Source organism: Cornus florida, unplaced genomic scaffold, assembly GCF_030987335.1.
Source record: "Cornus florida cultivar Cherokee Brave unplaced genomic scaffold, ASM3098733v1 CherokeeBrave_3.0.0_Hap2_Chr03, whole genome shotgun sequence".
Classification (NCBI taxonomy): Eukaryota; Viridiplantae; Streptophyta; class Magnoliopsida; order Cornales; family Cornaceae; genus Cornus; species Cornus florida.
The window spans coordinates 11,429,229-11,501,317 of record NW_026775573.1 but is presented as its reverse complement, the minus strand read 5'-3'; the positions used below and the strand labels follow the sequence as shown (position 1 = coordinate 11,501,317).

Genomic DNA, 72,089 nt, shown 5'->3' with positions numbered 1-72,089 from the left:
AATTATCATAACATGTAGAGACGAGCAATTATTGAAGGTATATAAATTGTATGAGATTCACAAAGTTGAGGAATTAGATTATTATGAATCACTACAGCTCTTCAGTTGGCATGCCTTTGGAAAAGACCATCCCATTGAAGCTTACATGGCGCACTCAAAAAGGGTTATAGAGTATTGTGAAGGGCTTCCTCTAGCTCTTGAGGTTTTAGGTTTCTTTTCTATCCGGAAGAAATGTAGATGTGTGGGTAAGTGCAATAAAGAAATTGGAAGCAGTTCCTAAGAGTCAAATCATAGAAAAGCTCAAAATTAGTTTTGATTGAAGACGACTGCGACCGAAAAATATTCCTCGACATTGCTTGTTTTTTTGTGGGAAAGAATAAAGATTTTGTAATTACAGTACTCAAAGCTTGTGAATTCTACCCAATAGTTGGAATTGACAACCTCATTAAAAGATGTCTCTTAACTGTTGATTGGTCCAACAAGCTAAGAATGCATAGGCTTCTACAAGAAATGGGAAGAGAAATAATACGTCAGAAATCACCAACGTATCCGGGAAGTGCAGCAAGCTGTGGCATCATAAAGATGCCTTGAATGTATTGAGAAAAAAAAAATGTAAGAACTATGATTTGCAAGTTTATTTTTCTTGTTTTTGTTGCATGGTGTGCTTACTTTGTGAGTCCTCTTTACCAGGGAACAGAAGTCATTGAAGGTCTCACCCTCAACTTGCATCGAAGCATTTCGTCGGAGCAGAGTGGCCAAGGCTTCTCTTCGTCGAAGCGGGGTCGGCTACACATTTTCTCTTGGATCCCTGTAACTTCTGCCTGGACAGAGTCATCTTCCACATCAAATGAAGTAGACTTACAAACTGATGCATTTTCAAGCATGCACAATCTTAGACTGCTCCAGCTCAATAATGTAAGTCTCGCTAGAAATTACAAACAATTTCCTAAGGAGATACCCAGTGAGTTTTCTTTGGAGAGCTTAGTTATTCTTGAGATGAAATATAGCAGCTTAAAACAAGTTTGGAAGGGGAAAAAGGTATAATATTAAGTTCTCTTTTAATCTTTCCTTTTTCTTTTTCTTTTTTCTTTTTTCTTTTTTTTCTTGTCTTTCTTTGGTAATTCATATAAATATTCGTATAAACTAGCCAATTTCTTACTTTTTATGACAGTCGCTCGTATCATTGAAAATCCTCAATCTTAGCCATTCCCATGACCTTACAAAGACTCCTGACTTCTCAAATGTTCCTAATCTTGAGAGCTTGATTCTTAAAGATTGCATAAATTTGATGGAGGTTCATGAATCCATTGGGGAATTGAAGAGACTTGTTCTGTTAAATCTAAAAGACTGCAAGAATCTTAGAAATCTTCCCACAAAAATTGGTCAGCTAAAATTGCTTGAGAAATTCATTCTCTCTGGTTGCTCAAAGCTTGTCGAGTTGCCCGAAGAGATGTGCGAGATGGAATCTTTAAAGGATTTTAATGCAGATGCTACTGCAATAATTCAACTACCCTCTACCAGCAATGACATAATCTCTTGGGTTTTTAGACTAATAAAACCTCCGGAATCGATCAGTTCTTCATTGGATTGCTCGCCACGCACATTAGTGAGGTTGAGTCTTGCAAACTGCAATCTGTCAGATGGTGCCATTCCAAGGGATCTTGGTAGGCTATCCCTGTTGCAGCACTTGAATCTAAGGCGAAATCCGATCTGTAGCCTTCCAGAGAGCATCAAGTGTCTCACCATGCTCCGGATTCTTAATTTAGGGGAATGCACAAAACTCCAATTGCTTCCAGAGCTACCAATGAGTTTACAAAGCTTGAATTTAGAGCAATGCATGTCACTTGAAATAATAACAAATCCTCCCAATTGGTTGAGTAAACGGGAGTCAGTGGATCTGAAATGGTTTGCGGCTGATTGTGAGAAAGTAGTTGAGGTAAAGAAATTGTTCAGGTTGGAACCTATTCAAAACATTGATGCAGAAATGATCAAGAATTTGGAGTTGATTGAGTTGGAATCCATGGAAGAGGTTGAGGTGAAATTGTACAATTACATAACAATGAATGAGTTGATTGGTCCTATCCAGGTGCGCTCTCTCTCTCTCTCTCTCTCTCTCTCTCTCTCTCTCATGTTGTATGAAGTTATGATTATCATGGAACAGGGACTGTATGAATTCGGTATATTCAGCATTTATCTTCCTGGAAATGAGGTTCCAGCCTGGTACAGCAATAAGACTACAACAGCCAATAAGATATGTTTCAGTGTTCCTTCACTTCCTAATAATCTCAAGATCCGAGGCTTGAATGTATGCGTTGTTTATAATTTCCATGGTTCTAGAGATTTCCACAGCTTTTGGTATGAATTTATAATTCGAACCTTCAATAAGACCAAAGATGTGAAGTGGATCTATTACCCAAACGTAACAGGGTTTCCAGATGAGGGGGAAAATATGATAGGGGTAAGCCATTGGAAGCTTGGGAATCAGATTGAAGCTGGTGATGAAGTGACTGTGGATGTGGAAATGTGGTACGAATATGAAGTAAAGGAGTTAGGAGTCCACATTGTGTATGAACAAGAAGAAGGGGATGTTGCAGATTTACCATCACATGTGGTTACCACAAGAGAACAATAATCATTATTTATTAATAATATTTCATATTACTCTGCAATATGTGTTCATCAGTTTTGCACTTTTATACGTATATGGAAGCTAATATGCAATATGTGTTCATCAGTTTTGCACTCTTATACGTATATGGAAGTTGATATGCTCCTCAATTTCATGCAGAAACCTCACTTCAGGCAACACAACAATATCAGTGAAATGATCAATTCATTGCAGGTGAAGTTTAACTTTTGGAAGACCCATTGCTCAATATCACAAGTTCATTATATATATAGATCTTTCTACAATTTTTTTATATAGAGTTTTTTTCTAAAGATTTAGTTGCTTAATAATATTGCATTATGGCTTTAAATAATAATTGATGCTTATAAAAAGTCTTCTGCAACCCGATTTTAGTACAAATTTTTTTTAACTAATCTATAAAAACCAATTTAATGTATTTTTTCCCTTTTTATTCAATTTTATTTTTGTCTAATTTTGTAAATGAAAGTTTGATTTTATACCTAATTTAGCAAGAGTATATCTAATTTACCATCAATAGAAGATCTTTTTAATGATTTAGAGCTTAAATAAAAAAATAATAAATAAATAAATAAATCTCAAAAATAGGGTTCTAAAGGAAAATTTTTAAGACTTATTTATCTTTCAATTAAAAAAGTAAAACTTGATGGTAATTTTTCCTATCTTTAACCTATACCACTTCTTTCCTTCTTTTACCTCTCTAAAATGTAGTAGTACTCAAACTTTGGGCGGTTGATTTGTTGTTAAATTTGTTGAATAAGATTTTGTAAAACCTATGTTTTTGTCAAAAGTGTAAAGAGCTTCAAATTGGTGGTAGTTTTAAGCAAAAAAAATGCTTGAATCGATCGAGGTTAGCACTATGCAGTGAAATCGCCCTAAATCGCGACAAAGAACAACGAAGGAGGAGAGAGAACGTAAGGGACGCAAATGACCTAAAATGTAACATAGCCTATATACATGTTGTACAATGTTATAAGTTTGGCCCAAATGTTTCCTCCGATGCAGTGCATGGACTGGGCAAGCGGTGCTGAATCATCTTAAAACACCATTTTGGTGTTTTAAGTTTTGGGCCTTTTTTCTAAAATGTTTTACAACTTTTCAAAACAAAACAAAACAAAACCCAACAAACATGTTTTGGACCACTTTTGGGCTACTGTAACGGATCTGCAACAAAAACACCAAAAACATTACAGATGCGAAACAAGGCCGAAGAAAAGAAGAGAATATTGTGAATCACTTATTATGTTTGATTGATTAATAAAGAATAAGAATGAGAATATTGTGAATCACTTATTTTCTTTCAACTTTTTAATTTATTTCAACTTAATTACCGAAATTGCAGCAGTCCTTACAGGGAGGCAGACCCATGAGGACAGGTGTAATATTGACCTGCAATAATCTTGGTGGCGATGAGATAGTCCATTCAAGTGAAATTCAGATGTGTGGGAGGCAAGTAGTTGGTCACAATAGAGATGCGAGGAAAAGTCAAGGACGTCCTATTCTCCAAAAGGGAGAGAAGATGACTTTTCATTACCAGCCGGTGGTTCGTGAGCGGTTGGAGAAGATTGCTGAAGGAGATGTCAAACTTAGAGTTTCTGATGGTGCTTTTAGTAAGCATTTGGAGTTTGACAAAAATACTGGGGGTATGCTTGTGGCTGCATAAGGCATACATAGGTTGAAGAATAAGAGCCATAGGGTTAAGTTTGAGGATGAGTCAAACTTAACTAAAATTCTTTATTGATTATTTTGTTGGAGATGTTAATCACGTTATTACTCACATTGCGATGAAGTAAGACTCGTTATGGTATTGTCTGAGAATTTTGTGTCAAGGTGGAGATTGTTAGAATTTGGCACAAATTTTGGCAAGTCAAGTCAAGATTTGTGACTTGAGGAAAACATGTATTTTGAGTTTAAATTGAACTCTACAAATTGATGTCATTGCATATGTATTGACTCTACAAATTGATGTCATTGCATATGTATTGGAGCCAATCTTTGCCTATAAATAGGCAATGCCTTCACCTCTAATCATCATCCAAAATCATCCGAGAGGCATCCAAGAAAGGGTGAATTTGGATCAGGGGAGTATATTGGTTTTGTGTGTGTGAGAAAATCCTTTTGTGTGTGCAATCTTCAAGTGAAACTTGAAGCTTGTTTTTAGGTGGGTTTTCCTCTTTGTGTAAACCATATACTATTTGGGGTATTTCTTGAGAGTGTTTGTGTAAGTCTTCTTTGTGGTAAGTGAGAGGTGTGAGAAGAGAGATTATTGTGGGGAAGAACCAAAAAGTTCTTCAATTTGTAATCTTCTTCTTTATAGTGATACGAATCGTCATCGGCTGTGGACGTAGCCCTATTGGGAAAGTGAACCACGTATAAATCCTGTCTTGTGGCGTGTTATTTTTACTATCATTTTAATTCTAGTTGTTACTTGGATATCCCATCTTTGTGGGTATATCTGTTCGGGAACGCTTCCGCACAACAGAAGACACCCGGAATACCTTTACTGATCACCTTTATACAGCTTTGATACATGCCGGAATACATACATTTAGAGATGATAATGGACTTGAGTCTCCTCTAAACTGATAAAGGAAATTGAAGAGTCGAGGAGTTCAATAATTGTCTACTCAAAAAACTATGCATCTTCAAGATGGTGCCTTGATGAACTTCTGAAAATCCTAGATCGCAAGAAGAGCGTTGGTCATATTATTCTACCCATTTTCAACCATGTGGATCCATCCCATGTTAGGAAGCAGACGGGAAGTTTTGCAGAAGCATTTGCAGAACACGAGGAGAGATTTAAGAAAGAGACGGAAGGAACAAAAGAGGAAGGGATGGACAAGATAAAGAGGTGGAAGGCAGCTATGAGAGAAGTTGCAGATTTGGCAGGAATGGTTTTAAATCACGGGTGATCTCCTTGAAGTTCTTTGTTTAAAACTGTTTGGTTCAACAGTTAATAGATTTGAATATTATTTTATTTACTGGCATCTTTAGATGCTTATATTACCATCTCTTTCTTAAATAGAAATTCTTTCTTTCGATTTATCTACAGTGTGATATTAACTATACAGGCATTCTATCAAGACATGGTCAAAACTAAACACCAATTGACTTCTTTTTTTCTTTTTTCTTTTTTTATTGCACTTTCATTTAACTACTTATTCATTTCAACTTATGACATGTTTGCTTTATTTTCAATTTTAGTAGTAATTTGTAGGTACTGTTAGCGATTAATTTTGTGTGGCATATGCATAGTCATTCATGATTTAATATTAGATTATCATATGAAGAGAGTATTATAAAATTTAATTAGAAGATGATCAAATATGAGATTTATAAACTAAAAATATGATATCAGTAAAACTAAAGATTGTCACTGTTTATATGTATAATTAGAATTAACTATTATTTTTCATCAATAGGAATTAACAGACCAAAGGAATACTCCATGGTGTGGACAAACGAAAATTAAGATTACTGTATCTTCCACGACGTTCAGTTGTATGCAAAAAATAAAACGCAATCTCTTAACTATTTCTACATGAAGAAAATTAAGGATTTATGATGTCAAGACCAATAGTTAGTTTATTTTCATAACATTAAGTTAAGGTCCGAGTTTGTACTTTCTTGGAAAATGAACACCACATTTGGCCCCCATAAGTTTTTTCGTGCAAAGTTTATATGCCATGGAGCAAGGTAAGATCTTGACCACGTCTTAATTTTCTAATCCATATTATTTTATGTATCAAAATTCAATCTTCATTGTTTTTTCAGTAAAGTAGTTTGTAAATTATCTTAACAGGTACGAGTCAAGATTTAGTCAGCAGATCATTAAAGAGATCGAGAACAAATTAAAGCCCATGGTCTTGAGTGTTCGTCCACATCCAGTTGGAATAGATTCTCATGTTAAAGACATTAATTTGTGGTTACGAGATGGGTCAGACAAAGTTGGCATAGTGACAATATGTGGGATGGGTGGTATAGGCAAGACAACCATTGCCAAAACTCTATATAACCTTAATTTTAGCAGATTGAAGGCAGCTGCTTTCTGGCAAATATCAGAGAAATATCAGAACAACCCAATGGATTGGTTTGTTTGCAGAAACAACTTCTTTCAGATATTCTGAAGGGGAAAAATGGAAAAAATTAGGTGTGTTAATGAAGGACTTATTAGGATAAGAGATGCAATTTGTTGTAAACGAGTTCTGCTTGTGCTTGATGATGTAGATCAATTAGACCAATTAAATGCAGTACTCGTAATACGAGATTGGTTTTATCCTGGTAGTAAAATCATCATAACAACTAGACATGAGAGATTATTAAAGGCTCATGAAATGTACAAGATGCACAAGGTTGAGGAATTAAATAAGGACGAATCGTTTCAGCTCTTTAGTTGGTATGCCTTTGGACAAGACCGCCCCACTGAAGGTTACGTGGAGTACACAAAAGAGGTTGTAAAGTATTGTGGAGGACTTCCTTTAGGTCTTCAAATTTTGGGTTCTTCTTTATCTGGGAGAAGTGTAGAGGTGTGGGAAAGTGCATTAAAGAAACTGGAAGCAATTCCAGACAGTCAGATCCTAAAAAAGCTCAAAATAAGCTTCGATTCTTTACAAGATGACCATGACAAAAATTTATTCCTCGACATTTCTTGTTTCTTTGTTAGAAAGGATAGAGATTTCATAATTACAATACTAGATGAATGTGGTTTTTGCACAAAGGTTGGGATTCAGAATCTCATCGATAGATGTCACTTAACAATCAATGATAATAACAAGTTGACAATGCATCAGTTGATTAAAGAGATGGGAAGAAAGATTATACGTCAAGAATCACCCAAGGGACCTGGGAAGCGCAGCCGAGTCTGGCATCATGAGGATGCCTTAAATGTATTACGAGAAAAAACAGTTAAAAATTTGCCTCCTTTGTCTATTTTCATGTATTTTTTGGTCTGTTACTTATCAACCTCTTTTATTAGGGCACGGAGACAATTGAAGGCCTCATCCTAAATTTGCATGTCCTTTCGTTGGCTTAGATAATTCAGAAAGACGTTGTTTTGAACATTTTCTTGACATATTAACATGGCCTTGTGGAATCAATTCATCACAGGCCGTCGACCAGGCTTCTTCTCTTGGCTCCCCACAAACTCTGCCTCGACAGAATCATCTTCCAGTTCAAATGAAGGACACTTAATAACTGATGCATTTTCAAGAATGCGCCAATTAAGAATACTCCAGCTCAATAATGCAATGCTCACTGAAGACTACAAAGAATTTCCCAGGAAGTTAAGATGGTTGTGTTGGCACAGGTTTCCTTTAAAATATATGACCAACGAGTTTATTCTAGAGAGGTTGGTTGTTCTTGATATACAAAATAGCAGTTTGAAACAAGTTTGGAGGGGAATGAAGGAATACTACTAAATTATTTATCTTTTTCCTTTTATGGAGGATTAATGTAAATATTCATATAAATTAATTTCATACTTTTTGACAACAGGTGCTCAGATCATTAAAAAACCTCAACCTTAGTTATTCCCGTGACCTTGCCAATACGCCCGATTTTTCAAAACTCCCAAATCTTGTGAGATTGATTCTTAAAGATTGCATAAATTTGATCGAGGTTCACGAATCCATTGGGGAATTAGGGAGACTTGTTGTGTTAAATCTAAAAGACTGCAAAAATCTTAGGAATCTTCCCATAAAAATTGGTCAGCTAAAGTCTCTTGAGAAATTCATCCTCTCTGGTTGCTCAAAGCTTGACAAGTTGCCGAAATAATTTTGCGAGATTGGAATCTTTAAAGGTTCTTCACACAGACGGTGCTGCAATAAATCAACTACCCTCTACCAGCAATGACATAAAATCATGGCACTCACACTGGTTCTCTTCGGTTTCTGGACTAATAAAATCTCCGGAATCGATCAGTTTTTCATTGGATTTCTTGCCACACTCATTAGTGAGCTTGAATCTTGCAAACTGCAATCTGTCAGATGATGCCATTCCAGAGGTTATTGGTAGGCTATCCTTGTTGCAGAACTTGAATCTAGACGGAAATCAGATCTGTAGCCTTCCAGATAGCATCAAATGTCTCACCGTGCTCAAGTCACTTAATGTAAAGAGTTGCACGAGACTTCAATTGCTTCCAGAGCTGCCAATGAGTTTACAATTTTTGAGTACAGACAATTGCAAGTCACTGGAAATAATAACAAATCTACATTCGAACATTGATGCAGAAATGATCAAAGAGTTGTGCTTGGTTGAGTTGGAATCCATGGGAAAGGGTGGGGTGAAATTGTTCAATAACGTGACACTTACGGACATGATTGGTCCCATCCAGGTGCTCTCTCTTTCCCCCTCTCTCTCTATCTCTATCTCCTGTTGTAATTGTCGTTATGATTTCTATTGATCAGGGACTGAATGAATACGGTATATTCAGCATTTTTCATCCTGGAAATGAGGTTCCAGTCTAGTTCAGCAATAAGAGTACAATGTTCTCCATATGTTTCAGTGTTCCTTCACTTCCTAATCTCAAGTTTCGAGGCTTGAATGTATGGGTTGTTTATGCATATGCCAATACACCTTACATGGGTAGGACAGCAGCACAGTATTGGAATAAATGCCTTGTGAATACCTCCAAAACAGACGAGTATTGGGATTTATGCATTATGAAAACCTTCAATAAGACCAAGGATGTGAAGTGGATCTATTGCCCGACGTTTACAGGGATTCCAGGTTTTGGGGAAAGTATGATGTTGTCAAGCCATTGGAGGATTGAGAATGAGTTGGAAGTTGGTGATGAAGTGGTTGAAGTGGTTGTTTCGGTGGAGTTGTGGAATAGATTTCAACTAAAGGAGTTAGGAGTCCACATTGTGTATGAAGAAGAAGAAGAGGAGAAAGATGATGTTATTGATATTGATGGTGCAGATTTATAAGTATATCAGGCAAGGAGAGGTTCATACTTCCTCTGCCATGACTATTTTATCCACCAACAGTGCTCAATTGATGATGGCTGGAATACTAAGGGTTGGTATGACATCCTATTTGGGGACTCTCAAGGCCACGGAACCCCAATGATGAGTAAATTTTTACTTAAGTGCAGTCTCGAAGATCTATACTTAAAAAGATTTATGCAGAGGAGGATGTCCTCATCATAAGAGCTGTAGGATGGGAGATCTCTCTCTCTTGACTCTGAATCGGATCAATTGTTTTTTCGACACTGTAAAAACTTTTGATTGGTTTGTGAGGCAACAGTAGAGATGGTGGGCAGAGAGAGACCAAACAAACAAGTTATCATTTTTGTGGTTTCTATACCATGTTTGCCTGAAGTTCCATGCATCACATACAATATTAAAATGACTATTAACATCGGTATGAAAAATCTTTAAACCCACTATATTTTAGTATACTTGGTTTCTGATCTGAGCCTGATTAGTTGTGGAAAAAGTATCTTGAGTTGAGTTGTTGCGTGTACCTATATAAAGCAATCGGTTGCCCAAGAAGTGGAAGATACTGCTTTGGCATGCTTGCCTATTCGCACAAACATAAGAAAACCATCATCTCATCATCATCATCATCTGGCATATGAAAATCAAGAACTGAAAATGCTGAAGAATATGGGAATAGAAGTAAGGGCGTATCCATAAGCAGACACTTACATATACATGACATACAAAAAATTGTATGCATAAGGAAACTGACAAAGATACATGCAAATAAATAAATAAAATTACATGCCAACGCAAAGAAATAGAAATTGATTTTAGCAAATTTTATTTTAAAGCAGCATGTCACCACAACAAAATTCCTTGTATACTTTGCTATGTAGGATCAGGAAAAGAAATGAAAGAACATTCAACCAATAGCAGAATGCTAAGGAGTGACAAACATGGTGATCAAGAATCGATAGGTTGGCTGCTTTGAGTTGACCTGATAAGTTAGATATCCTAAGTACTCACCGTGCTCAAAAACTTGTCATTATTAAATAATGGAGACACAACAAGAAAAATACAGCTCGTGAGGACCTCATATGCCTTATTTAACAAAATCCAGATATTTGTCATTAAAATTGAAATTAGAGAGCAAAATTTGGTAACTATCTTGTGGTTTTTGGGTTTGGTTCAACTAACACAAATTTGGCTCAAAAGTCCCTTCTCAATCTCCGAGTCATGGTTTGCATATCAAACTTCAAATTTCTTTTACTAGGCCAAGAAGATAAGTAATGCAATACTCCACTTTGTAGCACATTTACTAGAAAGTTCAGTTCCTTAGTGGCTGAAACTGCTTAATAATTCAAAATCTTCGAAATAGTACAATGTTTTTATTTTATTTTTTTAACTTTTGTGTAATATCTTCGAAATAGTACAATGTTTTTATTTTTTTTTTTAACTTTTGTGTAATATAAGGGACATACTCCGTATTATACTAGATATAAACTTCAGTATGGTGATACCATTTAAAAAACTGTAAGTGTGGGGAGAAAGAAAGTTAGTGGCATATACTACGAGCTTTTGAAGATAAGATGGTTATGTCTAAGAATTGAATAATGGAACATAGGAATTGTCGTGGAACCAATATCACGCTGTTTGGGTATTGAGCTCTGCTGCACTGAATAGCAATAAAAAATTTACATAGACTCAGGTATTAACAAATTTTCAATTTTTTTTGGCCAATGTGACACCCTTCTCTACTAAATACAGGTTCCAAACAAGTAAAAACATACAAATGCTATCAAAAACAATATGGACCCAAACCCATTCCCATTGAAAAACACAATCAACTGATTCAATTTCCACGAGACCCTAAAGGAACCATAAATGGGTGCATTACATAATCACAATTAATAACAGCATAATATATATATCTAGAGAGAGAGGAGAGAGAGACTTACCCCCATCCGTTTGCCCTTTCCTCCAGCCAAAAGAATGACGGAGATGCTTTTCTCTTTCACAATTTCATCGGTCTGCAGAATAACTCGAAAATCAATACTTTCATTCAGCCAACAAATGACAATCATCTCCAGATAAACAATCACCTACACATATATACATGTATAATAAAAAATAAAATAAAATAAACCCAAATAACCAAATCTAACTGACTCTGCATATAAATACACATACACAGATTTGCATACATATTTACATATATATGTGATTATCACTCACCTCTTTGAGCTCCCCAACTTCCGCAGAACAACTGATTCTTGATGTACTAGCAATTCTTGCCTCTCACAAAATCGATTCTATCCCTACGCTTGCCCACAACTCCAAAGTTCTTCAAGTGATTCGAATTCGAGAAATGCAGAATTGGGGTGAAGGAATTGGACTGAATTCGAAGATTAGTTCCAAACAACACTGGGAAATGTGAAGAAGAAGAAGATAGTGAGAGGCTGACTTGCAGAGTCAACATCTCTCTAGACTCTTGCTTTGCCTATCTGGGTATGAGCTGTATAAGAGGCCGAACCAATCAAAAAGATGTGTGTATATATATATATATATATGCTTTAATAAAATGTGTTGATTGATAAAAAAATGCTTTGATAAAATGTGTTGATTGATAAAAAAATTCTTATACGTCTGCTATTGGATTTGGAGTAGCCACGAATATTATAAACACAGGAAAGACTAAACGTGCATCGCGAGTTTGGTCCAGTACGTATTAAAGAAGACAAATTTACAAGTATGAGTGGGGCCCACTGAGCAATATAAAGCGCAACTCTAACTTCCATGGAAAATTCAATAACTTACGAGGTTTAGTTACAATTAGGCACGGAACTGGTATGTACAAAGCCCCTCAATTTATTGAAATATTCTGCTTCACGTTCTTACTCTTACTGATTTTTTTTATTTAAAAGGTAATAATCTCTTTTTACTATCTACCGCTCAGCCACTTTCATAATTCTTTCTCACACTTTTATATACCCACTGAATTTTTAAAAATATCCACTATATATATTCTTGCATCCACTGATATTGTTAGATCCAAAAAAAGTAAATAAATTAGTTTTCTTGTTTCTTCACTCTTTACTATTCCAGCACAAATACGATTAAAAGATTAAAGAATCTAGATCAAACAAGCCACAAAAAATAAAATTCTTATTTATTAGTATTTTATTTTTTTAAAAAAAGTATCTTCAATTTTTTTTTTTTTTTTAATTCTTTAACAACGCCCCTCCTCAAAAAAATTCACGAGTCCGTTACTGGTTACAATCTTTTACAAAATTAATTTTTCTTTTGTCACACAACCTCACCACATTAAATCAACACATTCTCATTTTCAATACACTTTTTGAAATATTTTTATTAAAAATTATTGATTTTTCAAATCCAGATTATAAATTTTGTTCTTTCGTCATGATACAAGTTTTTTTTTTTTTTTAATCCTCTCGACTGTCATCTTGCCAAAGAAAGTTTTGAATGATATTGAAAATATATTAAGAAGATTTTCTTAACATACTCCTAATATGAGACATATAAGGAAAGGTGGCCCAAAAGTGGCATGGTGTAATGTATGTAAAAGATATGAGGGAGATTTGTGTACTAAGAATTTTTTTTTTTTTTTTTTTTTTTTTTTCTTTGAATAAGGTAGCTATTTTAAAATATTTATGAAACTAATTCAATTTAATAATCAATATTTAATACAAAAGACTGTAGCCTAGAAGTATCTACTTCCATAGTGTAAGGTGGATTCGGTCCGTAGGACATACGGGGTACATGTTACCTTCTGAAACCACTACTGTTGGGTCACACTACTCCCATGACATGTATGTTTTTAGGATGGATACGAACTTGTATTGCCCCATGTATTATTATTATTATTATTGAAATCGGAGCTCCGGAACTCTACCCCAAATAGTGGTTAAATATAGAGAACTTGTGAAGAGAGAGTAGTGGTAGCAATTTGTGTTCATGAGTCATAATTTTATACTATCGTTGATGTAAAGATATTCTATTAAAAAAAAAAAAAAAAGGTCAAATTCGATCCATTTAATAATCGTCTCAGGAACTTTCAACACTAACCCCACCTGTTTATTAAATGGGTTAACATGTAACCCATTTAATAACTTGTTTATCAAAACGAGAGATTTAATATTAATAAAATAGTAAATACTAAAAAAAATTTGTCACAATTAATCCAAATATTCAAAATAAAAAGAAAAATCATAAGGCGTAATCAAAGTTTATTTTGAAATGACTTAATTGTTCATCGTAATTGGGTTTAAACAAGTAACATATTACATAGGTCATATTCACGATTATGACATATTGAGTTAAACGGGTATAAACATGTTACACTGGTTAAACTCATCAATCCTAACCCGACACAGTTAAATAAACGGATTAATCGTGTCAATTTGTTTATGACCCGAACTTGTTTAAGGTCAATCCAAACTTGTTAAAGGTCAACTCGAACCTGTTTATCTCGTGTCATGTTCGAATCGTGTTGGCATGTCGTGTGAAAAAATAGAGAGGAGGTAAATACAAATAGATTAAGAATTAATGGCAAATACAAACAGTAGTAAGTAAAGTATTGAACAAACCATTATTCCAAAGTCTCTTACAAATTCCACACACCAACTAAATAAATCAACAATACCATATCAACTAAATTCTTTATTGAACACAAATGGAAACAGGAAAACCAGAAACATATCATCAAGCTTTGTTCCTCACACTCAGCATTCACCTGCACATGCAATAAGGCATTCACTGAACAATCCATTTCCAGAATGGTTAAATATAGTTTTGTGCTAAGATGTGAACGAAATTACCTAAAAAACACACCCAAAAAAAAAAAATATTGGGATAAGAAAAAGAACAGAAAAGAAAATAATTGACCCATGACATCTATGTCGATATGGAACTGACCCTCTTGAACCATGAAAAATTTCAATTGCCTATCCACAGTAATGTGAACCCTTCATAGAATCCTATATTGGCTAATGAAAAAAATACGTAAAAAAAGAAAAATATAATCCCTAATGTTTCTCCTTGTTGAAAATGGGAGCACAAGGAAAAAGGAAGATGCGTTCAACAACTTATTTTGTAGGGTAAAATAAAAGAACATAAAAAGAACATTTAAAGTCAGCTCGTTAGCCATGATATTGTGTAAAAAAATTCGTTGTTTCTTCATTGCCAAATCATGAAAAGGTAATGAGCTTAACTTTAGGTTTTCTATTATTTCTTTAACAAAACTAGTAAATGTAAATTAAACCGAAACAACAAGAAACATTAAAAATATTTCCTAAACAGCGGTCGCCCTGTCTGGTATAGCATCAAAACATAATAATGAAAATTAATGTTTTTCAAAACTTTTTAAAGTTTTGAAAAACATTAATTTTCATGGCATCATCTCCTATCCTTCTCCAGCCATCATAAGCATGTTTTCTTAGTCAAAAGAATATAAAACCATTTGTGAATGTGTCCATGAGAGAAGGACTCACTCAAAATTTGTTGGATAAATCCAACAATTCAAGCAAAAGATGTTCTGCAAATTCACCTTCAAAGGACCAAAAAAAAAAAGGGAGACATTAGAGGGAGAGAGAGAGAGAGAGGGTACTATCCAAGTTTTAGTGGGAGAATCATGGGCAATGTACTGATACAACAATTTTATAAGCAAAAGATGTTCCACAAATTCAACTCAAAGGAAGAAAAATAGTAAACAGAGAAAGAAGGGTTACCTTAACCATCCTCAGCAGAGGGATGTGGATGAATAAATGGAGCTCTGCTTTATAGAATGTTGCACGCATTCGCTAAGGCCTTCCCCAAGGCATGCGCCAAGATGATGTTCATGAGATCATTCGGCAAACGGTCATCTATTGGGTAGAAGAAAGGGCTGAATTTTAATTTGACGTTGTCATCTTCCCATTTCAATGCTTCCCACCACTGCTGGGGTCCATAAATTTTCCTCAGATTAGGTGCACTGTCTACGCCAAAAGGAAAAAATTCCAGTTTTGGGCCAACGAAAAAAGAAACCTCCTGTAATGAGGGCCAACAGAAGGAGACATTCCCCTTGGAGAAGTGAACAAATTCCTGTAGAAAACAAAGTAGGCTTCCTGCTGCTGGACTCCACATCGTCAACTGAAATCATCTCTACGAAATTATCACACCCGAGAATTCTCAATAACTCCAAATTAAGGAATTGTGGAATTGACTGCCATGTGAAAAGTGTCCTCAAGCCATTGCAAAAACATAGTTCCAAATGTCGAAGATTAGTGAAACTGCTGCTGCTGCAGGTTCCTGATTGCATTGCTAATCTCCTGCAGATGCTCCCTAAATTTTTGAGATGTTGCAATACAAGGCATTCTAAATTTGCAAAGGCATTCGCTCGTAATCCAGCTTCATCTACAATGTTTTCAATTGCATCACATTTACAAACCCTGCAATATTTTAACCCATTCGTGTTTTCTACGCCCAAATCTGAAAGTTTTCTAAGTTCATTGTGACCAACTAGTGCAAAAAACTCTGAGCGTAAAAGCACGTCCATTACTGCAGAGGGGATGATGTTGCCGCCATCGCTTCCACCTTCGTAACCCAAACAACTCTTATATGGTTTGCATTGATCTGTAAATCTTCCACATAGTGGAATTGTATTTGGGAATTCATGTCGAACATAGAAAACGAATTTCGTCAACTTTCCATGTCTCCATTGTTTGCTGTTTAAAAGAAAGTGTTTGAGATCACTTGCATTTCCAAATCTGAATCTAAGAGAAGAAAGCCGTGTCAAGCTACCAAGCTCTTTTTGTAAGACTTCCCAACTTTTCTTTGTTTCATCTTTGATATCATCTCCAAAAATATCCAATTTTTCTAAGAGACGAAGTTTGGACAATATTCCATTTAGATTGATCACATCGTCACTGAGACTAATCACTTCACTAGAAAATTTGAAACACCTAAGGCCAGTCAACTCCCAAACAGCACTAGGTATGCATGCCATGTTATTTTCTGTGAGACAGAGCACCTCAAGTATCTTAAGTGCACGTACTTCACGAGGCAATGCCTTCAACTTCCTGCATCTTTTTAGAAGCAGTGCTCTGAGGCTTACCAAATTTGAGATGGAGGATGGCAATGAGATGATGCCGGTATCTGATAGATCCAAAACTCGGAGGCTTGGCATGTGGTTGAAGAAAGATTCAGGTATTACTTGCAACTGAGAGCTAAGATAATCTTTTGATTGAAGCAGCAAAGTTAAGAGCTTGGGACAATTTGGCATCTCTGGTAAATTGTACAGTTGATTAAACATAAACGAGATCCTAATTGCGTCTTCCCAATCCTTATCATCTGGTATCTCATCTCTGCACAGTCCAGCTCTCACCATTTGTCTGCTTTCTTCTCCTCCCGGTGAAGTCATTTTTAGAACTAAATCTCGAACCACATCATGCATCTTTACATGCCTTTCATCCTCACACTTTTCCAACAGAGACGAATCACCAAGATCACGTATAGGACAAGTCCTTCAACACGGGCCTCTTCTAAAGTCCTTTTACTCGGAAGAAGTCCCTCCGCTCTCCAATAATTAATCAATTGAGATTTGCTAATCTCGTGGCCTTCCGGATACAAGTTACAATACAAAAAACAGTTCTTGATGTTGGAATCTTTTAATTGATCATAAAGGACCTTCAATGACCCAAACACACGGTCACTCACATTGTTGACAGTAGACATATCTGGTGACTTCAACTTCTTCAACAAGTTATGCCAGATATCAGCATCTTCAACCTTTTTTAGGGCACCACCTACTACATTTAGTGCAAGTGGTAAGCCACCACACTCTCTAACAATTCCTTCAGCAATAAGCTTGATAGTTGGAGACCTAACAATTTCTCCAACTTTTGATTCGAACATTTGCCATGATTCCTCATCAGACAAAGTCTCCACTTGGATTTCCACATCAGTCTCCATCTCCTGACAAACTTTTAATTCTCTAGTTGTCAGAATAACTTTGCAACCACTATCTTGGTTTATGCTTGGTGATAGGGAAAAATAACCCTAGCCTATCTTGACTTAACAAAAAAGGGAATTAAATATTGACCGGCCACCAGATTTCTCCAACTCTCAGACGATAATATCTCGTTATTAAGGATAACCATTCTATTAGATAAAAATGATGACAAATCGTATCTAGGATAGGATTTGTCATGGGGTAAGTTCAAATCTTATCAAGGATAGGATTTCCACGAGGTAAGCTCCATGGGCTAAGGACGACGAAATTCCCTTATCAAGAATAAGGGAAGTGGCTATAAATACAAAGACGACTCGGGAATAAGGTACACACAAGAAAAACTCCTACTAAGCAAATTACGATTAAAATTCTCTATCGAGAATCCTTGCTAACTTGATCGTCGGAGGGTCAACGGCCGGCACCACACCGGTGTTTGACTTTGCCATCCTTATTTTGCAGGAAACGGTGTCGTACTAGACCACGGCGAAATTCAACCTCAACAGTTGGCGCCGTCTGTGGGAACAGCGATTCCCTTGAATCGATTTATTACTCGTTGGGTATAGACGTTTGCGGTCCGGTATGGTTACTGAAGGAACACCGTCGCAGGGATCTGGTCAAAGGGAAGAGTCGGGTGAAAATCTAGACGTCCCAAATGACCAGACACAATTTGCAGCGTTGGAACTGCAGGTCCAAACTCTGAATCAAGGTATGGACCAGTTGATCCAACAAAATGCAGCACTCCTGCAACACCTTGCTCCACCGGTTCAACAGGGCTTGCCACGCCAAGACCTCTCGAATCCAAACAGGGGTAATGGGAATCTGGAAGAGCAGGATACTCATCCTCCCCGACATGAGACCGAAGTTGAACAAAGCCAGGTGGGAAACCGACATAGAGAGGTGATCCACCCCTTTCTTCCACGGAGTTCCCGACCCCATGAAGACACGACTGTCATTGAAAAGACCGAGGAAATTTCCCACGTTGACCTAGAGATGCAGGATCTCAAGGCAAAGATGGAGGGTGTGATGTAGGCCATGAAGGGAAAAGGCATTGCAGCCATAGATGGTTTGGTGCAGAAAACCAATTTGCCATTCAGCCCCTCGGTTATGAAATGCCCTTTGCCAAGCAAATTTAGAATGCCCACAATTGAGAGTTTCGATGGAACTAAAGATCTCCTCAACCACTTGGAGACTTTTCAGGCGCTTATGCACCTACACGCGATGCCGGAAGAGATCATGTGCAGGGCTTTCCCAACGACTCTTAAAGGATCAGCACCGGTATGGTTCAACAAACTAAAGCCAGGAACCATCGAAACCTTTGAAGAATTGAGTAAGGGCTTTGTGGGCCATTTCATTGCTGGCCAGAGGCATAGAAGGCCGGCTACCCACCTCCTTACTGTGAAGCAACAGAAGGGAGAGTCACTGCGAGATTACATTAGTTGTTTTAACACGGAGATGTTACAGGTGGAGGAAGCGGATGACAAGGTGGCCCTAGCCGCCTTCATGGGAGGACTTTAAACCTCAAGATTTCTCTTCTCTTTATCAGAGGAACCTCCTACCAACATGGCCGAGTTATTGGTTTGAGCTAAAAGACATATGAATGCTGAAGATGCAATGATTGCGAGAAAGGGAAAAGAAGGGGAGGATAAGAAATCAGACAAGAAAAGGCCGGCCTTGACGATCGGAGATGAAAAGGAAACCAAGTATAAGAAACCCATGGTCAACCAGAATGAAAGGGCATCTCGCTATAAGAACACGGAGAGGTATACAAATTACACTCCTTTAAATATGCCGATAGATCAAGTTTTCCTACAGATCCAGGATGAACCATATCTGAAGTGGCCACCGAAGTTGAAGTCAGATCCGGCAAGGAGACTTCGTGATAAGTATTGCAGGTTCCATAAAGACCATGGGCACACTACAGAGGATTGCTTCGACCTTAAGGATCAAATTGAGACTCTGATCCGAAGGGGGCACATGCAAAAATTTATTGTGGGGAATGACAGAACCGACATTAACCCACTAAGAGCAGGCCGAGATAACCACCCTCCTGATCAACAACCAATAGGAGAGATCAGGGTCATAGCCGGGGGGTGTGCAGGAGGTGGAGAATCGAGCTCAGCCCGTAAGGCCTATGCAAGGAGAATGCGAAGCTCATCTGAGGTGTGCGAAGTGGGAGTACAGATTCAACATCAAAAGATGCCTCGTTTAGGTGATCCAGTTATTACATTCTCAGATGAAGACATGAAAGATGTGCAGCAACCTCATGAAGACCCTCTTGTCGTCACCATGATGATCGCTAACTATAATACTCGGCGAATCTTGGTAGATAATGGAAGTTCAGCTGATATCATTTTTCTTGATGCATTCAGCAAGATGAAGATTGGTAAGGAGAAACTCAGACCTACCAGATCACCATTGGTGGGATTCACGGGAGACAAAGTCTATCCTCTAGGAGCAGTCATCCTTCCTGTCACTGCAGGAACCAGCCCAAAACAAGTCACTGTCATGGTCGACTTCCTGGTGGTGGATTGTCCATCTGCTTACAATGTCATCCTAGGAAGAGCGACCTTAAATTCGATGAGGGCTATCACTTCGACTTATCACCTATTAATGCGCTTCCCTACCGAGCATGGCGTGGGCGAACTAAGAGGAGATCAATCCATTGCCAGAGAATGCTACGTTGCCTCTCTCAAAGAAAAGAGACAGCATGAGGCTTTGATTGTCGATGAAGTTGAAGAGAATGAGCAAGACCGGGCTAAGCCAATCGAGGACTTGGTGGAGATATGCTTGAATGACACTGACATAACAAAAAAGGTGAAGATAGGGTCTCTGCTCCCCTCAGATTTCACAAATATTCTTATACAGTTCCTCAGACAGAATCAAGATATATTCGCTTGGTCACATGAAGACATGCCCGGTATTAATCCAACTACGATTGAGCATCGATTAAACACAGATCCTACATTCAAACCTATCAGGCAAAAGCGAAGAACATTTGCCGTGGAAAGGAACATGGCTATATCAGAAGAGGTGAATAAGCTTATGAAAGCTGATTTCATCCAGGAGGTTTATTATCCCGACTGGTTGGCCAATGTTGTTTTGGTAAAAAAGGCCAATGGAAAATGGAGGTTGTGCGTAGACTTTACGGATTTAAATAAGGCGTGCCCCAAAGACAGTTTCCCTCTGCTAAGAATTGATATGTTGGTAGAAGGGACAGCTGGCCATGAGCTGCTCAGTTTTATGGATGCATACTCAGGGTATAACCAAATCTCAAAGCACACGCCAGACAGAGATAAAACCTCTTTCATCACGGACAGAGGTTTATATTGCTATAAGGTGATGCCTTTTGGGTTAAAAAATGCTGGTGCAACATATCAGCGGCTAGTAAACCTGATGTTTAAGGACCAAATCGGAAGGAATATGGAAGTGTATGTGGATGACATGCTGGTAAAAAGCTTGAAAGCTCAAGACCATCTGGTTAATCTACAGGAAACGTTCCAAGTCCTCAAGAAACACCAGATGAAGCTCAACCCAAGTAAATGTGCCTTCGGAGTCTCCTCTGGGAAATTCCTCGGTTACATGGTAAGTAGAAGAGGGATAGAAACTAACCCTGAGAAGGTCCAGGCGATTCTCAATATGCAGTCTCCAGCATCGACCAAGGAACTTCAAAGATTGACAGGAAGGATCGCAGCTCTGAACAGGTTGATTTCCAGGGCGACCGATAGGTGTTTGCCTTTTTTCCGTGTGCTCAGGAAAGTTTTTTCATAGACCCCTGAGTGCGAGCAAGCTTTTACAGAGCTAAAGGAGTATCTCACTTCACCACCATTATTGTTGCGGGCGATGCAAGGAGAACAGTTGTATTTGTACTTGGCAGTTTCTCCGTCGGCAGTAAGCTCAGCCTTGGTCCGCGAAGAGGATGGAAACCAGAAACCGGTATATTATATTAGTCGTGCATTCAGGGGGGCGGAAGAAAGGTACCCAAGGATAGAAAAGTTGGCATTTGCTCTAGTTATCTCCGCGAGGAAACTCAGGCCTTACTTCCAAGCTCATACAATAATAGTATTGACGGACCAACCACTTAGGCAGGTTCTCTGCAAACCTGATACTTCAGGGCGACTCATGAAGTGGTCGGTAGAACTTGGAGAGTTCGATATCCAATACAAACCCTGAACGGCCTTAAAAGCCCAGTTACTGGCAGATGTTATAGCGGAATTCACACCAGAAGATGGGCCCAAACATACTACAGATAAGCAGGAAGAAGCCGAATCTACTTGGACGTTATATGTGGATGGGTCTGTCAACGCCCGTGCAAGTGGGGCAGGGCTAGTAATTATCTCCCCAAATGGGGAATGCATCAAATATGCACTCAGGTTTGGTTTTAAAGCAACCAACAATGAGGCAGGGTATGAAGCCCTCCTAGCAGGCCTCAGGATGGCGAAAGCTTTGGAAGTTGAACGACTAGTAGCATATACTGACTCTCAACTAATAACTGGACAAGTCTAGGGGGAATATGAAGCCAAGGATGAGAAGATGAAGACCTATTTACATAAGATAGAGGATATCAAGGGTTTTTTTAAGAAGTTTTCTATTCATCGGATTCCCCGAGAAGAGAATGCGCAGGCAGACGCCCTGGCTCGACTGGCAACCACAGAGGAAGATAAAGCTATACCCGTGGGATATTTGGATGAGCCTAGCACGGTCTGGGATTGGCCACAGAAAATACACCAGGTGGCCCATGGCATGGAGTGGGCAGAACCCATTATCAGGTACATTGAGAACGAAGAGCTACCCCAGGACCGCATGGAAGCACGAAAGATTAGGATGCGTGTGGCAAAATATTCCCTCGTTGATGGGGTTCTCTACAAGAAGGGATTTTCTCTACCCTACTTGCGTTGTGTCTCCATTGATGAGGCAAATTACATTCTAAAGGACATACATGAAGGCCTTTGTGGAAATCATGCTGGGGGCAGATCACTAGCGCATAAAGCTATCCGACAAGGATACTTTTGGCCTACTATGAGGACAGATGCACTTGAGTTTGTGAAGAAATGTGACAAGTGTCAGAGATTCGCCAATGTCCCAAAACAACCAGCAGAAAAGTTAACCCCTCTTACAAGGCCGTGGCCTTTTGCCCAATGGGGGACAGACCTCATCGGCCCCTTACCCCAAGGGAGGGGACAAACTAAATACGTAATTGTGGCTATCGATTATTTCACCAAATGGGTAGAAGCTGAGCCATTAGCTCATATTGGAGCGAATGAAGTAAAAAAGTTTTTCTGGAAGACAATAATCTACAGGTTCGGAGCACCAAGGGTAATTGTGACCGATAATGGGAAGCAGTTTGAAAGTGAGCAGTTCCTCGATTTTTGTAATGAACTTGGGATCAAAGTTCATTTCTCCTCTCCTGCCCATCTCCAAGCCAATGGGCAAGTTGAAGTCACGAATAGGACAATATTGAAGATGATCAAGACGCGCCTAGAAAAGGCCAAGGGCTTGTGGCCTGAACAACTACCCGGAGTTTTATGGGCCTATCGCACTACCGTAAGAACCCCTACTGGGGAGACCCCTTTTGGGTTAGCTTTTGGAAGTGAAGCTGTGATCCCGGTAGAAACAAAGGTTGCTACCTTCAGAACCAAGTATTTTGAACCTCAACAGAACGGGGTGGAACTACGATTAAACCTAGACCTGGTAGAAGAGAAAAGGGAGCAGGCCCAGGTCAAGGTTACGGCTTACCAGCGGATGATATCCAAGTACTACAATGCCCGAGTCAAGCCAAGGAGGTTCGAGCCAGGAGACCTGGTGCTTCGCGAGGTTACCCCGGCTACTAAGGAAAAGGGGGAAGGAAAGTTAGCTCCCAATTGGGAGGGCCCTTATCGAGTAACCAAAAGCAACAGACCGGGGGCATACTGGTTAGAGTCACTTGGTGGGAGCCAGCTTCCCCACCCGTGGAATGCAGAACATTTGAGGAAATATTACCAGTAGGTACTCATGCCAAGCTGTGTTTTATTTTATTATCTCACTTTTAAAAGTGATAGAATGTTTTTAGCTACAATAAAGCAGACCAGTGTGTAACGGATGCTAATATTCAACTATCGATTATTATTTTCGATAGGTCTTTAATAAAATGGTTATTCGTATTTATTGCACGTGTTTCTACTGAATTTTATAAGTCATATAAGGACTAGTGACACATTAAGTCCCCTTCTTTATTAAAAGAAATAAGTGACTTTTCCTTACTAAAGGGACGAGCTGGGTGAAGCTAGTAAAAATATGTTCCTTCGAAAGAAGGACGGGCTGAGTGAAGCCTGTGAAAGTAAAATGAGTTCTGTATAAGGAAACAACAAGTATGAAACAATACCATGAAAGACAAAAGTAGAGCAACTATTCTCTGGATTCAGAGATATTCTGAAAAGTTTTAAAGGAACAACATACTGAGAAATCAAAAAACCTAATATATATATATATATATATATATATATATGACTAATACTATGGAATTCAATCCACCTCTTCGCTCTCACTTAGAACGTCATACCTAGAAAAGTCTATGTCTGGACGATCTTTGCCGATAAGAGCTTTGAACCGGTCAAAACCATCACAGCAAGCCTTGCCTATGAGCACCTTGAATTCATCAGAATTTTTAAAACTCTCCACGGCAGCTAGCTTCTCGAATTCCAGCTTATCAGAGTATTCTTTGGTACGTTTCACTTTCTCATCTTGAAAGTTTAATTTTGCATTAGTCAAGTCATCTTCTTTTATTTTAAGTGTAGAAGTAACATCTTCATATTTAGCCTTGAGGGAAGCCATCTCTAGGGAAAGCTTCTCGTATTCTTTGGCGATAACAACAGAGTATGTAGTGCCCTATAAATAAATAAATAGTGGCGAACAGTTAAAAATAAATAAATAAATAAACGGAAAAAAAAGAGATGCGCATAATAAGGGTAAAATCTCACCTGGCTGATTAGATGAAGAAATTTCTTTGAAAGCTCAGATGCTGGCAGACTCTGCAATCTGGCAGTGTCGTCTTTTACTACCATTTTATGTAACCTGTCATTCGCGACATTAGCGTCATCGAGAACCGATTCCCCGTGGGAAAAGGCTTGGTTGGTTGATACTGAACAAAAACTTTCGAAACTAGTAGGAACCCTACCAAATCCGCTGAAACCTAGAGGTACAAGAGTAAGACCTGATAACACTCCAGGGCTTGCGGATGTACCATGATTCCCTTCTCCTACCCTTCGTAATTTTTTGGAAGCAGGAGTAGAAGGGAGATTACTTGACCGGACTTGGGCTAGGAGTCTTTTACTGAGCTTCTTGCCTGCATAAAAAGTAATAAGGGAAATACTTAATGAGATATTAACTAAAATCAATAAGTTCACATATAAGTATGTTTGTTTTTCTTACATTTCTCTAAGTGGGTGGAGGTTTCCTTTGAGCTATAAGCTCGTACATACAAATCTAAAGCCTCGTCAGTTATGAGATCGCTAAAGGTCTTTACTGGGTAAGAAGAGGCATTACCAACATGCTCGGCTTCTGGAATGGAGAGGGTTGGTTTGTCCTTAAATTTTGGGAAAAAGAATAATAAGTTGCACTTTAAAAAAAAAAAAAAAAAAAAAAAAATTCATATTCATGAACAGTACCCGCGGTACTGTTTATGAACAGTACCCTCAGGTACTGTTCCCAAAAAAAAAAAAAAAAAAAAAAAATCCTATTCATGAATAATACCCGCGGTACTGTTCCCTCGGGTGCAAAAAAAAAAAAAAAAAAAAAAAAAAAAAAAAATCCTACTCATGAATAATACCCGAGGGTACTGTTCCCTCGGGTGCAAAAAAAAAAAAAAAATAAATAAATTTGGAAACTATATAAATCTTACCTGTTGGATCTGAATTATTCCAAATAGTTGGAAATTTCCCGTATGCACCGGAAATAAAGAAGAAACAACTCTTCCAACCTTTATTATTTTCAGGGGTTGCAGCAAGGAGGAATGTCTTCTTTGATCTACACTGGAAGTACCAAAAATTGTCTTTTTTCTTCTTAGGATAATAAAAATGCAAGAATTGATTTACTGTTAGACGGCTATTGCCACACTTTCCTCAAACAATCAAACAGCCTATAATAATTCTCCATGAATTAGGAGCAATTTGAGAAGGAGCTATCTTCAGATGAGAAAGAATTTCTTCTACAAATGGATGAATCGGAAAACGCAAGCCCGCAGCAAAAGTCGACTCGAAAAAACATACCTCACCCAAACGAATAGAAGAACATCTATCTTCTGGTTTGGGTTTGTGAAGACGAATAGATGAAGGAATGGAATATTTAACTCTACAACTCTGTAAATTCTCATCCTTCATTAAGGATTCTCCTTCACGAGGAGGTTGCTTGGAAAAAGCAGTCCTTGGTCTTGAGGAGTAATCAACACCAGATTCATTAGCATAGTCAGGATCGAGTTCTTCAACACTTTCAGAGGTTGAGTCCTCGGATTGAGATTCAGTATTCAAGTTATTTTTCTGCACGAATATGATGAGGTATCGGATATTGCGAAAATAGCGAAACCACTTTGGAATTACACCAATAACCTGGTAGAGACAACTTGACCTAATTATGTATCTACAACGATCCACAATAAACTCACAGTTAGGATCCAGTTTGGAGGATTTCAGACCAAAAAGAAAAGGAAGGTAAATAAATAAATATATATATTTATTTATTTATAGGAAAGAAAATTCTTTTTCAAGTAACAGTGAAGTTCTTGTAAAGGAGTCCTATTACAATATGGAAGGGGCCTGTAGTAAAAAGGAAACAAATGGAATATAGAAAGTATTTCCTTGGTCCACCACGTACCCAGAAATAGGGAACAACTGATAGGGAAAAATAACCCTAGCCTATCTTGACTTAACAAAAAAGGGAATTAAATATTGACCGGCCACCAGATTTCTCCAACTCTCAGACGATAATATCTCGTTATTAAGGATAACCATTCTATTAGATAAAAATGATGACAAATCGTATCTAGGATAGGATTTGTCATGGGGTAAGTTCAAATCTTATCAAGGATAGGATTTCCACGAGGTAGGCTCCATGGGCTAAGGACGATGAAATTCCCTTATCAAGAATAAGGGAAGTGACTATAAATACAAAGACGACTCGGGAATAAGGTACACACAAAAAAAACTCCTATTAAGCAAATTACGATTAAAATTCTCTATCGAGAATCCTTGCTAACTTGATCGTCGGAGGGTCAACGGCCGGCACCACACTAGTGTTTGACTTTGCCATCCTTATTTTGCAGGAAACGGTGTCGTACTAGACCGCGGCGAAATTCAACCTCAACACTTGGAATGCCTACCTTACTCAAATCTACTCTTTCCCAAACACCATTCAGAAGTAACAAGTACTTTCTGCCCTCAAGTTCGCGGTGCAGTCTCGTTGAAACTTCATTATCTTCCATATTGCTCATATCCAAATTCAAGCAATTCGCAACTTGAACTTGCAGTTTCCTAACATTCCAAAACTTTAAGACATATACCCAAATTACAAAATCAAACATTTTTTCCACTTTGGGTGAGTTGTTCAGGGCTTTCATTAAAGTTGTCTTACCAACCCCACCGATACCCCAAATTCCTATCTTTTGGATATTTTTCTCCCCTATGCAATCAAGTATCTTTTTCAAGTTGCGATTAGCTGAAGTTTCTCCACTCAAATTTGGGACACGCTGTTGTGAGATTTATATGTAGCACTCGCAAGTGCACGAATCTTTGTAGATAGGGTTTATTTGTAAGGGTGTCGTACCCAAGGGACTTATATAAAATAAGTTTGTTAACAGATTTTTTAAATTCCAAATTAACTTGAAAGTAGGATAATCGAATTGTGATAATTTATTCTAAATTAACTAAATAAAAAAAAAAACTAAAGAACAATGATTAAATAGGATGTAGAAAATAGAGAGAAAGAACTAGGGGTATGATTTCACCACTAGCGTCACACCACCAGTCAATTGCATCAATTTATTAGAGATATATCATATAACATGCATAGGGAATTAATCATGGCTACAAGCCCATATTAATTCACCTAGAAAATAATATAATTTAAAGCTAAGCATGGACTATCTTCGATTGGTATAAACCATCTACCTATCTACTTTACTCTAGGGTGTATCATGGTCTATCTTTTCTAGACATAATTCATCAAATCTCTAACATTATATTCAGATAAAAACTATTGTGTAATCATCTCATTCACAACTACAAGAACTGAATGAGTTGTGTTCAATTACAAGATTAAAATATCTAAGACAAGATAGAAAAATATTTGTAATTGAATTAAAACTCTAAAACCGATTCTTATTGAAAATTCAATTAAAAACCCTATACATTACACAATTATGCATGATAATATTTGTTCTCCAATAATTAAATACAATCAAACCAGTGTGCTAAGCTAGGGCTACATCGCAACCCTAGCAAAGCGTTTAGCCAAGCATGACTGGAGTGGAATTCTTCATGGTTGATGAAGACATCTTTATCGCCATGGATCAATCTCTTCTTTCTTCTAAATACTTCTCCTCTGATCTCAACCTCAAGCTCCTCTGTATGATCCTCATTCAATGTTGTAGAGGACCCTCTTTAAATAATAAAATATTAGCCCTAAAGTTTCCTTTTTCATATAGGAGACATACATAAAAATTCTGTCAAATAAAGACTCCAAATTCGTACAGACTTCCAGGCCAATTTGGACAAGGTAAACAGCTGTTTTAGGGAATCCTCGTGAAATACAAAATTATAGCTCTTCGAATTTCCTTTCAACTCACGTGAGAATTTAGTTGTTTTGATGCTTGAGGAGAGAGATATAGCCAGATTATCAAAATGGGTTCAAATTACCAACTTTGGCGAAAGTTTCCTTTTTAGAGAAGGATTTTTCCTTTTCTTCTTCTTTCCATTCTCAAAAACTTGTGGCTTCGTTTGGACTATTCTCTAAGTATAATTAGACTTGGATCTTCAACATTGCTCGGTCCCATAGAATGTCATCTTTTAAAGCTCAGAATCACTGGTCTTGACTAATTTTACAATTAAAGCCCTGAAATAAATAAAAACAATAAAACAATGTAAAATCACAAATAAACTATTATTAAGATAATAAAACATACAAGTAAATGGTCTAAAATGTATAACATTCAGCGCCTAACACACCCCCAAACTTATATATTGCTAGTCCCATAGCAATAAAATTAAAGAAAACATAAATGTCGCTTTCGTAGGAATCACGATTGCATTTAGCGTATGCAACAAGCCTTTTAAACCCTTAAGTTACCCCTAGTGGACGAGTGAAGTCTCATGAGGGTTTCCAGAAATGATACCTATGAACATACAACACAATTCAATCCTTTGGCAATCTTCTTATTCTAATATTATCAAAATAATCAAGGAGAAGACTACACAAAAGTACTTTAAAAATTATCATCTGACCATACTCCTTAGTCCCTATTTTCATACTTCACCCCAATGTTTCCCACACACTTATATAATAAGAACAATAGCAAAATCAATCCCCAATGCTGTGAAATTTGTGAACTAGCAAATCACCTGTGTAGTAATGTCTTTTTAATTGAACTCAATTTCTATAACTTCAATTCCTTAGATCCCTTCTCAAATTATTTTCAATAGCAAAATATTGTGGTTTTTTTTTTTTTTTTTTTTTTTTTTTTTTTTTTTTTTTTTTATCCTTACCCCCATTTCTTCATGCGAACACTCTATGCATATAAGACATGAGCCCCGATTACTCCATGAAAGGGTTACGAAATTTATTATTATTATTATTATTTCTATTTTTTTTCTATCCTTACCCCCATTTCTTCATGCGAACACTCTATGCATATAAGACATGAGCCCGGATTACTCCGTGAAAGGGTTACGAATTTTTTTTTTTTTTTAATATCTCTGCCATAGTAATAACTTTCAAAGTTCACCAATTCATATCCATCCATAGTCATCAGAATTCAACCAACAATACAAATACCCATAGATAAAATTCTAGTGTGCATGTGAAATCCATCAGGTATCGACAATTACTAAAATTCCTATCATATTAGATAGTGGCACATAAAATAAAGCACGACAATTAGGGATTCAAGACGATCTCAGAAAAGAATTTTAAAAATTACTCAAGTGTCTTAATCCCCCCAACAATTCTCCAATACTTGAATTATAGTCAATATACCAAAGAAAAAGAATTAATTTTTTTTTTTTTTTTAGAACAACTAGAGTAGACTCTATGCCCCCAAACTTGAATTGGACAGCGTCCTTGGACAAAAATCAAAAATAAGAAAAATAATAACTAAAAAAATAAAAACAAAGAACGAAAGCACCTGACAGGATATCTGGAATTGAGGCGATGGGGCATCGAGATTAAGCATGTTATGAATCATAAGCACACGCATCATGTCCATCAGTGATCTTTGATCCTGATGGATTTCTTAAATGTCAACTTTGAGTCGGGTCACCTCACTCAATTTCTGGAGATTTTGCCTTGAATCTCTGATTTCTTCTCCAATTTTGTACATAATATGGGCAATGAACTAATGAATGGAAGTGGGTATGGTGAAGGATAATATAGTGGGAGAAATAAGGGAGATATAAAGATGGTGAGGAAGGAGGAAGAAAAGAAAGTGGCATGGTGAAGGTTTTCTTAGGAAAATTGGTGTAGATGTGGTGTATGTGGAATGGATTTTCATTTTTGAAATTTGGTGAATTTGGTTTATGATGATGGAATATGGTAATTAGATGTAAGGATAATGGGTTTAGATGATTTGATGTTATGGTAGGCAGGGGAAAAAAAAATTTCACCATGAGATAATAAACAATTATAGTGCATACTTTACGTGATGAATAATCATTCATAACCCAACAAGCAATGTATATACAATCACCCAAATAATATCCTGTCAACAAAATCTCAAACTCAGTTACAGTCACCACCCACAAATTATAATTTAACCAAGTGCAACATCCCAATCAACCACTAAACAGCAACCAACAACCAAAGTCACCACGAGTATCAGCCCCAAACTTTTGTAATCAACAATCCAAATCCAAACACCCAAGTCACAATTTCACAATCAACACAAAATTCGGCAACCGGTTCTACAAATTGAAGGATGACAGCGAGCAACAAAGTCCGGAGAAGAACGACAAAAAAAATCGCGAGCAAGAAGGACCCAACCAGAATCGGACCGTAAACATACAAGTAAAGGGGCTAAAATGTATAACATTTAGCGCCTAACACATGCCTCATCTTAACTATTTCTGGAGGCAAATTAGTAACGAAACCACCTTCAAAATTGGATCTCTCTTGGAGCTCTTTAACACGTTGAATCATCTCAACCACACGTTCGCCAAGCTTTGCTCGAGTGGTATCTGGAAATCATCCTTTAAAACGCCTCTTGTCAATAAGGTGCTCCTCTTCTATCATCTTCGCCTGTTTCTATTGACCCTAAAATCGGCTGGCTAGAGGTGATCTTAAATTGATGAGTAAACGGGCATGCCAGAACCAAATATATGGTTTGATTGTATTATGTCAACTTATAGTCTCTTAGGGAATGTTGACTTCAGACGATTATAGGAGATAGAGAACAAATAAATTCCTAAATGAGTTCAATATTGCCTTGATTAAAAGGACTTTCTGTAAACAAATGATAGTAATCGTAACAAGAGAATAGAAAGGGGAGATAATGGATATAGTAAGAAAAGAAAAGGAAAGAATAAGGAGAGAGGAAGAGAGAGAGAGAGAGATACTGAGAGATTGAGATTGAGAGATAGAGATAAAGAAGAAATAGTAAGGATGCTATTCTTAGAAAGGCTTGAAGAAGCAAACAAATAATAATAAGGATTCTGAGGGTGCTGGACCTCTAGTACATCATGCCTCTTTGTTTATTTATAGAAATTATTAGAAACAAATTCCTACCAATAAGTATTCTAATTACAATAAAACTCTACCTCATCACTAAATACTAAATTTAAATTCAAATTAAAGTTCCTAGATAAATATTAGTTCTTAACTAAAACCTAGTAAACATATAAATCTTATCTAACATAAAGTTCAAAAGTATTTCAAAAATAATCTATATGATCAGTGACGCCCTTGTGTGTAGCCTTGTTCTCATGCGAAATATGGCACATCATTGCCCTTTCTCTTGTAATCCATATCCATGTGATGTGTATGGCCCAACATCTTAACTGCATTGCATTATCCCAGCTGGAAACCAAATCATTTGCTTATCCACATACCTCTTAGCCCAACCTCATTGTCACATGTTTCAGCCCATTATATTCTCTCGGCCCAATACTTCACTGCTCATCAAATCCAATTAGGGCCAGAACCCAACTACCAAAATGGGTGCCAATGGTTTTTGGTTTTCATGACTGGGCCGAAGATGGGTTGGCAATCCAAATACCAAAATGGGTGTCAACAGTTTCTCAATCCTATCCACATCTGCAAGCCATCTAATGCATTCCCGTATAGGCTCCTGCTGTTGCTTTACATGGTTTATTTTATCTCTAATGTCGCCCCTCTTGTCACATAATTGTTGTACTATTCTTGTAAGCTTTGTGAAATTCTTTGCCAGGTTTGATGGAGAAGTAAGGCTGCAAGTTGAGCTGGCCCAACCCAGCCCAGTCCCAACCCAACCTCAACCCAAATCGGGTTGGGTTGGGCCAACCCGAATTGTACCCAATATTGGTTATAGTTATAACCCAGTCCGAATATTTTCGGGCGGGTTGGGTCGGGTTGACGGGTTGAGTTTTATTTATTTATTTATTTAAAAAATTACGAAAATTTATATATATATATATATATTATATTTTGATTATATAATAAAATAGTAGAAAAATCTATAATGGAATTAAAATAATTAAATAAAAGTAGTAAATTAATTTGGTTTATTCAAAATTTTAAGTTATCATTCAATCATTCGTTCGAGTACTATTTGACTATTAATCTCAAAGATAAATAAGGATTTAAAACTCACTAATTCAATCCTCTTCATACTTTTCATCATCTTCAAAATCTCTTTATGCAAAATTTTATGGAAACCCCAATATTCTTGCGGTATTTATTATGGAACAATTAAAGAATATAATTTTATTTCGCAAAGCAATGAAAAAATTATTGAATCAACTCTACAAGAAATTTATTATATAAAATCATATGATGTATTAGAATATAACAATAATGTTTATAAACACTACATCATGACCAAACATTACTTGCAATAAAAATTTAATAATTACACCTATATGTCATATATGTATTTTGTTTTTTTAATATATGATTAAATAGAATACAATATACATGATAACATATTATATATATAGAGACCTATAAAGTTGTTCAAACAAAGTTGAAATTTATTTTTCAAACCATTAAAATTCATCGAGAGTACGTATGTAAGAGGGTAGTAGATTTATGTAAAAAAAAAAAAGAATTTATGAAAGATATTATATAGAGTAAGTAGTACAATTTATTCATACATAAAATCTATAAATATCAACCATCTCGTTTCTGTAAAAGTGTTTGCTATTAAAAGTGTTTCTAAATTCATAAAAGGTATAAGATGCACTTATTTATTTCTCTTAGTATAATGAAAAATAAAACTCCATGTTTCACTTTCACAACAGTTTTCTTTTTATCCAATATCTTTTTCCAACGCTCTAAATAAACACTTTTAATAAGTTTTTCTAAACGCCTTAGCATTCTTATCCTAAATCTCCAACAAACATACTTCCATAAATCTCTTCCAAATATAAAGACATTATATAACATAATCATAAATACTTTGGAAAGAATTAGGCAAAGTAGAGAACGTATATGAAAGAACAACATTTCCTAGAGAATTAAACAAGAAAGAAATACAGAATTAGACAGAAAATCAACATGAAAAAATAAACACATTATATACACAAATAAGATATAAAGAAGCCAAAACACTTTGTTATAACATAATATAAATAGTATAAATAAAACATTATAAAATAATAATTGTTGAGGTTGAAATTCGCGCAATCCGATACGATACCGTTTTCCTGCAAGGAAGAGAAGAGAAGATCGATGAACCTTGACGGCACCGATATGGTGCCTGCCAAGAGCTCTCCGATGATCAAATTAGTCACGGAGGTCTAAAAAGAAGGCAGGGATTAATAATAATTTTTACATCGTACCTTCTTTAATGGCTTGATGCCCTATTTATGGCTGTCGATTGGAATCAAAATCGTTCCGCTGATATCGATGGTTGACCTTATCTTCCGCTTGTGCGAAATTATAGGAGATTTATTACCAGATTTGTCGGGATATGATTTAATCCTTTTGACCTCCTCTAGTTATAGTAGGATTATTCTTACTTGTTGAACCACGTCAGATTTGATTTCATTATCCTTGATAATGAAATCTAATCAATCTTATCGAGGGTAGGGTAGGTTTATATTTTTCCCTATCAGTTGCCCCCCATTCCCAAGCTTGCACGTCTAGCTTTGGGAATGTAATAAATAATAATAATACTTTTTCTTTTTCTTTTTCTTTTTCTCTCTTTTTTTTTTTTTTTTTTTTTTTTTTTTTCAAACCCCGGTGAACAGTACCCGCGGGTACTATTCACGTAAATAGTAACTTAGGGGAATTTTTTTTTAATACCCCTGTGAACAATACCCGCGGGTACTATTCCCGCGGGCACTATTCATGTGAATAGTAACTCAAGGTCTTTTTTTTTTTTTTTTTTCACCCGAGGGAACAGTACCCGCGGGTACTGTTTCTGAATAGTTTTTTTTTTTTTTTTTTTGGCACCCGAGGGAACAGTACCCTCGGGTACTGTGCATGAACAGTACCCGCGATACTGGTCATGAATAGTAATAATAATATATATATATATATATATATTTTTTTTTTTTTCAACCCCGGTGAACAGTACCCGCGGGTACTATTCCCTCGGGCACTATTCATGTGAATAGTAACTCAAGGTTTTTTTTTCCACCCGAGGGAACAGTACTCTTTAATGAGCACTGAAAAGTGCGCATTTAAACCCGTTAAGCTTAAGCATTCTAGTACCTTTATCTATCTTACTTTGCTGTTTTAGACTTATTACGTGTTATTTATATTTTCAGGCACTAATCCCAAAATTGAGCTAACTCAGCCAAATAAGAGCTTAATTGAAGCAATCCTGAGATAAACCAAAGGAGGGAGCAAAGTGGAGAAAGAAAGGAGCAAGAAAAAATCAAGTTGTGCAGCTGAAAATTTCGATCGATCCAACTTAGAGTTCGATCGATCGAACATCTATGATCGATCACAGTACTTCTCGATAGATCCAACCTTGGCCTTTGCTGAAATTCAAAGTTCGATCGATCCAACATCACCTTCGATCAATCGAACCCTATTTTGTCCTATTCAAATGATTGATCTTATCCACAGCTGTACACCTACCAACCACTTTTGTCTTTTTCCCCATAAATATCTTGAAAATATCCCAGCCTTGTCATTATCCGGAGGAGTCAGACCACTTCGATCGATCCAAGATTCAGTTCGATCGATCGAACCCATTTTCGATCGATCCAAGTTAAGGTTCGATCGATCGAACTTCCTCCAGCGAGAAAAAGTTAAAGTCCAGCTCATTTATTCCGTCCTTCATCCAATCATTGGAGAATATGCCTTGCACGACCACAGCTCATCATAGGGTGTATTTGACGTACCTATATAAGGAATATGATACACTTTTTGGAGGAGGGCTCTAGAGTCTCTTGTCACACATTGAAAATCATCTTGGAGGCTATTCTTGGAGAGGAAGAAGGGAGGAAACTAGAGCAACCATTGGAGGAGATCTTCACCAACAAGGAGCAGCCATGGAGTTAGCCCTTGAGGGTTGGATCATCACTACCATGAGTGGCTAGACATCCTCTTGGGGCTAGAGTTAGCCCCAAGCATGCTTTCTATACTATAATCTTGTGTATTATTGAGGGATTAGTGTTGTATGATACATCTTGATATTCATGTATATATAAATCTTGATTATTTCATGGTTTGTATGGTTTAATGCTTCCAATTGACTATTCTATTCTATCCATATGTCTATGTATGCTAGAGTAGGATATTCATGTGCTTATCCCTAGATTTAGTGTTTTTGATGCATGTCTATGTGTATTGATGCTATAGATCTAGAGATTATCAAGATGATATGCTTAATGAATGCTATTTTGGTTCATTTGATGGTTTATGCCTATTCTTGATGGTTTGTGCCTCTCCCCAGTCTAGATAGCTTCATTTTCATGCTAATAGTGTAGATTTAGTGTAGTGGTAGTGTAATGTTGGATGGGAGGACAATCTACTCTTGATGTTTGATGTTCCATGCTTGTGAGTCCAAATGGCATATTCTTCTAATATTGTGTTGTATGTGGATTTTGAGCTTAATGAAGGATTAATGACTAGTTATGATATGTTGCATCTTTCACATGTGTTTAGACAATTTATTCCTCTCCCAATAGATATTTTGTACCTCTCACATGATGTTTAGATAATGCATGTTTAACTAAATCATCCTTATGGATTGCTTGGACTATGAGCTTAATGAAAGGTTCAATGACTTGAATTGTTATTTTTTTATCTTCACATGATGTTTAGACAATATATTCCTCTACCAATAGATGTATTGTGGCCTCACACATGTTGATTGAGACAATTTGCACTTTTGAGTCACCCTTACCAATTGAATGTCTTTTACACACACAACATTGTTGCAACACATTCATTTCCCTCATTAGTCACTTAATTATGGTTTGGAATAGTATTGTTTGGTGGTGATCTCTACACCCCAAGACCTTTCTCTCTCTTATTTACTTCATATTATTTTATTTAGTTGAATTCAATTTAGCTTAATCAACCAACCCAATTCTCTTTTGCAATCATTTGGTACGCTAGAGTCGAAGTTGAAATTCCAACACGTATAATCCCTTGGGACGATCTCTACTCACTCTTGCTACGTTAGTAGTGGTGTTGGTAGTGGTTTTTATAAATTTAAATTTGACATAAAAGGCTTTTCTTGAACCACACATTCACTACATTTAGTTTGGCGTATTGGAACGGCCATCGTCACTCTTCTTTTTATAAGGGAATAAATTATACGAGTTTCACTCCTTAATAAGGGAATTGAACTTTACGAGTTTTACTCAGCTCGTCCCTTTAGTAAGGGAATTGAACTTTACGAGTTTTACTCAGCTCACCTTTTTAATAAAGGATTTTTATTTACTATCCCTTATTGTAAGGGGATATTAATTATGGGATTCATCCAACCCAGGTCCTTGTAGTACAGGACATTCATTTATTATCCTTATATTACAGGGATATGGATTACGGGATTCATTCAACCCGGGTCCTGATAATACAAGATACTTATCCCCTATAGTCCAGGAATATGGATGACGGGATTCATTCAACCCGGGTTCTTGTAATACAGGACACTCATTTACTATTCCCTTATAGTATGGGGATACGGATTACGGGATTCATTCAGCCCGGGTCCTTGTAATACAGGACACTCATTTACTATCCCCTTTTAGTACGGGGATACGGATTACGGGATTTATTCAGCCCGGGTCCTTGTAATACAGGATACTTATCCCCTATAGTCCAGGGATATGGATGACGGGATTCATTCAACCCGGGTCCTTGTAATACAGGACACTCATTTACTATTCCCTTATAGTACGGGGATACGGATTACGGGATTCATTCAGCCCAGGTCCTTGTAATACAGGACACTCATTTACTATCCCCTTTTAGTACGGGGATACGGATTACGGGATTTATTCAGCCCGGGTCCTTGTAATACAGGACACTCATTTACTATCCCTTATAATACGGGGATACTGCACGTATAAACTAAAAGGAATTTTATTAAAGACCATCATTATTAAAAACAAAATAACACGTGATGGAGCTATCCTCCATTTAAAATAATTAACTAAGATGTCCCCAGTCTTTATTGTGAATGACTTGATAAGGCTAATTCCAGCCGCGAGACAATTTCTAGTCGGTATACTCATCTGAGTCATTCTCATGATATGTGCTGTCACTCTGGCTGAAAAACGATTTCTTATATTTGGTATTATTTTCATCCCTGGCGAGAGGGGCTGGCCTCTTCTTGTCCTCTCCTTCCTTCCGTGCACTCATGGTGTCTTCAGCGTTGATGTGTTTTTGCGCTCTGACTAGCAACTCTATCATGCTGGTAGGAGGTTCTTTTGATAAGGAGAACAAGAATCTGGAGGTTTGGAGTCCTCCTATGAAAGCGGTCAAAGCTACCTTGTCGTCCGGCTCTTCTATCTGCAACATCTCTGCGTTGAATCGGGTGATGTATTCCCGAATCGACTCTTCCTTTTGTTGCTCCACGGTAAACAGGTAGGTAGCCGGCCTCCAATGCCTCTGACCTGCAATGAAGTGGCTCACAAACTGCTTACTCAATTCTTCGAAGGTGTTGATGGTTCCTGGCTTCAACTTGTTGAACTAAACTCTCGCTGATCCCTTAAGTGTAGTGGGAAAAACTCGGCACATGATTTCATCTGGCACAACGTGTAAATGCATAAGAGCTTGAAAAGTTTCTAGGTGATCGAGGGGATCTTTGGTCCCATCGAAACTTTCCAACAAGGGCATCCTGAACTTGCTAGGTAGTGGATATTTCATAATGCCGGGACTGAAAGGCAAGTTGGTCCTTTGTACCAGGTCATCTACGGCGGCAGGACCTTTCCCTTTCATAGCCTGCATTACATCTTCCATTTCCCCCTTGAGATCCTTGATCTGCAAGTTGAGATGGGTAACTTTCTTTGTCTTTTCCTTAAGACAGAAGGCTATGCTTTCAGGAGGTCGGGAACTCCGTAGGAGAGATAGGTGAACCACCTCTCTATGTCGGGTTCCAACCTGGCTTTGTTCCACTTCAGTCTCATTTTGGGGGGAATGATTATCCCTCTCTTCAAGATTTTCATTACCTCCGTTTGGACTTGAGAGATCTTGTCCTGGAAAGTTTTGTTGAGCCGGTGGAACAAGGTGTTGCAAGAGCGTTGCATTTTGCTGGATCAACTGGTTCATACCCTGACTCAGAGTTTGAACCTGTAGTTCCAACGCTGCAAGCCGTGCCTGGTCGTTTGGGACGTCCAGGTTTTCACCCAACTCTACCCTTTGACCAGATTCCTGCGACGGTGTTCCTTTGGTAACCATACCGGACTGCAAACGTATATACCCAACGAGTAATTAATTGATTCAAGGGAATCGTGATTCCCACAGACGGCGCCAACTGTTGAGGCTGAAATTCGCGCAATCCGATACGATACCGTTTTCCTGCAAGGAAGAGAGGAGAAGATCGATGAACCTTGACGGCACAGGTGTGGTGCCTGCCAAGAGCTCTCCGATGATCAAATTAGTCACGGAGGTCTAAAAAGAAGGCAGGGATTAATAATAGTTTTTACGTCGTACCTTCTTTAATGGCTTGATGCCCTATTTATGGCTGTCGATTGGAATCAAAATCGTTCCGCTGATATCGATGGTTGATCTTATCTTCCGCTTGTGCGAAATCATAGGAGATTTATTACCAGATTTGTCGGGATATGATTTAATCCTTTTGACCTCCTCTAGTTATAGTAGGATTATTCTTACTTATTGAACCACGTCAGATTTGATTTCATCTAATCAATCTTATCGAGGGTAGGGTAGGTTTATATTTTCCTTATCAATAATAATCCAGTAAAATATCAATTAATAAACGGATATTAGAATGAGACAGTAAGAAACTTATTTCTGACCTCTTGGAGAGTAAGGAGACTGAGGACAATTGTGACGTGGAATAACATTTATCAACTCTTTCATTTACATGTTGATCATAAATTCAAGATATATATATATATATATATATATATATATATATATATATATCATGATATAGTATATTGGATGGACAAAAGAAGAAAGATTAGAAAAGGAACAAAGAGGAACGTGTAAAATATATATTGTTTTTATTGGACTACTATTTTATTTATAGGCTACAACACACCTATTCATGAAATGATAGGTCTGTTCAACTATAAAAAGTTTTTTACCATTAACTTTCTTCATAACCATTCATATTTATTTTTTTCCTAAATAACCATTCATATTTCAGTATACAAAGAGTAAATTAGGTAATTGAAATATTTCACGTATTTTTTTTATTAAAATTATAAATAGAGAGGTGATATATTTTATCTGGACAGAAAATCTTTATGAAAAAAAAGTTGTTTAATAGGAATAAGTGTGTGAATTTAAAAGAAACTCTTTTTTAAAAGAAAACAACTTGATAGGCAAAATATATAAAATAGAAAAGGTGTCTAGAGAGAGAGAGAGAGTGTGTGTGTGTTTTTATAAAATAGAAAAGGTGTCTGGAGAGAGAGAGAGAGAGTGTGTGTGTGTGTTTTTTTTTTCCGCTTTACAAACAGGTGTCAGTAGTTAAGGTAACTTTTCAAAAAAATTATTTTTGATATTAAAAATCTATCTAAAGGTGTAAAAGTGTATTGGCATGAATTATTATTTTTTATTGGAAAAGATAAATAGAGAGGTGATATTTTTTAACTGCACAGAAACTCTTTGATCATGAAAAAAAAAGGTGTTTAATATGAATAAGTGTGTGAATTTAAAAGAAACTCTTTTCTAAAAGAAGACAACTTGATAATCAAAATATATAAAATAGAATATTATCTAGAGGGTGTGTGTATTTTATTTTTATTTTTCGCTTTGCAAAGAGGTGCTAGTAGTTAAGTAGGTAACTTTCCAAATAAAAAATCATATTAAAAATCTAGCTAAAGGTGTTAAAGTGTATTGGCGTGAAATATCAAAAAGTACAACGTTTAAGAATCAAAAGGTGTATAATAGCGAAAATTAGAAACCTGAAAAAAACAATGTAAATTGAAAATTTGAAAAGTCACGTAATAATATTTTTTAACTAATTAGTTAAGTGTTTTAAAATGTATAGACTTTTTGATTGGGTGAGTTAAAATCGAAAGAGGATTTTTTGGTAACCCTTATTTTACTTTATTTTTCTTTATATCAATAACTTAAACAAAATGCAATTATATCTAAAAACAAAACCTCTGTTATGCTTAATATTTTTAGTTTAATCTGTATGTGTAAGAATACATAGGTAAATAATATAAAAAATGTTGAAATCCTATACGGTGCAACTTTTAGGAATTAAAAAGTGTACAACGTAAAGTGCAAAGTTGAAAAGTTACGTCATAATATTTTTTACATTAAATTAAGTGTTTTAAAATGTATATAAATATTATAAATTGAATACACTTTTACAAGGTACATCGATATATATTATATTTTGATTATATTATTATTAAAAAACAAATTATATATATATATATATATATATATATGTATATATATATTATATATTTTATTTTGGGCAAATCATTTTAGCCTTCTATCTGCAAGAATCAAAAGTTCAAAACCCATATCGCCCGTTGCAAGAATCAAAACCCAGATATGCAAGAATCAAAATCCAACTGCAAGAATCAAAACCCATATCGCCCGCTGCAAGAATCAAAAACCCAGATCTTTCAAAACCCAGATCTGCAAGAATCAAAACCCATATCGCCCGCTGCAAGAATCAAAACCCAGGTCTTTCAAAAACCCAGATCTGCAAGAATCAAAAGTCAACTGTAAAAATCAAAAATCAAAACCCAGATCTTTCAGTATCCATCGCCCGCTGTTCCAGTTCGGGTTCGCCGTTCGCAAGCTTCAGCCGCTGTCTCTCAACTATCAAGCTTGCCCCCCTCTCTCTCTCTCTGCAACTGCTAACTTTTTTTTTTTTGAAAGGTAATTCTATGACTGCGGGCAGTCTTCATCGCAGTGTAAGACGGGGAGGCATAAGTGGTGGTGAGAGAGCGTAGCCGCCGTCGGCCACCCTGTTAAAGGCGGTGGGTGACTCTCTCTCTCATCCCCGCTCCCACAAACCCATCACCTCTCGGATTAGATCAAGTAGTCTGCAACTACTAACTTGAATGTATGGGGCGGCGGTAGAGAGAGAAAGAGAAAGAAGAGAGAGGAGAGAAAAAGGAGACAAAAAAAAAAAATAAAAAACAAGTTTTTTTTTTTTTTTTTTTTTCAAATTTTGGGTTTCGGGCTGGGTTCGGGCAACCCAAATATGTCTGGGTTTTGACAAAACTCAACCCGAACATGAACCCGATTTGTAAATTTAATGTCCAAATTTTAAATTTTTGGATTGGGCTTAGGTTGGGTTGGGTTGGGTTGGATTGGGTTAACCCGCCCAAGTTGCAGTCCTATGGAGAAGTACTCGTGCGTCCTACACTGGGTTTCATTGCCTATGCAAAGATTCAGAATATGACACACTAGTTACAAACTACATACCTGCAGTGGACTGGAAAACTTACCTAGGCAATCAAAGTATATTGTAACTTAGCAGTTTTGCATGTTCATAGATATAGTTGTTAAAGACATTCCCTCTTGTAGGAAATCATACATAGTTGCAAGAAAATCCATGATCAATAGAAAACAATAGTAAAATTTGACAATCAATGGTATTCTAAATTTTAAAAAGAAAATCTTTTCCATGTATTACTAATTAAAGGTTCCACATCTCAATGATTTCGAAATTTTTCAATGTGTACCTTGTCATTATCAAAACGATAACTAAATTGAAATTAGAACAAAAATGGGAAAACCCTTATGCTATTGACGCCTTCTACTCCTTTTGGACCAATCTTGAATTTAATAATAACATAAAGTATAAAAAGTGTAAAGGTATAAACTCAAAAAATTAAAATAAAACAGTAAATAGTGTCCATAATTCAAGTTTAAACAAATGTTAATTTGAAATTGAAGAAATTTTAGTATAAAATCTTTTCTTATTGATGGTCATTTTCTAATTAAATTAGAGATGCAGTTTAGCATTTGGCTTACCAGAATGTGTTCCCAAAATTAAAATAATAAACCCATAATTATATTAATAAGAAAACTCAAGCATGTGGCATTTTCAATAACATAACGCAATGTCAATCTTAATACCATGTTTGTTTATCCTTCTTCTTGTTCTCTAAGCTAATTAATAAGCTTCCATTGAATTATATTAAGTAACAAATTGCTCTTTTTTTATCAGACAATACAATTACAACTACAGTCCTACAAATGAGAGGGTGTTTCAGAAATTGCAACACCCCAACCCTAACGACAACAACAATAAAAATAATTGATAGAAGGGAAAAACTCAAGGAACATTTCCAAGACATATATATATGTATATATATATAAATTTTAATGTATATAAATTGTAACACAAGGCCAAAATTTATTGTTTAAATCCTCACTTTTCTTGGTGGGTTCTTGCTTTTAGAAAATAACCAACTTGGCAAAATTTATCTACTGGCTTAAATCCTCCCTTTTGGCTCTACAAAATTTGAAGAATAAATGGGAAATTGAGAGCATACCTTGGATAACTTTCACGCCCTTGACGTTGCCGCCCAAAAGCTCCATATTTGGAAAATAGCATTGGCCCTGATCATGTCCAATTTCGATAAGAGAAAATCCTTATCCCATTTTTTTTTTTTTAGATAATTTAATAATTCATGCGCCACTAGAGCCAGACACGGACCTGTACAATGTTCGGGAAAATTGCCCCCACTTTATTTTTTTATATGGCAGTGATTTTATCTGTTTTTTTTTTAAAAAAAAAAAAAAAATTACAAACAATGAAATTTTAATATTGGTCGCCACCGAAATTATAAAAAAAAATTAGCTACTTTATAAAAAAATCATAAAGTGGGGGAAAATTGCCCCCACTTTATTTTTTTTATATGGTAGTGATTTTATCTGTTTTTTTTTTTTTTTTTTTTTTAAAAAAAAAAAATTATATACAATGAAATTTTAATATTGGTCGCCACTGAAATTATTGCCCTCTTCATATAATTTTTTGAGTCTGTCAATATAATAATGGGTGAGCCTCTCTGGTACGGAGGAGCTTTTGTGTGCTGTTAGGTCTTCAAAAATGGCTCAAGAATAATTAGCTATATATATAAAGATTAACAAATATGATTAACACACACACATATATATATATATATGTCTGGGTACATATATATATATATATATATATATATATATATATATATATTTTAATGTAAAGAAATTGGGGTTTAGTGCAAAAAAAAACCTCCACTATCGATATAGTGCATATGGGTTCCTGTGTGGTAAAAAACCCTCTATACTATCAATTTGGTGCAAATAGGTCCCTGTGTAGTGTAAAATGACGATAATACCCTCACTTCAATTGAATAAATTAATGATCATAAATATCGGCCATGAAAAATAATCCTTTTGTCCAAATTTGTGTAAAATTATGTTTGTTTGGCAGAAGGATAAAATAAATCTCAAATTGTATAAAATAAGGATAACCTAAACCTGAATATAATTAAAACTAAAACCAAACATTCCCCAACTATTTTATATAGTTTATGTTTTATAGTTTTTCTGGGTGTTATACACACACACACACACACACACTCTGCTCGACGAGTATATGTATAAGAATGCCATGTCTGGGAACAAAGCTCTCCTCGATTTTCGTACGATGTTGCTCATTGATTTTCATCGTTTTGCCCTTAAGCCATTGATGTGTTATACTGATAACGATATTAGTGACGTAATTTAGCATCTGATTTCTGCCCTGTTGCTGGGATGAAAAGAGGGCAAATTCAATTCTTTTTTTGATGTTTGTCATCATATTTAGGAATAATTTATCTAATGTGTCTATTGGCTTTTTGGCTTGCATAATATACTGTAGATTGACCTTGATCTTCCACTTGTTGAACGGCGCTCTTGTTTCTATGAATCCTACGATAAGTTTTTTTATTTTTTTCTTTTTATGTCTTTTAGAAGAGAGAGAGAGAAAGAGGAGAGGAGAGGGATGGAGTCGGCTTTGAGAGCAGCCGTATTTCGCAACATTCGAGTCCATGTTGGTCAAACCCTAACCCTAAATGGATCGAAGCTCAGCCTGTGCAGCACCGTTCGATCTATGTCGTCTCAGGGCGACGATCATCTCGACAAAGAAGAGGTCATCGGGAGAGTCCTTGAAATCGTCAAGAGATTCAAGTCGATCCTTCCAAGGTCGGTCTCTCAATTGCCTCATTCGTATCTCGTACTCCCAATTCAGAAGAGCTAAGGAATTAATATATATATATATATATATATATATATCAATTAAAAGAGAGAGTTAATACCTTTTTATTTTATTTTTTAGGGTTAAATACAAAAAACCCCCCTGAACTATTGACTAATTAGCAACAAACCTCCCTGAACTACAAAAATTGCAAAAAACCCCCTAAACTATGCATTTTTGTTGCAAAAGGCTCCATCCGGCGATGGCACCGGTTGAAACTCGCCGTTAAAATGCCACGTGAGCACAATATATGATTTTAATGACCATAATGCCCTTTAGAACTATGAAATGACTCTATTACCCTATATTATGCCATTACACCAAAACACAGCCCAAACACTACCTTAACTTACTGTTGCAACCAAATACATCCCTTTTCTCTTCTGTCTATATACATTTATACGTATATATATTTACAAACACTATTCATCTTCTTCTTCGCGTCTTTCTGGTACACCTAAACAACTCTACTGATATACCCAGTGTGAATTACAGTTGGTGTGATGCTTTTCACCTCGTCACCATGGTCACCGCCACCACCCACTCCCATCAACACTGTCACCATCGTCACAAACCCACCACCACCCACTTCCGTCACCACCGTTACCGCCACCTCAATTAATAGAATCCAATCCTCTCTATTTTGTTGAAAACTCAAATAATTCATATTAAACCACCGTAAAACAACCCCACAAACCCACTACGAACACTGTTAAACCCTCACCCAATTTCACAAAATCCCCCAATTGAAATGGTTTGATTCACCGCCGGACTCTTCTCTGCACCGTCGGTCCGTCACCGCCGCTGCACCACCCACCAATTCCACCGGCTGAGCTCGCCGCTGAGTCTCCACGGCCGAGCCCGTCCTCACTACCGTCCGTCCTCTCCACCGTCCAAGTTCATCTTCGCCGAAGCTTTCCACCTTACTCGCAAGCTCACCGCGGAGTTTCCGCAGCCGATCTCGTTGCCCACCGCTGGGCCATTCGTCCACCGTCTGCTCACTGCCATCGCGGCGGCTGTTCGCTGCCGCCACCGATCCGAACCAACCCGTCGCCCACCGCTGTGCCAATTCCGTCTCCTTCCCCTAGCTCAACCCCCGTAGTTGCCGCCATAACACCACCACTACTAGATCCATCTCCTCCTCCGAATTCAACACCCGTCGCCGTCGCCACAACATCACCATCACCTCCATACACGAATTTCCCCCAATAGATTTAAGATATATACCTTATATATATATATATATATATATATATATATATATATATATATATATATATCTCAAGGCCCAAATACCTCTGTTTGGCTACAAGTGTAGCACTGTCCTAGTTCAGGACCTGGACAAGAATCTAAACCAATTCCAAAAACTGGTTATGTGGCTAATAGTAAGGGCGAAATTGTCTTTTGCCTTTTCCAGTGACCTGATGGGGTGAATTGCAACAAAATAATAGTCTAGGGGGGTTTCTTGTAGTTCAGGGGGTTTCTTGCAAAACCCCAATAGTTTAGGGGGTTTTTTTGCATTTAACCCTATTTTTTATATATAAACTTTTCCTATTTCCAAAAAGTTATATCTTTGAAGATTTTTTATTTTATTTTTTTTTAACAGTAAACTAGCATAACTCTTTATAGTTAGTTGATGATTAAATATATATATATTTTATATAAACTGTCTTCCTAATCTTAAGGGCTAAAATTTGAAACTCCCTATTGTTTATCGAAATTATCTACTAACCCCCTCAAATATTAAAAAACCTCCTAATATAACCTAAACTGTCACATTGCCCCCATTCCGTCACAAAACGTTAAGTTCCTACGAAATGACAAGAATGCCCTTGATAGTATATTAATATTTATTTAAATATAATTATAGTAATTATATATACAATTATAGTAATTATAATTTAATTATAGTAATTATATCTAATTATAGTAATTATATATATTTATATATAATTAAAGTAATTATATAGGAATTATATATACACATATACACACACACATATATATATAAAATACATATCCTCCATTATCTGCAAATGAAGAAGCCAATTGACAATAAATAGCAACATCAACGGCATGACAGAGGATAATTGCCCTAGGGTTTCTTGGACGGAATAGGCTAGGGATTGAACTGGGTTTATAGTAATTATATATATATATATATATATATATATATATATATATATTCACCAAGGATCGAGAAACTCAAATTATATAGTAATAGCTTTGATCGACGTCGGAGCAGATCGGAACAATAGGGATCACGAAGCAGTAGAAATAGAACGATTGGATTTAATGAAAGTTCTGTGATGGGTTTGAAAGAAAGTGATGTGAATTCAATCCATTCGATTGGTCAAACACCTCTTCACATCACAACAATCATGGCAACATCGAATTGGTTCGATTTCTAGTTTCAAGCAAGGTTGGATTGAATCCTTCGCGATGGACTGATTAGTTTTATGAGAGCGCCCAAGTTATCAATGTATCGATGGTTGTAAGAATTACTGTTTACCAGGATGAGAGCTTCAAACAAGAGATTTCGAAGCTCATGACTTCCAATGATAAAAAATTGAACTAAATTCAACAACAGCAACATAAACACATGACAAGTTGCTCTTGGAATCAATGACGCTATGGTCACCGGAATCCATGGAGCCTCTCCGATGAGATAAACGCAATGCGATAGTGGAGAAGAAGAGAGGGAGACTGAGGGTCGAAAGGGTAGTTTGGTCATTACATCATTACAAGGGTATTTTGGTCAATAAAAAATAGCAAGTGATTGTCACGTGATTTGTTCTGTTAGTTTGTGATGGAAAAGTAATGGGAAGGGATGATATGATAGAATTTTAAAAATATCAAGGAGTAATATGATAGTTTCCGTACTTGAGGGGGTTAGTAAATAGTTTTTGTAAACAACAAAGGGGGTTTTTAGATTTTAGCCCAAATCTTAATAGTTGACTATTATATATACTTTATATATATTCACACAAAAAGACATTATATATATATATATATATATATATATATATATATATATCTCATAACCTTAGAGAGAGAGGGGGATGAGGAAATGGGTATAGGCCTAGGGGGGTTAATATGCACATATGGTGAAGGTTAAAATGGGTATCAAAAGGGTAAAAGAGGGTTTTCATATTTAGTTTTTGTCAAAAGGTGGTCACAGGGGATTATTTGCACATTTTTTTGAATTTTACGGACTAACATGCACATTTTTAAAAAGTAGAGACTAATCCTGCACAAACCCTATATATCAGGGGGATTTTTTGCACTTAACGTAAAGAAATTGTAACACATGGACGAAATAGTAAGGACAAATTTGTACTGCTCACCTTATTTCAATTTGAAGCACTTGGTGTCACTAGAAGAAGTACAGAAGATTTGAGCTAATGGATAAAACTATTAGAATCTGTCAAAAAAAAAATAATAAAAAAATAAAAAAATTGATTTAACCAAATGAATGGTTTTAAAGAATTAGGACAATGGACAATACAATACATGCTCACAGGAAAAATAAATTACTTACCTAATTGTTGGAGTAGTGTATCCTTATGGAGAACCTTAAAGTAATTTGAAAAATTTAAGGTTTCTTATATATATATATATATATATATATATATATATATATATATATATAGAGAGAGAGAGAGAGAGAGAGAACAACAATCCAAAGAAAAGAAGATGCTACTCAGATAAAGCTACAACAGGAATATGAAGCAAGAAATGCTTTCTTACCGGGGAGGAATTCATTTACAATTGGACGATTGCCAGCAAAAAGTTTTAGTCTCTCTCTTGGTTTATTATTTTCAAGGAAAATAACGTACTCCTCCTCTTCTAATTCATATCGAGTCAACATTGAATATGATTATACCTTGAATTAATATGGTTGCACCGCAACGTCTCTTTTAGTTACCCTTAGCGTTCTCTATCATGTTCAGTTTGGCTACATTATATATATATATATATATATATTGAGGTGATGATATCCTAGCAGGCTAGCAGGAATGAGTAGAGGGTAGACAAAATGGAAATAAACAAGTGATATACTTTGTGTAGCGGTGCAACTTGGGCAGGCTAACTCAGCTCAACCCAAACTCAGCCCAAAATTTTTGAAACTTGGGCTTTTAAATTCATAAACCGGGTTCAAATTGGGTTGACCCAGGCAACTTGATCTATTTTTGGGTTGGGCTTCATCGATTGAAACCCGAATTAGAGTTACCTCGAGCCAGCCAAACCAAACCCGAATCCGGGTTGAGGTTGGGCTCAGGTTGGGCTGCACAAGTTGCACCCCTAATTTCACTGACACTCCCAGTAGTTTGGCCAAATATCAGTCTAAAACATCTTTCAAAAATAACTATCACCCACATTACAAACGTTTGCTCCGTTTTTCACTCACACCCCAAAAGTTAGTTGACAGGTATGTCAGACCGCTTTTTACATGTAAAAAGACATTCTTACCCTTTGACTTTGGTTTGACCCATTTAATTAATTCTTTAATGATTGAAATGACATATTTACCCTCATTCAGATGACATATTTACCCTTCTTTGCCATTGAAATCAACTAACCACTTCAGCCATTGTATATCTTGGCTCCAAAAGTAATTGTGGCTGAAAAAGTAGCCTTGGCTCCAAAAGTAGCTCAAAAAGTAGCCGTTGCAATTAAATGGCTCCAAAAGTAGCCGTTGGTAGTATTGCATTATAAATACACACTGCTTGCACTTTTTCCATAGCTTCGTGAACTGCTTGCACTTCATACATGCTTAAAGGCTCCAAAGAAAGGAATAAGGTGTGCATTCGGTAAGAAAATTTTTGTGAAATTGTAATTTTGTTTGTAACCTGTAATTACAATTTTTTTTACAAGTAATTCCTTTGTAATTGTTTGTTGATTTGAACCTCATAAATGTGAAAAAAATGTATGTAAATTTGAGGGTGATATTTTGAAAAATGTTTTTAACCTGTAATTACAAATTATATTTTTGAATATGTAATTGCCAATGCCAATATTTTTTAACCTGTAATATGTATGTTTTCAAGTAAACAGGGGCAATTAAGTGTGTGTTGCCAATGTTCAGAACTAAAATATGTTCATGTGGAAGAAGAGCAGCATTGAGGGTATCTCATTCAAATAAAAATCCTGAAAGACACTTCTACAATTGTTATAATGGAATATGCGCATACTTCAGATGGTTGAGCCCTGAGGATGTACTTGCACCTGATGCTATTGCTAATGTGAATGTTGCTAATGTCGATGATGGAATCAGGAATGACATTATAGATGGTTTAATGTCTTTGATAAGGTCAATTGTGTATGCAAGCATGGGCATTTGTATTGTAGCTATCCTAACAATGTTCATTGCCTTTCTATCTAAATAAAATAATTAGTGTTCTATTTTAATCAGTATATAGTAATGCAATTGCAACACAACTACAATATCAAAGCATGCATACAACATTTAACTAAGTCACAACCATTTTTTAGATCAAAATAAAATCCATCAAATATCACAAACATTAAAAGCCAAAAAATAATTTAAACATCCCTTTAAATCCATTACCAACAGCCACATAGTTAAGTTTAAATATCCCTTCAAATTCTTTACAAAACCTTCAAAGTAACCAAAAAGGTATTCCCCATTGCATATCATTACTTGAATAGCCCAAAAGTATCCCCCATATCATATACTTGCATAACCCAAAAAACTGTGCTGTGTGTGAAATTTAGCCTGTGCAAAAAATTATGTTAGCACTATGCAAAAAGTCATGTTTACCATAAACTATGTCTTAATTCCTGTTGTAGGTAGAGTGGTGCAACATGGAGTCTAAATGCCTTGTGTTGCTCTTGCTGTTTCCATATATATTGAAGTTGAACCCTGAATAACAAGGACATAAATATAAACATAAACTGAAATGCACAAAACTTTATGAATTATTTTGTAAAATGAATAATCTTAGACAAATATGAATAATATACCTGAGTGCCTTGTGCTGTTGCTGGTGCTGCTACTGTTTCTGTTGCCTTATTTCTTGAACTTTGAAATGAAAACAAAGCTTCACAATTTATACCTATACCTGTAAAAATGAATAATATCAGACATATATAAATTATATACCTGAGTGCCTTGTGTTATTGGTGTTGCTGTTATTGTTTCTGCTGCCATACTTCTTGAACCCTGAAATGAAAAAAAAGGTTTACAATATAAACATAAACTGAAATGCAAAAAGTTTTACAATATAAATCAAAACTTTAAGAGTTGAATTAAATACCTGAGAACCTTGTGCTGCTGCTCCAATCCTTCTTGATCTTCTTGGTACACTTTTCCTCCTCCTTACTGTTGGGGCTGTTGATGATGATGGGCCTGCTGCTGCTGCTGCTGCTTTTGCTTTTGTTGCTTTCATTTATGCTGCAGTAGGAGCCTTTTCACATCTCCTCTTGTTGTGTCCAAACACACCACATATGCTGCAAGTGATAACACTTGACCTTCTAGTTGCTTCTGGTTCACTAACCTCCCTCTTTCTTTTCACTCTAGGTTTGCTTATTGGTCTTTTGAGAACTGGTGGGTCCAATGGTGCATTGTCAACCTCAGTCCACATAGTGTCATGGTGCAATAGGTGTATAAAAGTACTGTAAGTTTTTTCATATGTACTCTTGCTGTAGAAATCTGAACAAAAATTCTCAAAATCATGCCTCGTGTGTGTAATAGCTGCACATGCATGCCTATAAGGCACTCCAGACACTTGCCATTCCCCACAGTAGCAACTCCTCTCACCTAGGTTCACAACATAAGACATGTGTGTATCCATTTGTGTAATTTGATACAAATTCCCACTAGGCCAAATCAGTTCACATGTAGCAGCTTTAGAGACGTTAGAGTTCAATTTGTTCCTAGCTTTTAGCACTATTGTATTTGTCCACTCTACTGTCCTTTGAAATCTTTTACCAAACTTGGACATCAGGTTTTTTGCTATGCTTTCCAGAATTCCAGTGATTGGTTTTTGTCTAATATTCCCAAGCCAAGAATTAAATGACTCCACATGATTGTTGGCGACAAAGTCACACTTTACCTTAGGATCAAATTTATGTCTAGCCCATGTCTCTAAAGGATATTCCATCAACCAATTGCAGCCCCCACCACAGATTGCCTACAGCTGCCCCATTGCAGATTTGAATTCTAATTCATTATATGCATTTACAGCTGCTGAGAATAAACTTTTATACTTCAGACCAGGATATTTTGTCCTAAAATTGGCATAAATATGCCTGCAACATCTCCTAGTAAGTGCCTATGGAAAAATATCAGAAATAGCTCCCAAAATTCCCTTTTGCCCATCTGACATAAATGTCCAAGGAATATCTCCAGCTGTATCACCAAGGAACTTGTGCAAGTGATCTAAAAACCATTTCCAACTGTCCTTTCCTTCAGATTCAACAATGGCAACAACAAATGGATACAACCCATTATTTCCATCAAGTCCTATAGCACTAACTAAAGTACCACCAAAAGGTCCCTTCAAGAAACATCCATCAATACCAATAAATGGTCTGCACCCATTAACAAACCCATTCTGAAATGTAGCAAATGATTAAAAAATTCTCTTAAATCTTTGAGGCTCATCTGCATTTTTCCTTATGAACACTAAACTAGCTAGATTTGTTTTCACCACCTCAGCTGCAAACTTCCATAACTTTCCATATGACTTAGTATGACTCCCCTCAATCTCCTTTTTTGCTTTCTTTTTAGCCCTCCAACAACTTATATCAATAGCAACTGTAAGAAATTTCTCTCCAACTTCTTGTTTCAAATCTTTTACTGAAATGTCAGGATTCTTTCTAAACCTGTCTAGAAGCTTTTTTGCTATAAATGTAGAAGTCACACCTTTGTTCTTAAATGTTCTGATGTAGCAATGTTCTGGGCCAACTTTTTTTTTTTATTATAAAAGACATTTTGTCAGGCAATAGGATTGCATGAATTCCCCAATTGCAGCCTGTATTCCCACAGTGACAGGTAATTCTTTTCCTTTCATTGTTTTCCCTCATAAGTTTAAAACCTTTTTGGATAGAATATTCTACCAAGACATCTCTGACGTGGTGGATATTATCAAAGAGATGGTACTTCTCAAATACAATTTTACCCCCTCACCATATTTGAATGGCTTTCCCTTCAAAGCTCTGTGTAAATACTTCATAGTTATATTTCTATATTTTCTGTTTCTAATTTTATTTTTTCCACTTTAACCCTCATATGTCTCCCTTTCCTCCTCACTTTCACTTTCTCCACTGAAATCATAATCCTCACTATAATCAGAAAACTCACCATCACTATGCTCTGAGGTCTCCTTCTCCAAGTCAAAATTATCCAAATTGTCATCTCCCAAATTATTAACTCTCCCTCCCTCATGAACACTAGTCCACTCCTCATCATCACTGTCAGAAAAACTATATTAAGAATCTCCTTCACCACCATCACTCCCTTGATCATTCCTCTGATCATTCCTCTCCTCATCATTCCCCTCATCTGACATCACTGTTTCATTTGGAATGACTTCCTCAACATCGTTATCTTTCCCCACCTCAAAAGCATTACTAGAGCCTGCACCATTACTACATGAAGCTAAACAATACTGAGCAACTTCAACAAATACATTTATATCCTTACATCCCTTCATCAACTCAAACATGATAATTACATCTTCATCCAGTTCTAGCAACATTCTATCAGTACAATCAGGAATTTGAAAATAAATGTTAAATGCTACAGAACCTTTCTCATGACACACTTCATCATGTAGCAAGTAGGTAACATGAGTATTTAGTGACAAATAACTATACTTTTTAGAATTAATATTCCCTATCACATATATATGTCCCTCATAGTGAACAATGATATCATGTAAAGTATCAAGTATCAGATGCCATTCGAATCTGCCAAAAAAAAAAAGAAAGAAAAAAAAAGAATAATCATGCTAACAAACAAAACTAATTGCTAACAGTCAAAATAAAGGATGGTAAAAGTAATTGCTAACAATCAATAAACCTTAATCCAACAAAAATAAACATGTTAAAAGTAAACCCAAAGGTTAATTTACACTAAAATAGCCCTAAATTAGGGTTAATCCAGCAAAAGCCCCATCAATTAACCCTAATTAATTATGGGGGTTTTGCTAGAATTAGGGTTAATTACACCCTTATTCCACGAAAAAAAGAAAAACGATTTTGCCATGCACAAAACAAAATAATAAAATACCAACGATAAATAACTCTAAATTAGGGTTAATAAACCATAAATGACCCAAAATTAGGGTTAAAACCCTAATTTTGGGTCATTTTAGAGATAATTAACCTAAATTAAGGTTCATCCAGCAAAAGCCCCATCAATTAACCCTAATTAATTATGGGGGTTTTGCTAGAATTAGGGTTAATTACACCCTTTTATTCCACAAAAAAAGAAGATCCTAATTGCATAATAACATGCAAAAAAGAAAACAATAACATGCAGAAAACAATAATATGTAGAAAACAAAACAATAACCTGGCAACGATTAGATTAGGGTTCTTGGAAAAAAAACAAAACCTGAGATTAGCGTGCAAACGACTCTGAAATGGGTCAATTGTACATGAAAAAGGCCTGAAATGGACTTAATCGGCGGTACACAGTTGGATGAAAGGTATATGGCTCTGGAACTAGGGTTTGATGGTATGCCTTTTGGACTCTAGAACTACGACTCTGAAACTAGCTAGGGTTTTATGGTTTTGTTAATTTGTTGGTCGCATTTGTAGAGAAAAGAGATAGTGGTTTTGATCTGTAGAGAAGAGAGAGGGTGGTTTTGATCTGTAGAGAAGAGAGAGAGATAGATAAGCGTCCTTAAGGAGAGAGAACGTTTGATACAGATAGAGATAGAGGAGAGAGAAAGTGTCTTTGTGTATTGGCGGGAGAGTGGGTAGGTGAGAGTTTAATGAGGGGTATAAAAGTCATTTACCTTATTTGATATTTTGTATTACATGTGATTAAAAAATTAGGGGCAAAATGTCTTTTCCCACGTTTTTTAACAGAGCCAGTGACGGAAAAGCGAAATTGGACCTAATTGATAGTTATTTTCGAAAGATATTTTAGACTGATATTTGGCCAAACTACTAGAGGTGTTAGTGAAATTAACCCAAAGTTTTAGTCTCTCTCTTGGTCTATTATTTTCAAGGAAAACAACGTACTCCTCCTCTTCTAATTCATATCGAGTCAACATTGAATATCATTATACCTTGAATTAATATGGTTGCACCGCAATGTCTCTTTTAGTTACCCTTAGCGTTCTCTATCATGCTCATTTTGGCTACATTATATATATATATATATATATATATATATATATATATATATATATATATATTAAGGTGATGATATCCTAGCAGGCTAGCAGGAATGAGTAGAGGGTAGACAAAATGGAAATAAACAAGTGATATACTTTGTGTAGCGGTGCAACTTGGGCAGGCTAACCTAGCTCAACCCAAACTCAACCTCAATTTTTTGAAACTTGGGCTTTTAAATTCATAAACTGGGTTCAAATTGGGTTGACCCAGGTAACCTGATCTATTTTTGGGTTGGCCTTCATGGGTTGAAACCCGAATTCGAGTTACCTCGAGCCAACCTAACCAAACCCGAATCCGGGTTGAGGTTGGGCTCGGGTTGGGCTGCCCAAGTTGCACCCCTAATTTTGTGACAAATAATTACTTAATAAATTGAATGGAAAATTTTGTAGAAGTAGTTTTGCAAGATACAACATTTTCAATAGCTGAGAAGGCAAAATGGAAACACAGGAGGCAGCTTGGAATATATATAGGTTGAGTATTTTTTTTATTTTTACTATTTATTTATTTATTTTTTGCGGTTGACACACTCTTACCATCTTTTTTGAGTAATAGAAGAAATATCACTAAGTATACAATCATTTAAAAGAAAATAATATTTTATAAACCTTAACTTCAGAAGTTAATGATTATTCATTTACAAATTACACTACAATCCTTCTAGATATGGTTGATCTCCCCCTCTTTCTTTTTAATTTTTAATTTTTTGGTTTTTGACTGAATAAAAAAAATAATTATTTAATTAACCCTGTAATGACATACTTCACCACATGGTATGATATTGTTCGTTTTGGACCCGAGTCAGCACGATTTTGCTCTTAAATTTTACCCCAAAATGCCTCATATCATTTGAATTATATTTAAGTAATAATAAAAATAAGGTCAATGCTTGGCCCAATTATTCTATGACAAGTGTTCAAAAACATTATTAGAATTAAGTTGGGTATTATCCAATTATTCGGGTTTGACCTGTTCAGAACTCACGCTTTCAGAACTTTATTTTTTTATTTTTTTATTTTTTTTTTATTTTTATTATTTTTTATTTTTTGCTTTCTTTCATAACTCTCTAGATTGCTCCCTTTGCTCTCTCTCCAGCAATGCCCTAGCTCTCTCCTTTTGCCCTCTTTCTCTCAAGACGATGTGGAGAAGTCAAATTCTTGTTATTTCTTTAACCAACACATTTTTTCTTATTTGATAGGAATCTCAAATGGCATTGGAACATAAATGCCTTCTAAAGTTCATTCAATGATGAACTATAGATTATAAATGCCTTCTACAGTTTATTCAATGATGAACACAAATCGATTACCCAATATGTTTTACACTCGATTACTTTAGGTAATTATTTTATCCTAAGAAAATGGTTGATAATGTTAAAAATTAATGACATAGATTTAATTATTTCTACCTTCTTATCATTTTTGTTTTTCAATATTTGTAAGAGTCTCATCATGGTAGCCTCCCACAAAGTGCACAAGAATACAAAGAGTTTGAAATTTTACTCACTGTTAGAGGACTATTCGGAAAGCTATTTGAAAGCTTGCATATGTTACTTTTTGTTCTTCCACTTAATTATTAAAATTTTTGTATCCTATGGCAACACAGTAGACATGGTCCAATGGAGTACCTTTTGTATGAATTATTTGGGTAATGCAAATTAATTGGGAGATAAATTTTATCCTTTGTGCTTAGATAATTATTACATAGTTGTTCAGCTTCAATATAACGCACAAAATTTTCAGCTTGTTATTTCATCTTTTTCTCAATAAATTCCACCACTTTCTTATCCTCTAATGATTACAGAGTTTGTTATATAGAAGCATGGGCCCAACAAATAATTAATGGTGGTTATGATCACACACTAAAAAAAATGCACTCACAAAATAATAAATAGGAGAAAACACACACACAAAAAGAAGACCTGGATTTACGTGGTTCGGCAATGTGCCTATGTCTACGGGGTAGCTGAAGATCAATGCACTAATATCAAAACCCAAAGGGTTATAGAAGGCTCACAAATGAGAAAATATACAAATATTTTCTTCTCTCTAAATTAGCTCACTTAAGAGCTCTTGTTTTTCTCACTCTAATGAACTTCTCCTTTTATGCTTCAAATGGTTTCTAAGGCTTCTCTATTTATTGGAGAAGCAATCCTTTCATCATTGGAGCCAATAACAATTGGAGGAAAACATGGAATGTTTTCCTCCATAAAACCATCCCACTTTTGAGCCATAAAACAAAGAACCATAAAACAAGGATTCCATGTTTTAAGCCATTAATCAACAATCTCCACCTTGGCGAAGAATCTATACAACTCCTCGAAATGAAGTATTTCCAAACATGATCTTGAACTGCCTCCAAATATGCCCAAATGTGCTCAAACTTGCAGGATGTTAATCAAGTCTAAGCAATTTTCAAACTTGACCTTTGTTACTGACGGGCGGTTGTCCACCGTAAGCTTAAGAGTGTGCATTAAGGCGAGGGCCAAGAGTTTTACATTTATAGAAGTCACTATTACCTTTCACTAAAAATATAGCTAGGGCGAGTAGGGATCATCCCAAGGGACTGTGAGGATCGAGCAATGTCGTGGAATTGTTATTAGGGCTAGTAGGTCGAGTGATCAAACAATTGGTTGGTTGGTTGATTAAAGAACAACTAAATTAAACTAAGTGATAGCAAAGAATACAATTAAGAGTAAGTAAGAGAGAGAGAGATCTTGGGGTTTAGAGATCACCACCAAACAATACATTTCTATATCATTGACAAGTGATTAATATGGGTAAATGGTGTGTTGCAATATTGGTGTGTGTGTGTTTGGTTGATTCAACAAGCAAGGATGACTGGTGAAGCATGTATTGTTTAAACATCATGTGAAAGGCACAATATATCTAAGCAACGAAGCATATATTGTCTAAACAACATGTGAAAGGCACAATAAATCAAAACAAGTCATTAATCCTTTCATTAAGCTCACAATCCAAATACAACACAAGGATAGAGACATATGCTATTTACATTCAAAAGCTTGGATCATCAAACAACAAGCATAGATTGTCCTTCCATTTAACACTACACTATAACTACACTACATCTACACTACTAGCATGAAAATAAACTAGGGGAGAGGCACAATCCATCAAGGCATAAGCATGAACCATCAAGAGAATCACAAGAGAATTCCTTTAAGCACTATGTTTTGACAATCTTCAAATCTATAGCATCAATACACATAGACATGCATCAATAACACAAAATCTAGAGACAAGCACATGAACATCTATTTTAGCATACATAGACATATGGATAGAATGAAATGATCAATTGGAAGCCTTAAACCACATAAATCATTGAATAAATAAGATCTATATATATCAAAGTGTCAAAACATCAATTACAACACTAATCCCTCAATAATACACAAGATTAAGATATAGAAAGCATGCTTGGGGCTAACTCTAGCCCCAAGAGGATGTTTAGCCACTCATGGTGATGATGCTCCAACCCTCAAGGGCTAATTCCATGGTTGAAATTTGCTCCTTGTTGATGAAGAGTCTCCTATGGTGTCTCTAGCCTCCTCCTCCTCTTGCTCTCCAAGAGATGATATGAAAATAATTGTTGGCTCCCCTTTGTAAAAAACAATCCTTATCCTTATATAGGTAGGTCAAAATGACACCCAAAATGAGCTGGGGTCGTGCACACAATATTCCCTAATGATTGGATAAAGGACAACTTTTAATGAGGTGGAATTTTAACTTTTTCACACTGGAGGAAGTTCAATCGATCGAACCTTGAACTTGGATCGATCGAACTGGCTGAGATCTATCGAATTTAGGCTGGATCGATCCAACTGGTTGAGCTTTTTGGGAAAAGACAAATCTGAGATATTTTGGAGAGATATTTATGGGAAAAGGACAAAAGTGGTTAGTGGGTGGTATAGCTGTGGATAGGATCAATCATTTGAATAAGGACAAAAGTGTTCAATCGATCGAAGGATGGTGTTGGATCGATCGAACTTTTGGACTTTATGCTTTTGGGTCTAGGCTTGGATCTATCTTGAAGTGCTGAGATCGATCATTGTTTAATCGATCGAACCTTGAACTTGGATCGATCGAACTTTGCTGCTTGTCACCTTTGGCTTCATTTGCTTCCCTCTTTATCCACTTTGCTCCTTTCTTTGTTTAATCCTAGAATTGCTTCAATTAAGCTCTTATTTGGCTGAGTTAGCTTATTTTCGGGATAAGTGCCTGAAAATGGAAATAATATGAAATCAATATAAAAAGGTAAAGTAAGAAAGATAAAGGTACTATAATGCCTAAGCTTAAGGGGTTTAAATATGCACTTTTCAGCGCTCATCAATTACAACCTTCATAAGCATATCTGCGGGACTATCCGTAGTCCCAATCTTTTGAAGCAGAATATCACCTTCATCCAAAATCTCACGAACAAAATGAAAACGGATATCGATGTGTTTCTACATGAATGATAAACCAGGTTCTTTACCAAACAAATAGAACTTTGACTGTCGCAATAGAAATCAATATGTTCCTAAATAATCCCCAAGTCCTCAATCAACCTATGTAGCCATATGGCTTCCTTAATGGCCTCTGTCACTGCCATGTACTCTACCTCTGTTGTAAACAAAGTCATTGTAGGTTGTAATGTCAACCTCTAACTTAACGGTCCTCTAGCAAGTGTGAACATATAACCTGTAGTTGACCGATGTTTATCCAAATCACCAGCGTAGTCTGAATCCACATAACCAACCAAATGCTGACCAAGTTTATCATCCCACTCAAACTTCAAACCAACATCCACAGTACCTTGGATGTACAGTAGAATCCACTTCACTGCCTGCCAATGACCTTTTCCTGGGTCATGTACATACCTGCTCACCATACTAACAGCCTGTGAAATATTGGGTCTCGTACACAACATTGCATACCTCAAACTTCCAACCGCACTTGCATACGGAATATGAGCCATGTGCGAACGCTCTTCATCTGTGCTTGGAGATAATGAAACATTGATCTTGAAATGAGGGGCCAAAAGGGTACTTAGAGGTTTAATATTTGAGTCCATACCAAACCGATGTAGCACCTTCTTCAAATATTGCTTTTGAGACAAACAAACAGTGCCCTTCATTCTATCTCTACTAATCTCCATTCTAAGTATCTTCTTAGCTTCACCGAGATCCTTCATCTCAAACTCAGTACTCAACTGAATCTTCAACTTATCATTTTCAACTTTGCTTTTAGATGCAATCAACATATAAGAGCAAATATACAAATGCTCCATCACGAAGCTTACGAAAATACACACAGTGATCAAAATGGCTTCTTGTGTACTGTTGCCCTTTCATGAACTAATCAAATTGTTTTTACCATTGCCTTGGACTTTGTTTCAACCCATACAACGATTTCTTTATTTTGCGAACCCAATTTTCCTTTCCAGCAACCTTGAATCTGTCTGGCTGAGATATATAAATCTCCTCCTCCAAATCACCATGTAAGAAAACAGTTTTGACATTGAGTTGAGCTAACTCGAGATCAAACTTTGCAACCAAAGCTAGCAAAATACGAATGGAAGAGTGTTTTACAATAGGTGAAAATACCTTATTATAGTCAATCCCTTCCTTTTGTGCATAGCCTTTTGCCACCAATCTAGCCTTGAATCTCATACTGTCTTGCCCTGAAGAGCCTTCTTTCTTGGTGTAGACCTACTTGCACCCTATAGCTTTCTTCTTCTTTGGAAGCTAGACCAACTCCTAAGTCTAATTCTTATGAAGAGATTGCATATCCTCGTCTATTATTTTTTTTTTTCTAATCTACACTTTCTGCCCTTCTGACAGCTTCTCTATAAGTAGATGGGATGTCATCATCAATTATGGGTAGTGCATATGCCACCATATCAATAAACCATGCAGGTTTCTTTATTTATCTTCTTGATCTACCAACTGCAATAGAATATGGTTGCTGTGGAGACTTTTAGGTAGGATCCTCCTCCTTATCTGTACCTATTTCGTCATCATCTGAGTTACTGACATGTCTAGCTGGCATAATTGGAGCCTCAAGCTCCACCCACTGAGAAACTTCTTTGGTTTTGTTCTCTATAGGAGAACTTTTCAGCATAGAAGACTCATAAAAAGTAACATCCCTGCTATTAATGATTTTCTTCAACTCAGGGCACCAAAGTCTATACCCCTTCACACCTTCATTATAACCCAAGAATATGGCTTTCTTAGCTCTAAGATCTAACTTACTTTCTTTAACATGAAAGTAGGCAGTATAACCAAATATTCACAAAAAGTTATAATTTGTAGCAGGTTTCCTAGACCATACCTCCATGGGCTTTTTGCCCTCATTCGCAGCTGCTGGCAACCTATAGATGAGATGGCATGTGTATGTCACAGCCTCAACCCAAAATGCTTTGCCCAATCCAGCATTAGACAACATACATCTAACCTTTTCTAACAAGGTCGATTCAAGCATTCTGCCACCCCATTTTGTTACGGCATGTTTATAACTGTAAAGTGTCGAACAATACCTTCGTCTTGGCATACTTGAAAGAATAGGTCCAATGTGTATTCACCGCTATTATCGAATCTGTGTCTCTTAATTTTTCTGTCAATTTGGGTCTCCATCATCTTCTTCAACTTCACGAACACTTTTAAGACTTCATCTTTATGTTTCATGGTGTTCACCCGTACTCGTTTAGAGAAATCATCAACAAAAGAGACAAACCAATGCTTACCTCCCAAAGATGCAACTCTGGTGTGTGTCTAAACATCTGTGTGAACATTGATGTGTCTCTCGCAATCGTACGATATTGTGTAGGATATAGCTTTATGTAAAGAGGATGTCGAACCCACAGAGAGATGGAATTTGTATTAGCCTTTAACTTAGTTTCATAGTTTATAGAAAACTTGGTTGGAGAGTTGTTGGTTGTCACTATTTAACAAACTTGAATTAAACAAAATATTAAATTAAAGCAAATTAAATTAAATAGAATGATCAGAGAGGGAAAATCTTACGGCTTTGACTTCACCACAACTGTTATACTATGGTTAATTGAATCAACTCTGGGACTTTAACCAATTCTGTTTTCAAATGAACTGAACTCAATAACATTCGTTCAGTTCGGAGTTTAAAGAAAGATGTTTTACAAATTTAGCTAACTATAACCTATCTGCAGTTAACGTGGACTATTCGCCTACTTACTCTACCTACTTTAACGATTATGCGAATGAACCACCTTCCCTAAGCATAGATTATGAAAACGTTCTTTTGCAAAATATGTTGGAACACCATTATATGACCTCTATCCTTGTGTTCGGTAAGGCTCCGCCAGATACCGTACAACAAGGTAGGCTGAGAATAGAACATAAATTATTATATCTAAGATAAGGTAATAATAATTTATAGTCTACTACAGCATAAAAAACTACTTGAGTTGTCTCAAGTGCTCATAGTCATATAATCAAGAAAACATTAAAATAAACCCAGAGTCAAAACAATCAAACCATAATATAACGTTAGGTTATATCAGTGCCCTAAAAAAGGGATTAGCTACTCATGACAAGGTTGGATAGCATCTGTGTTGAGTTCATCTCCATCGTCACGGACTGCGCCTCTCTTCTCAGGATCTGCACTTTCAAGGTTATAGGAACCCTAAAGGCCACCACACCTTCAACCTTCTGAATAACACCGTCAAAGAGATTGGAATTTTGGACCTCTTCTATCAAGGCTTATGCCTTCTTTTATAGAAGAAAATATGTATTTAGTGGGCTTTTAGGTCTTCTGGCCTAACTGGGATGAGATACGCTATAAAGAAAAGAATCCCACAGCTTTTAGTTAACATGTCATGCAATGCTCGAGCTTCAGGAACAGATGCTCGAGCTTTAGGGCTCATACTCGAGCTTCAGGAACAAATGCCCTAGCATTTTTGGATAGATGCTCGAGCATCAATGAATGGTGCTCGATCATCACATTGTCACTTAGCCAATTTTCTTCAATTATTTTTTGAAGCGTCTTTTTTTTTCAACATTTAGAATATTTTAGGTTCAACTCTTTTAACATTGCTCGATCCAGGCTTTATTGGCTCGAGCACTAGATATCATGCTCGAGCATCTGAGGCTCAATGCTCGATTCTCTGTGGATAGTGTTTGATCATGGAGGTAATGCATGAGACCTGGAGCATAGCCTTTTCATTTAAAATCAACTCATTAATTTTCGACACCTCATGCTCGAGCTTCAGGGTTAAGGCTCGAGCACCCTTGGTTAAGGCTTAAACACCCTTGCAGTAATGCTCGAGCATCTTTGTAGTAAGGCTCGAGCATCAAGGTACTGATGGTCAAGCATTTTGGCCTTGTTGACTTTTCTTTGTTGTGATGCTCGAGCCTTAACACTTGGGCTCGAGCTCTAAGGCTTGAATTGCTTCAAACTTCACCAATTTAGCTCTCGGCTTGCTCTGAATGACCGACAACGACTCTATAAACTTCGATATCATCATAAAGTCCTGATTTTAACCATTTATCTGGGAAAGTACTTGAAAACACACATTAAGCATAAATTAGTCTAATAATGGATAGAAGTACCACTTTAGGCCCTAACATATACGTACTTAGGGGCTCGAATATGCATATATTCAGCACTTATCACATCCCCAAACTTACATATTGCAATATAGACTAAAAAACAGCTTTCGTGGGAATTACGGTTGTGTTTAGCCTATGCAACAAGCCTTTAAAGCCCTAGGTTACCCCTAGTGGACGAGTTGTAGTCTCGTAAGGGTTTCTAGTGAAGATAGCCACAAACTTCTCACATTAGTGCCTTTAATGCACAGTAAGCTCATTCAAGCCTATTTTCAAATCATATCATCCCTGCAGTTCATTCATCAGTCAAATACAACAAGCATACCAATCATGTAATCAGAAAAACTTTCAACTTCCAATCTCAATTAAGCAACCATAGTCCCCATATATTAGTTTAATCATTTATTCAACAATTTTAATCTCTAAAGACGCTTTTTGAAAGTGATTCTACAATTCATCGTGTGGCTTACTGTCCATACTTGCATTTATTCCTTGTTATTCCTCAATTCACAAGCAGACTTTTCAAATTCTAACTCCCAAGGCATTTTTATTATTTTTTCTTTCGGGTATGCATTTTTTTTTTTCCAAAAAGGATACTTGTGCAATGTCCAGGTTTATTAAACTTTCTAAATTACCCTTGTAGCAAACTTTCAGCCAATGACTCCCAGACCAGATGGTCTTAGGGCATTAAGTGTTAAAACACCCCTAAGGACTTAATTGTTCAAGTAATCTAGGCAATCTAAACCCCTTATGTAACAAGCTTTCAGCCATTGACTCCCAGACCAGACGATCTTAGGGCATTAGGTGTCAGAACACACCCCTAAGGACTTAATCACTCAAGCAATATAAGTACAAACCTAAACTTGACTTCTTTTTTTTTCTTTTTTTTTTTTTTTTTTTTTTCACATTGGTGAGCATTTTTTCTTTGTTGCATACATACCAATTTTTCTCTATTACTTTTTTTTTTTTTTTTAATGCCTCGGTCATCAAAACTATCAAATCTACCTGATCATCTCAGTATGACTCCAAACAAAACAAGACTTCCAATTTCTACCCCACAGACTTCATGCAAGTGTGAATATTGTGCAAAGTGTAGCATCTCAGAGATCAACATCATTGAACAACAATTATCCTAACAGAGTGAACCACAGGCCACCAACCGATTTCAAAAATTTTCAAGGACTCTTTTTCACAATAATTTAGCATACAAACCATTTCTAACCAACATCATACTACAAACAGAGTATATAACCATCAACAGACTCTAACATATGCTTATAGCACATGCTCTCAACGTTATCATGCAAATTGCAAATTTCAAATATGTTCAAAAATTTTCACCTTGATCACCAAACCAAACTTGCAATTATATTGCCTTACCCCCAAACTTGAACTGCACAGTGTCCTCAATGTGCAATGAGAACAAAACTAGACAAAGGGTTAGAATAATATTACTATAGGAGCGAGGAATGTCAAAGGAAACCTTCCATATCATAGGCAAATGTCAAGCTAGGTGGCACCCCCAAACTTGAATGCAAAAACCTGTCAAGGAAAACATATAGACACCACCACGTGAGAGTGAATAAAGAATGAAAGAATAAGTAATCACTTCACCAAATGCAAACATGTAAAGTTAAGAGAATTTTTTTTTTTTTTTTTTAAATCAAAACTAATCTAATCTAAAAATAAAAGAAAAATACACAAATAAATTAAAAACCTAGAAAAACTTAAAAGAATAAATAGAAAATTAAACATAAACTAAATCAAACTAAAGTACAAAACTACAAGTGCTAAGTTTAACGTCGCTAGCTCGACTGTACACCACTCCTTAGCCTATATCCAACAATTCAACTACCTCCCTCTTCCTAAAACCAGTCCTATAGGTGATTACAAAATTTGAAACAGGAGGAACTAATGTGGTTCCATTAAGGCCCAAGAAAGAATACTCAAGCTTATCCGGTGGTGGCTTAGGCTCAAGTCTGTGAGAAGACTCACAAGAAGGACAAGGAATATTTGAAATCAAAGGAGGAGGATCTTTTATTGGAGAGATGGTGACTAGATCATTATCAATGACATCAAGAAAAAAGCACTCATCTTTCTCTAAAGAATATGGAGTGGCATTGAAGATGTTTAATTTGAGCTTCATGTTCCCAAAAGAAATATCCATAGCCCCAGTCCTACAGTTAATGTTGGCATTTGTTATAGCTAAGAATGGAGGACCAAGGATCACTAGAGTACATCAATTGGGATCATTGATAGGTTCTGTATCCAGGACAATAAAGTCAACTGAAAAATAGAACTTATCCACTTTAATGAGAACATCTTCAATGATCCCACGTGGTTGCTTCATAGATCGATCAGCAAGTTACAACATTATTGACGTGGGTTTAAGCTCTCCCAAGCCTAATTTCTCATACACTGAGTAAGGAAGAAGATTAACACTCACTCCAAGATCAAGAAGTGCTCTGTCTATCTCATTATTTCCAATGATGCAAGATATGGTAGGAGCACCAGGATCTTTAAACTTAGGAGGAGCGCTATGCTGAATAAGTGCACTGACTTGCTCAGTGAGATAGATTTTTTTAGAGACTTGGCTTTTTGATTTTCTCTCTTGGGTACACAAGTCTTTTAGAAATTTGGCATAGGCTGGGATTTGTTTTATGACTTCAAGGAGAGGAATATTAACTTTGACTTGTTTGAATACATCCATCATGTCTTGGATTTTCTCTCATTCCTTACCAAAGTAAAAGGGTTCCTTGAGACGTTTAGGATAAGGCGCTTTTGGCTCATAAGCAGTCTCAAGGTTGGGAGTAGATGAAGAAGTGACTCCACCTTCAACTCCTGTTGTGGATTGTGGAATTGGGGGAACATCTTTGGGATGTGGATTATGAATGATAGGAATTATGGGAATCTTAAGCCTCTCTTTTTCTTCCTGTTCTTTTTCAACTTGATTATCAATGATTCTTCCACTCCTCAAAGTGGTGATGGCCTGAACTTGCTCATAATGACTACTTGAAGGATTAGTATCATTAATCATGTAAGTTTGCCCTTTTGGGTTAACCACTGGCTGACTAGGCAGTTTTCCTTCCTCTACGAGATATAGTACTCGCAATTTGCCTAACTTGAGCCTTTAGCTTGGCTATGGCTTGAGAATGAGTATGAAGAAGTTGGGTATTTGCTTTAACTTTAGCAAGAGTGCTAATTACTTGTTCTTCAAACACAGATGAATACTTAGGAGGAGTAGGAAGAGGAGCTGGATTAGCTTGATTCCGAAGTTGTGGTGGAAGATATACAAAAGATTGATTGAAAAGATTATTTTGGGCCAAAGGATTGGATGAATTTTGGTACTATCCCTGAGATTGTGGAACAGTATTTCCCTGACTCTGATTCCGCCATGATAGATTGGAATTATCTCTCCAACCAGGGTTATATGTATTGGAATATGGATTGTACCCCTGATTAGAGAATGCTGCATTGGCTTGCTTTTGGTGATTTCCAGAAAATTGTCCCCTGAAAGGACAAGTATCAGCAAAGTGTGATGGATTTGCACAGATTGAACACACCTCCTTTGGCAAAGAGGAGTGCTGAATAGAACTAAGAGTATTGACAGCTGATAAGACTTTGTCAAACTTTTGATTTAACACCTCTATGTGAGTAGACAGCTTTCTAAATTTATCAACTTCATAAAGATTTTTGACCTTATGGATTCTAGGTGTAGACCTAGACCTAAAGGAAGAAGCATGCTGAATTGAATTTTCACTTAAGGCCTCAAACAGTTCCTAAGCGTCAGCTGGACTCTTACGCAGAAAAGCTCTATTACTAGAAGCATCAACCATGTTTCTATAAGAATCGGAGAGACTATCATAGAAAATTTGAATCAAGTGCCATTGTGTAATATCATGGTATGGAAACTTTCTTAGAAGATCATTATATCTCTCCCATGCATCATAGAGCTGTTTTCCCGGGATTTGGAAAAATGCCATGATTTCTCTCCTTATTTGTGTGGTTTTACCCACAGTATAGTATTTTTTCAAGAACTCCTATTGCAACATGTCCCATGAAGATATGAAATTTGTTGGAAGGGATTGCAACCAAGTTCTTGCTTTGTCTTTGAGAGAGAACTGGAAAAGACGCATTCTGAATGAATCATTGGATAGAGTGGTCAACTTGGTAGTTGAACATAATTCCAAAAACACATCCAAGTGCTTATAAGGATCCTCTGTTGCATACCCATGGAAGGTAGGAAGCATTTGGATCATGGCAGGTTTGATCTCAAAATGGGTTGCATCAGCATCTGGAAAAACAAAGCATAAAGGGGAAGTATATGTGGAAGGAATGAAATGATCCCTCAATTGTGGTTGTGGTGGAGGAACGGGTGGAACCTGTTCTCCATTACCATTACCATTATTACCCGGTGCATCACGTTGCTCAGCCATACTTTCAGAGGAACTATCAATATTATTCAAGTGTTTTTTAAGCTTTCTTAACTGACTTAAAGTTCTTTTTATTTCAGGATCATGCACTAAAGGTTTTGACCTATTTTGGTGAGTTAACATGCAATGGTTCCACTAATCCTAATAATAACAAAAAGAAAATATTCCAAGTAACATAAAAATAATAAGAACTCACAAAAGGTTTAATAAACCAAAGCTTTTTCTCCCTTAAGCGTCTTTTTCCTCACCGCTAATTTGTGCCTGAAAAGAAAAAGAAGTAAGGTGAGATATCAGAAAGTCAGAAGACCGATAAATCAAAATAACTAATAAAAAACTTAAACAAAAACAATCTCCCTGGCAACGGCACCAAAAATTGATGTGTCTCTCGCAATCGTACAATATTGTGTAGAATATAGCTCTATACAAAGAGCATGTCGAACCCATAGAGAGATGGAATTTGTATTAGCCTTTAACTTAGTTTCATGGTTTACAGAAAATTTAGTTGGAGAGTTTGTTGGTTGTCACTATTTAACAAACTTGAATTAAACAAAATATTAAATTAAAGCAAATTAAATTAAATAGAATGATCAGAAAGGGAAAATCTTAAGGCTTTGACTTCACCACAACCATTATACTATGGTTAATTGAATCAACTCTGGGACTTTAACCAATTTCGTTCTCAAATGAATTGAACTCAATAACATTCGTTCAGTTCGGAGTTTAAAGAAAGATGTTTTACAAATTTAGCTAACTATAACCTATCTGCGGTTAGCATGGACTATTCACCTACCTACTCTACCTACTTTAACTACTATGCGAATGAACCACCTTTCCTAAGCATAGATTATGAAAATGTTCTTTTACAAAATACATTGGAACACCATTATATGACCTTTATCCTTATGTTCGGCAGGGCTCCGCCAGATACCGTACAATAAGGTAGGTTAAGAATAGAACATAAATTATTATATCTAAGACAAGGTAATAACAATTTATAGTCTACTACAGCAAAAAAAAAAACCACTTGAGTTGTCTCAAGTGCTCATAGTCATATAATCAAGAAAACATTATATATTAAAATAAAGCCAGAGTCAAAACAATCAAACCATAATATAATGTTGGGTTACATCAGTGTCCTAAGAAAGGGATTAGCTACTCATGACAAGGTTGGATAGCATCTGTGTTGAGTTCATTTCCATCGTCACGGACTGCGCCTCTCTTCTCAGGATCTGCACTTTCAAAGTGGTAGGAACCCTAAAAACCACCATACCTTCAGCCTTCTGAATAACACCGTCAAAGAGATTAGAATTTTGGACCTCTTCTATCAAGGCTTACGCTTTCTTTTATAGAAGAAAATATGTATTAATTTAGTGGGCTTTAGGTCTTCTGGCCAACTGGGATGAGATACGCTGATAAAGAAAAGAATCCCGTAGCTTTTAGTTGACATGTCATGCAATGCTTGAGCCTCAGGAACGGATGCTCGAGCTTTAGGGCTCATGTTCGAGCTTCAGGAACAAATGCTCAAGCATTTCTGGATAGATGCTCGAACATCAATGAATGGTGCTCGATCATCACATTGACACTTAGCCAATTTTCTTCAATTATTTTTCGAAGCGTCTTTTTCTTCAACACTTAGAATATTTTGGGGTTTAACTCTTTTAACATTGCTCGATCTAGGCTTCATTGGCTCGAGCACTAGGTACCATGCTCGAGCATCTGAGGCTCAATACTCGATCCTATGTGGATTGTGCTCGATCATGGAGGTAATGCACGAGACCTGGAGCATAGCCTTTTCATTTAAAATCAACTCATTAATTTTCGACGCCTCATGCTTGAGCTTCAGGGTCAAGGCTCGTGCACCCTTGGTTAAGGCTCGAGCACCCTTGCAATAATACTCGAGCTTCTTTGCAGTAAGGCTCGAGCATCAAGGTACTGATGCTCGAGCATTTTAGCCTTGTTAACTTTTCTTCTTTTCATTGTTGTGATGCTCGAGCCTCAACACTTGGGCTAGAGCTCTAAGGCTTGAATTGCTTCAAACTTCACCAATTTAGCTCCCGGCTTGCTCTGAATGACCGGCAACGACTCTGTAAGCTTTGATATCATCATAAAGTTCTTGTTTTAACCATTTATCTGGGAAAGTACCCAAAAAAACATATTAAGCATAAATTAGTATAATAATTCATAGAAGTACCACCTTAGGCCCTAGCATATACGTACTTAGGGGCTCGAATATGCATATATTCAACACTTATCAAACATAGTCAAATATTCCCTTCGTGCGGTGTACTGCTGTGCCAAACTTAACTCTTGTCTACTTGCCCAGAACATAATATTCACAAAATCCAAGCTAGTAGGTCTTGACACCTTTCAATAGACCCTGCTTTACTAGTCCCTGCAAAGCCTTTTCACTTGTATGTCCTAAGTGTACATGCCATAATCTAGTAACATCTAATGTATCTACCTCTGAACTGTCTGCAATAGTTGCTGCGCCTGTAACTGTATTTCTAAGGAAAAAATATAAGTTACTCTTTTTCGTACCCTTCATCACAACTAGAGCTCCATAGGTAACCTTTAGACCATCGCCTTTCAGCGTGATCTCATAGCCTTTTGTTACCAATAATCTAAGTGAGATGAGATTTCTCTTCAAATCCGGTACATACCGAACATCTTCAAGAACTCTAATTGTTCCGTTGTGCAACTTCAAATGGAGCTTTCCTATCCCCCATTGTTTGACAGGTATGATTATTGCTTATGAAAACAGCTCCACCGTCCAGCTCCTAAAAATTGGAGAACCACTCCCAGTTGGGACATATATGATAGGAACAACCCGAATCCAATATCCATTCATGAGAATTGGATTGAGCTAATACAGTCAAAGCAAACTCTGTAACTTCATCGTCACTACTTACAATGTTGGCGGCAATCTTCTTGTTATCCCTATTTTTCAACTTAGGACAATCCTTCTTCCAATGCCTTTTCTTTTGACAAAAAGGCACATTCATCTTTGGTAAGATTTTTTTTACCCGAATTTGATGCTTCTTTTAATCTGGATTGGGATCTTCCATGGCTACCAGACTTTTTCTGATTTGTTCTACCATGTACTGTTAAAGCTTCAGTTGTTGAGTCTCTATAAACCTCTTTATCCTTCTTGTGAAGCTCATTATTCATGAGGGTATTAGAGACATCAACATATATAATTTCTTCTTTTCCATACAGTAGTGTGGTAATCAGATGTTCATACGAATCAGGCAGAGAGTTCAACAATAGTAATGATTTATCTTCATCATCAATTTTAACATTCAAATTTTACAAATCAGTAAGAAATTTTGTTAAAATTGTCTAGATGCTTGGACATAGACATACTGTAACGACATACTCCACCACATGGTATGATATTGTCCACTTTGGGTTCAAGCCCACACGGTGTGCTATTGGGTTTTACCCCAAAAGGCCTTATACTAATTGGGGATAACACCACCACATATAAGCATTTCACCTTTCCTTTACCCAAGCGATGTGGGATTATGCACCCGTAGCTCACCCAGTGTGGTATCATATCAGGGCCTCGCACCCGCCCGCAAGGTTGCCACAATCACCCCCTTTTGGACTAATGTCCTTATTGGCCACACTTCCGGCTAGGACCAATGTCCTTACGATTGATCTTTTTCCAATCTTTTTCTTTTATTTCTTCTAGTTTCTCCGCCCCCAGTGCAATGTCTAACTCTTGTTGAGTCAGAACATCCAAAACATCGCATTGGCACATGCTAAAGTTGTTTCGTCCATCAAAATTTTCAATATCAAATTTTACGGTTGCCATCTTTTTTTTCAACGATCAGGATCACCCAAAAGAATTTCTGATGAGAAAAAAATTCTCGCAAAAAA

The 72,089-nt window shown here is 36.5% G+C and overlaps 3 protein-coding genes and 1 pseudogene across 3 annotated transcripts in view; 3 read left to right on the top strand and 1 right to left on the bottom strand.

The window, feature by feature from the left end:
• The window catches only part of LOC132299468 (disease resistance protein RUN1-like), a 1,110-nt gene extending 500 nt beyond the window's left edge, over positions 1–610 (top strand). The window contains exon 1 of the mRNA XM_059796102.1: positions 1–610. This exon is cut by the window's left edge and continues 500 nt beyond it. Coding sequence (XP_059652085.1) covers positions 1–280 — 280 coding nt within the window. The 3' untranslated portion in view covers positions 281–610.
• Positions 611–621: 11 nt separating this feature from the next.
• LOC132301108 (disease resistance protein RPV1-like) lies at positions 622–2,632 on the top strand. The gene is made up of 2 exons (XM_059798388.1): positions 622–1,038; positions 1,172–2,632. The coding sequence occupies exons 1-2, from the start codon at positions 622–624 to the stop codon at positions 2,630–2,632; spliced, it is 1,878 nt and encodes a 625-aa protein (XP_059654371.1).
• A 1,381-nt stretch (positions 2,633–4,013) lies between these two features.
• On the top strand, positions 4,014–9,111 carry LOC132301107 (TMV resistance protein N-like; annotated as a pseudogene).
• A 42,112-nt stretch (positions 9,112–51,223) lies between these two features.
• On the bottom strand, positions 51,224–51,937 carry LOC132301106 (uncharacterized). Its single transcript, XM_059798387.1, has one exon. It carries the CDS (start codon positions 51,935–51,937, stop codon positions 51,224–51,226), a length of 714 nt encoding a protein of 237 aa, XP_059654370.1.
• Between the last annotated feature and the right edge of the window lie 20,152 nt (positions 51,938–72,089).

Excerpts from the sequence above, each read along its gene's own strand:
- LOC132301108 (XM_059798388.1), top strand. The coding sequence starts at position 622 with ATGATTTGCAAGTTTATTTTTCTTGTTTTTGTTGCATGGTGTGCTTAC. Across the intron at positions 1,039-1,171 it reads AAGTTTGGAAGGGGAAAAAG|TCGCTCGTATCATTGAAAAT; the intron begins GTATAATATTAA and ends TTTTTATGACAG.
- LOC132301106 (XM_059798387.1), bottom strand. The coding sequence starts at position 51,937 with ATGGAATATCCTTTAGAGACATGGGCTAGACATAAATTTGATCCTAAG.